We start from the raw sequence: 72,089 nt of genomic DNA on the forward strand, positions 1-72,089 counted from the left end.
TACGAGTCCCAGACGCAACTGGAATGCAACATGACATAATTTGTCACTACAGAAAATAATGGTTCTTACATATATATATTGGCTCTAATCTATGTCTCATACTGTAGAGCTCTTCATAAGCTTCGAAACGGTATACAGAATGTCTAAAACGGACACCTGAGTGAAAAGTTATGGTAAAAATACGAAAATCGGCGATTCCTAAAAATTGACCATCCAGAATTCCAGTTGGTACAGCCCTGTACCATCCGAAATTCCAGATCACCACACGAGAAACTCGAAAATTTCAGATCTTCAAAGTCCAAAAACTTGCTCCAAACCTAACCAATTGTTCCCAAACTTCACTAAACAGTTTTATAACATGAATACAACATGTTCAAAGCATTCGAACACAACAATTCATCAATTTAATCAATATAGCATAGTCAAGTACAATTTAAGGTTAGAAATCCTAAATTCCTCTAACTCAACCCTAACTGAGCTGATTCTAACCAAGTGATCTTAAACAAACTCTAATTTAAGCCTAGAAACTTATTCTAACTTCAGTTTAGCACCCCAACCCCGAAATCACCAAAACCCTAACTTATATCTAACTTGAAACTTGAATAAACTAGGAGAAAAGGGTGAAAAACTTACCTTCAAGCTTGTACCAACCCTAGAACTTATTAATTCTGCCAATAATTTGAAGAAATTGAGTGCAGCTAGTGTCCAAGGCTCGTGCAAGAGAGTAGAAGACAAGGAACTTGCGTTGACTTTTTCTTAAATTTTCTAAGTTGTATCATCATTTATCAACACATAAGACTTAAATAAAATATAAACTTATTATTAGTAATATCTCAGCCTAGAAAAAGGCACTAAAAGACAAAAGATTTACTTTACAAAAAGACTATTCTACCCCTTCCCTTCACACTTAAACTTTAGAGAATTCTAGGGGTATTTTAGTCATTCCCTAATTAATCCACCAAATCGATAACTTAAACAAAATTCTAAACTAGACCGGTATGAAATTCAATTCAATTCATCTTTTATTGTAGTGACATTTCTGATCTCCCCGTCAAGTTCCAAAATTGCCAGCCCCAAAAATATTTTAATCAAGTTATGGTATCTCTGATACCCACATATTCCAATATAATCTCCGTAATTAATAAATTACGCTTTATTTATTCTTATGTAACGCCCATATTCAAAATTTACTAAACATAAAGATTAATTTTATAGTATTATAACTTTATAACCATATGGGTCGGGATCCCGAATTTCAAAATACACTTTAAAGTATTTTTACTAATACAAAGTTTACTAGTATATTATTACTATACTTTTTTTTTACAAACAACAAGCAACTAAATTTTATCTCAAAATGTTGAAAGACCGAGACCCTTCAGGTTGCACTGCCGCGATATGTACAATCACTGTCGAGCTCCATCTCACTGTTCCTCCAGCTTCGCTTTTCCTTTACCTACACAAGGTAGCAAACTGATGAGTCAACAGACTCAGTAAGATATGCATAACATATATATAAACCATGCGATTTTGGCTTTATTCTTAAGCCACTCTGAGCTCTAAAACTGAACCCACCAAATGATTAAGAATGTTCTTAAGGGAAGAACGACCACTGTACCATATGCACTAAAGTACCAAACCTGTACTCGTGATGGTAGAGCCATTATTGTACCCGAAGAAGTTGCTAATTGTTGTACCACATGCACGACGTACCCCTTGGTACTCGTATTGGTAACACTGTAACTACTCTATAAACCTACACTATACTAACACCCTTAATATCGCATAAACAATTAGTGCTAGTAGTGTAAATAGTTAAAACAAGCATACATTCATATATATATATATTACCATGCTATCTTACCTCGTTCTGTGCTTAAGTGTGCCGGTCAGCCTGAGTGAAAACACAGCTCGACGCTTTACAGTGCCCTAAACCATAATATTCAAAACTCGATGAGAGACACACTAAAACACTTATCGGGGATTCAAAATTGAAATTAAGGATAACCCTATCGATTAATAGAATGCTAATACCCTAAACAACACAAAAATGGGAAAAACTAGTGTTCGAGAAAAAGCCCCAACTGGCAGACCGGTTCCCAACCGGAAGCCCAGTTTCTGGGTACCAACCGGTCGATCGGTTGCAACAGGTCCCCCAGAATTGGTCGACCGGTTCTGTGCTGGGAACTCGAAAATTGCTCCCCTCAACTCAAAATTCACCCAAACATTCTAATAACCTCCAGTATACCTGTACACATCAAGACCAACCTATTCCAAGCAAGAAAACTCAACAAACAGCTCATAAAACAAAACCACCATTAGAGCTCCAACTTGAGCTCACAACCTTCAATTTGATTAAACAACACAACAACCATCTAATTTAGCCTAAAGTATCATAATCAATTATCAACTAGCTTAAGAATACAACATTAAGCAATCCCAACATACACAGCCGCATAAATCCAAGATTTAAGTACACAATTCAACTAATGTTCAAGAAAAACAAAGAGGGAAGATGCTAGAAGGATTACCTTGAGTTAGGGTACACAAATCTTGCTGAAATCTCCCAACAGCAGCAAGGAAAAATGAAAACCCTAGGTGGTGCTCTAGTGTATTCGAGAGACAGAGAGAGAGAGAGAGAGAGAGAGAGAGAGAGAGAGAGAGAAGAAGAAGAAGAAGGTAAGTGTGGAAAAGTTGATTCTAGCTTCTAATATTGACTTTTCTTTCTTTTTTATTTATTTTGTTTTATTTGCAACCCAAACAATAAGATTTTCTCACCAAAAGCAATTCCCACATAAAACAAAAGACCTCAAGGCCAAATACCCTTCTATCCCTAATAAAAAAAAATAAGGTTTAAATCAACTAAGGGTAGTTTGGGCAAACAACCCCAAAAATTCCCGATACCAACCAAACATAGCACAATAAATAAAACGTGACTCTCTAACGGCCAAACGTCGCTTTCCACCACTACCAAGCTTGAACACAAGAAAATGAGAAATTCACATATAGCGTAATTAACACATGATTAAATATATTTGCAAAATTATACAAATTATAATAAATAACTATTTCTCATAAATAAACCTTAATTATTTAATAATCCAAGATGTTAATCTTAGGCGGTCTTTACAATTATCCCCCCGTTAAAAGGATTTTGTCCTCGAAATCTAACATGAATAACTCTGGATATTGAGTCCTCATGTCAGACTCTAATTCCCAAGTGGTCTCTTCCACTTTACTATTCCTCCAGAGCACTTTAACCAACGCTATGGTTTTGCTTCGAATGACCTTCTCTTTCCTATCCAAAATTTGTATTGGCTGTTCATCGTAAGACAGATCCGGTTGAAACTCCAATGCCTCATAACTCAGGATATGCATTGGATCAGACACGTATTTCCTCAACATGGAAACATGGAATACATTATGTACACCTGACAATGATGAAGGTAAGGCTAACCGGTAAGCAACCTGTCCAACCTTTTCAAGTATTTCAAAAGGTCCTATGAATCTAGGACTTAGCTTGCCTTTCTTCCCAAAGCGTCGGATTCCTTTCAATGGTGACACACGCATGAAGACATGATCTCCAGGTTGGAATATAATATCCCATCACTTGTGATCTGCATAACTTTATTGCCTGCTCTGTGAAGCAAGCATTCGAGCTTTAATCTTATCTATTGCTTCATTTGTTTTCTGGACCAACTCAGGGCCTAGATATTTCTGTTCACCTGTTTTGTCCCAATGAATTGGAGAACGACATTTCCTAGCATAGAGCAGTTCATAAGGAGCCATTCCTATGGAACTTTGATAGCTATTATTATAGGAGAACTCAATCAGAGGCAAATATTTGATCCATGACCCTCCAAAATTCATGACACAAGCTCGTAATAGGTCTTCAAGTATCTGAATAGTTCGCTCAGATTGCCCATCTGTTTGGGGATGAAAGGCCGTGCTGAATTTCAAATTAGTTCCCATGGCCTTCTGCAAACTCACCTAGAACTTCGAGGTAAATTTAGGATCTCTATCTGAAACGATAGACTTTGGAACCCCATGAAGGCGAACAATCTCCTTTACATACAGATCAGCATACTGATCTATTGTATAGGTTACTTTAACAGACAAGAAATGTTCTGACTTTGTAAAGCAATCCACCACGACCCAAACTGAGTCGTACATTCCTGTGGTCCTAGGAAAACTCACCATAAAATCCATCGTAATGTCTTACCATTTCCATTCTGGAAGTGATAACGGCTAAAGTAATCCTGCAGGTCGCTGATGTTCCGCTTTAATCTGCTGGCAGGTTAAGTACATAGTGACTTAATCTACCACATCTCTCTTCATCCCATACCATCAAAAATATGGCTGTAGATCTTGATACATCTTGGTGGTTCCTGGATGCAATAAGTAAGGGGTAGTATGAGCTTCATCCAAAATTTCTTTCTTAAGTTCAGCATTATTGGGCACACACAATCGTGCTTTAAACAGTAGCATTCCACTGTCAGAGATTGTAAAGTCCTTAGCTTTACCTGTTAAGACATCATCTCGAGTCTTAAGCAGTTGATGATGTTCTAGTTCTACACCTTTAATTCTTTCCAACAAGTTTGGCAAGAGCCAGATTATGCAACCTCTCAACCACAAATTCAATGTTTGCCCTAGACATCTCTGAGGCTAACTGGGGAGAAATCATTACCGTATTGAAAATCTAATCAGGTCCTTTCCGACTCAAGTCATCTGCCGCAACATTTTCCTTTCTAGGATGATACAGGATTTCACAGTCATAGTCCTTCACTAGCTCTAACATCTCCTTTGTCTCATGTTCAGATCCTTCTGAGTGAAAAAGTACTTGAGACTTTTGCGGTCAGTATAGATCTCACACTGTTGACCATACAAGTAGTGTCGCCAAATTTTCAAGGCAAACACCACTGCTGCAAGTTCCAGGTCATGAGTTGGGTAACGCTTGTCATAATCTTTCAATTGTCGTAAAGCGTAAGCTATGACTTTATCTGCTTGCATTAATACACAGCCCAAACCCTGCCTTGATGCATCGCAATACACCACAAACTTTTCTTAAACTGATGGCAAGGCTAAAACAGGAGCTGTAATCAGTCGTTGTTTCAGCTCTTGGAAACTTCCCTCACACTTATCTGACCATAAAAACCGTTGGTTCTTCCTAGTTAACTCGAATAACGGCATTGGAATCTTGGAAAAACCTTCCACAAAATGCCGATAATAACCCGCTAATCCTAGAAAACGTCGAACTTCAGTGACTGTTTTTGGTCTAGGCCAATTCTTTACTGCTTCAATTTGTTGGGTTTTGTGCCCTAAATAAAATTCGTCTCAATATAATCAGATTTACTTATTAATAAAGATCAGAAATAACATTTTATGTTGCATGGTTCACATGATTTATTTCATGATTATATGTATATAATGTATGAATTCTTTTTAAGTCCAGAACATAAGAATTTGTCAAAGATTATAGTGTTGTCAGCACAGTGGAATATAATCTTAATTATATGTTCAAAAGTTTATTCCCTGATTTGTCAGAACACTGGATTTAGACTGACATGGTATAATCAGCAATAGGTATTCTTACACCTTGGAAAAGTGTTATGTCCTTTCCCAGATATTGGCAAAGTTTACCAATATCGGATGTATGGAGTATACATCGGAAGGAACCGATATTGAACTTTGATTAAATATATTAAAACTTACCGTAATATCTATTCAATTCAATATCACATGTTGATCCTAGATCAAATGACCTTAATCCTGATATGGTTAGGTTCGATCTGAAGAGTACTATACATGTTCTTTGATTTGTTAGTTAAGCCTACTTTTGGGTCAGGGTGATACGTACATTTTGGGAACACGATAGTATAATTGAGTGGGAGCGCTACCATAAATATGGAATCTATAACTTCTATAGGAACTTAGAAGTGAAACGATGATATCCTTTGAGCTTGGCTAAACAGAGATAAATGGTGGAGATATCATTTCACTTTGCTGAAATATCATTTATACGGAGCTAAGTTTTTTAAGGATAAAATACATTGAAGGTGTAACGGTAACTTAGTGCCTTGTCAATGTAGATCATCTATTAGAGGGTCATTGATCACATTAGGATTATAACAATGGATAACTAATGACGTGTCTATATCATGGAACATATAGAGCGTTCTATATGACTGAGAGTGCAATTCCAAGTTCTAAGTGTGGATTCAATAAGGAATTAATAAGTTAGGGAATTAATAATTAAATTAAAAATTTCAATATCTAAGTTGATTTTCATCATGATACTTAAATATTGTTATTTTCATGTTATTTAATTAAAGTTGGAAATTATTTTAAGTTTAGAATCTTATTTAAGAATAACTTAAATTTGAATAATTTTCAAAATATATTTTATTTTATTTTATTAATCTTTTTCTCACAATTTCGAAATTGCATCACTTTGATGCAGAAATTTCGAATTTTATTTGAAAAATAGATTAAAGTTGAAAATTATTTATTTTGGACCAACTTAAATCAATGATTTTTTTCATTTAATGATTAATTAAAATAAATGAACTAAAATATATTATAATTAGAAATTGAATTAATTGGTCCATGAAAGTCTAGATAGATATTATTTGTTTTGCTTGAAGTATTTTTCTAGTAATATTTAATTAGAGTAATTTTCCAAGATTTATTTTTATTTTATTTAAAGTATTTTCGAAAGTAGTATTCTTATACACTTCCTTTTTCGAAATGCAATATATATTTATAGAAAATTAAATTTGAGTAGTAAATTAATTTAAATTAATTTTGAAACTACTTAAATTGAATAATTTTCTAAATATTTATGGAAATTATTACTAAGATGGAAATAATTTACGTTATTTTCATATCCATCTAAGTATAATTTATAAATATTACATTAAAATTTATATTTAGAATTTTTCATTCTAAATTAGAAATTTTAATTAAATATATATTTAAAATAAATTGATTAAAATAAATATTAGAAGAAAATACAACTTTCATTAAATAATGATCTTTATTATTATTAGGATATTCGATCTCCATTGTTGGTTTTACATAGCTATTGTTTTAGTGAGTAATCCTCCCTAATGGAGGAACGTTCATTAGTAAGTTAGCACAGTTTAATCTCGAAAGATAAGTAATCTTGTAAGTTTTTTATATAGTATTGATCACGCTAATGGTGGCGACTGTATAAGACTTGCAAGAATATGAAACAATGGTTGAAGCTCATAAGATAGAATAGCCTTGACTCTCACCTAAACGGGACAACGCGGATTCAAATCTTGATCGAATAAAAGGTTGCTAGAATGTTTATCATTTTAGATGAGCTGACAACTCTATTCAATGGATGGTAGCTTTGACTCTCGCCTAAACGGGACACTGATATCAGTTTGTTGAAGACCTTGCAAATTATTTAGGATTGTATGTTTTAGTATTTTCACTTATCATTCCTACTTGCTATGTGATTAATAATTTCTGAATTGTGTATGAATTTATATTGAACCATGTTATTTTCTGTTATTAAATTGTAGTTTAATTTCGAATCTTCATTGTTGGTCTAACTTGGTTTATTTTTTCTAATGAGATAAATCCCTAATGGATTTTCACCATTAGACAAACATAATAGTGTTAGATCTCGAAAGATAAATATTGTATATGCAACATCTAGCTGTTCATAAATTGATGACACCTTAGACGAGTATTTTACAATATGTGTAACACCCTAACTAATTTAGGCGTATTACGTGATTTTTAAACGTACTGTGCAGCTCGTTGCTAATCAACGAGGTTTATGGAAAAACGTGATTAATTAAAATTTTGCTTTTTCATTAAACTTATAAACCATTTTACCAAAAAGTCTCGGGATCCCGATTTATAAAAATATTTACAAACGTTTTTACTATTCAATTTTTACATCAAAATAAGGTCATCTAACGACCGTTACAAAAATCTCAGCCCTGCTGTCCCGAGGATCGTACGCTCCAGGCCTAACCGCCCCGACATGTACAATCCCATAAGCTCGCTCACGGTCCATCAGCAACTGCCTTGCCTTTACCTACACATGAACGTAAACTGTGAGTCGACAGACTCAGTAAGAAAAGCATACTAATATCATACATAAAACTGACTGCCGTGTCCAACACGATACTGAGTCCCGCTACTGCCATGTCCAACATGGTACTGAGCACTACTGCCATGTCCAACATGGTACTGAGTTTTGAACGTTCAGGGGACGGTACTATTGACAAGTATCCTCCTGATCGGTCGAACCGGTCATACTCCGGCTGCTGGTCATACTCCAGCCTGTACCGACGGGATAGGTCAATAGCACTGAACCACCAACCAGTGTCAGCCTGATCGGTCGAACCGGTCATACTCCGGCTGCTGGTCATACTCCAGCCTGTACCGACGTGACAGGGTTGGGTGGTTCGAAGCCTAAATACATATCTAATGTAAACTAATAGGCTTCCTACATGCACGCTAAACATGTAATCTACATATGCATACTGTTATACTAATCTTACCTGGATTCCGATTTCAGGTGTGCCGGTCAACCCTAGGCTGAACTTTGAAGCAGTGAACGGCGGATTACTGGCTCCTAAACCATAAAAATCACAACGCTATAAGTGACACGCTAAATCACTTCCCGGGGACTAAAACTCGAAACTAAAAGTTTCCCTATCGATAAAAAGCATGGCAATACCCCTAAAAACCCAAAAACGAGGAAAACTAGGGTTCTGAAAAATCCCCAACCGGATGACCGGTTGCCCAACCGGAATTCCGGTTCTGGGAAAATCTGAACCCCCATCCGGAATTCCGGATGCTCAACCGGAATTCCGGTTCCTCGCAGGCAGCAACCAAAAATTCACATATCTTGACCAATTCGAACCCAATTGATCCCAAACTTTCCAGACCTCCTCTATAGGTCCCAAATAACAATTCTAGAGCATCAAACCTACCCAGAAATCACACATTCAAAATTCACCATTAAAGACCAAGCTTTGAGTTCAAGAACTCAAACTTGGTTAAATCCACTATCATGCACCCTAGCCTAGTTAATTCTACTTAACTAAGCATATAATCACCTCTGAAAACATACAGAAACACCCAGCAACTTCACAGCAACATATTCACACATTTTCCTTCAAAAATCATACTTTTTCACATAAAAACTAAGAGCTTGAACTATCCTAACTAACAAGCATTCAAACAACTCAATCATCATCAAAATAATCATGCTTTGAACCCTAGAAAAATAACAAAATCACAGCAGCAACAAATACTAAAAACTCATGCATGCATCAACATTTTTCACATAGTTTTTCAAGAAATTAAAGGAGGAGAGACATGAACCAACCTAGCTTGAGATGAACCCTAAGAGATGATGAACAACTAGCCAAAATCCAAGGAGAACAATCCCCTCCTTGCTGCTCAAGGTTTGGCCGAAAGAGAGAGAGAGAGTTGTGTGTGTGAGTTTTTTTGAAATTTTCCTTTAAATTGACTAAGTGTAGAAATAGTGAGGAAAAGGGAATATAAGCCATATAACACATTTTATTTTCAGCCAACAAATAAATAAAATAAACACTTAACATTTATTTTCCATTTCATTAATCACATAAGACAAAAATACTAATGGGGCAAAAAGACCATTTTGCCCCTCCACCCTAAAATCATGAAAATCATACTAAAGGGGTATTTTTGGGACATTCTAAATTCCCGGCCATTCCCGACATTCCCAATGTCTAAACCCGTCCCCAAAATACTAACATACTAAGTTGTGATTTCTACTGAGCCAAACGCCGAGTTCCAAAATACCGGACACCGGAAATGCGAAATATAAAAACTGCTGATGACATAATTATGCATATCTGAATCCCATAAAAATTAATGATAAATTATTTAAATAGCTATAAATAATTTCCTGATTAACATAAATAACTGCTAATTTCCAAATTAACTAAGCGGGCTTTACAATATGAAACAAGAAGATTGTATAAATAAGATTACTTTGACTCTCGCTAATCTGAGCATCGTTGGATTCTTATTTAAAACAAAATTATCCTAATTCCTTTTAGCTTTTTCATTTCGAATTAGCTCAATAACATATCATTGGATGAATGGTCTATAAATCATTTCATGTCATTCTATATTTTCTCTTAAAAAATTAAATGACGCATATGATTATATTCCCGGAATTCTATCCCAAAATGATAAAAATCCTCAATCTTAGAAATCTCCTACTTGTATAGGCAAATCATAGAGTTAGATTAGTAGTGGTGGTCCAAGAAAGAATTACTAATTATACAGTTACACTTTCACAAGTGTTTAATAACCATTTTCTTTCAATGGATTCAAACTGTATGAGTTTAGTATTCTGTGACCAGAATCCACTTGCACTATTCTAAGAACTCTTTGATGTAACTAAACTTAAGTCATCAAAAGATACAACCACATATTTTATAAATCTATGGTATTTGTATCTTGTTCATAGTGGTTTTGACAAGATCATTCTCTACAAAGAGTTGATATGCCTATATCCACTGAAATTAAGTTTATCGCATTCGCAGATGGATGTACATTCAGGGGTGGATATGAGTTTTAGTTGTATTCTTAAAACGATCACTCTATATTTTACCTTATGCAAAAGAAATTTGAAATATTTGAAAAATTTCATGAATTTCTAGCAATGGTAAGTGGTTAAAGATCTTGCGAACTGCTAGGGGTGGAGAAAAAGTTAGTAGATATGCAGTTCAAAGATCATTAATTTGATTTTTGAATTATATCCAAACTTACCTCCCCAGAAATTCAATTTGCATTAGTTACTAGTCGTCGCCTAAATCCTTCTATGGTAATATAATTTCAGAATGATGCAATGGTTGTATACTTAATGTAAATCATTACTAGATTCATGGATGACCTAATCGAAATCTTAAGAAAAGCTAGAACTGCTAACCCTGGTTTGCATGTTTGTTAGCTATTCTAAGTGATTAGGGGTGGATCATCCCATAGTCATTAGATAAGAAAGTGTTTGTTTAAACAAATACTACTTTTCTAAGAAAATGACTAAGTCTGAAAATAAAGTAGCAAATAAAGAAGATAATTTTTCTTGATTCCATAAGTGTTCTATCATCTTATTCGTTACAAGATGATCCCACTGCCTCTGTTGTCTTAACACAACCGAAGAGGTCAATACCATTTAGTTTTCTTAGACATAATTCACGGTACCTTGTCGTAGTGGGAGAGTTTCAAGGAACTTCACCTTCTTATGACTTGGAAGACACTAGTGATTAAAATCCATTGTGAGTTTAAACAAGTAATGGATTGTTAAGATAAGAAACTAAGAAGAAAGCCAAGAGAACTATGGTTTAATCCATTCACATGGAGTAACCTAAAGTTTTCTATTAGAAGGACATAAAAGGAAATTTTCGTTAATGAGTCTATTCAATGGACTTAACAAAACTTCCTGTTCCTAGTATTATAGGTTTGAGTTTATCTAAACCTATGGCTTGTGGTATACCCGGTAATTACTTAATCTAATGCAAGCAACTTACTTTAGTAAGATGCTAGAGCATTTTCTTTCTATTGGAAATCTATAGCAGCTTCACAACTTCTAGACATAGATTTTATTTATCTAAGGAAAAGTCTCAACTATTCCAGAAAAGATAAAGCCATGAAAGAATTTCCTAAATCAACAGTGTCAGATATGCTTTAGTATGCCTTAGACCAGACACCTGCTGTTGAGTGGGAGTAATGAGTAGGTATCAGATTAATCCAGGAGAAGAACATTGGAAGACAATCAAGTAAATTTTAAGATTAAGAAGAGGAACTATATGTTAGTCAATAAGGGTGGTTTTAAAACTCTTAGACTACACCACATCAGATTTCAAGACTTGTCTTTGTGCTAGAAAGTCTGGTGATAAAAGGGTGATTACTCTGGGGGTGGAGTAGTGATTTTGGAGAAGTATAAAAACCTATCTGAAGTCTCTTAGTCTACCAGAAAGAGACTGAATGTTAAAGTAGCAGGAAAGGTACTTATTAAGTCTAAGGAAAGTTCTATACAATTGTTGCACCGTTCCAACTTATCTTAACTACTAGTGTTAATTTCCTGATTAACCAAAAGTAGTTGCCAAAGGTATAGAATCCAGTAACCCAAAAGAGTAGACTTATAAAAAGGAATTTCACAATATCAAGGATTTTGTGATTAAGGGAAAGTAATGGTGGAGAAAAGGTTGTTGTTAATTCAACCTGTCAGATCCTATTACGAGGAGTTTACTACTACTACACTTGATTTGTATATCAAGGTGTTAATGATTATTTGAAAAGCACATTTTATTTTATAATAGTGCAAGTGGGAGTTTGTTGGGTTTTGTGCCCTAAATAAAACTCGTTTCAATATAATCAGATTTACTTATTAATAAAGATCAAAAATAACATTTTATGTTGCATGGTTCACATGATTTATTTCATGATTATATGTATATAATGTATGAATTCTTTTTAAGTCCAGAACATATTAATTTGTCAAAGATTATAGTGTTGTCAGCACAGTGGAATATAATCTTAATTATATGTTCAAAAGTTTATTCCCTTATTTGTCAGAACACTGGATTTAGACTGACATGGTATAATCAGCGATAGGTATTCTTACACCTTGGAAAAGTGTTATGTCCTTTCCAGGACATTGGCAAAGTTTACCAGTATCGGATGTATGGAGTATACATCGGAAGGGAGCGATATTGAACTTTGATTAGATATATTAAACCTTACCGTAATATCTATTCAATTCAATATCACCTGTTGATCCTAGATCAAATGACCTTAATCCTGATATGGTTAGGTTCGATCTCAAGAGTACTATACATGTTCTTTGATTTGTTAGTTAAGCCTACTTTTGGGTCAGGGTGATACGTACATTTTGGGAACATTATAGTATAATTGAGTGGGAGCGCTACCATAAATATGGAATCTATAACTTCTATAGGAACTTAGAAGTGAAACAATGATATCCTTTGAGCTTGGCTAAATAGAGATAAATGGTGGAGATCTCATTTCACTTTGCTGAAATATCATTTATACGGAGCTAAGTGTTTTAAGGATAAAATACATTGAAGGTGTAATAGTAACTTAGTGCCTTTTCAATGTAGATCATCTATTAGAGGGTCATTGATCACATTAGGATTATAACAATGGATAACTAATGACGTGTCTATATCATGGAACATATAGAGCGTTCTATATGACTGAGAGTGCAATTCCAAGTTCTAAGTGTGGATTCAATAAGGAATTAATAAGTTAGGGAATTTACTTTGTAAATTCAGTTCGACTTATTGGAAGCTCGGTTATATAGACCCATGGTCCCCATACTAGTTGAGACCATACTGCTTGTAAGATTCAGTTAATTGATTTTAATTAATCAATTATAATTCTAAAGTTAGACTATGTCTACTTTATGAATTTTCACTAAGCAAGGGCGAAATTGTAAAGAAAAGAGATTCTAGGTTTATTTATTAATTAAGAGACTTTACATGTCTAAATTAATAAATATATTAAATGGCAATATTATTTAATAATTGTTTTCAAGTTATTAAATAATTATAATTGGCATTTAAAAGGTTAAATTGGAAAATTGGCAATTTTGAGAAAATGGGAATGAGAAATAACAAAATGGGAAAGTTGCAAAGTGAGGCCCAATTCCCTTTGCATGGCCGGCCACATTGCAAGAAATTGCCATTTATAGTTTTCATTATTTTAATGCCATTCAATTCTAACCTAAACCTAGAGGGCATTCTATAAATAGAAAGTGTTGGCTTCAGGAAACTCATAACTTTGAACATTGGTTTCTTTCAGAAATCCCACTCACCCCTCTCTCTCTTTTCTTCTCTCTAAATTTCGAAACACTTGAGTGAATGAGTAGTGCCCACACACATCAAGTGGTACCTCAATCATAGTATGTAAGACTATGGAAAATCAGCACCAACAAGAAGGAGAGAAAGAGATCCAGATTCAGATCTTGATTATGATCTGCTACAGAAAGGAATCAAGGGCTAGAGATCTGAATGGAAGGAGTCATTATATTTCGCTGCACCCAATGTAAGGTTTTCTTAAACTCTTATGTGTTTATTTCATTGTTTTAGAATTCATATTAGGATGTTAATCAAACATACTTGGTAGTAAATCTAGATCCTGGTAAAATAATTCCAACACAATCTTCCTTGGGTCTACCATAATCCCGTCTTTTCCAACAATATGCCCCAGAAAAGATACCTGTGACAGCCAAAACTCACACTTTTTGAACTTTGCATAGAGTTTATGATCTTTGAGTCGTTGTAGAACCATACGAAGATGTTGTTCGTGTTCTACTTCTGACCGAGAGTACACATGAATATCAACGATAAATGCAATTACAGAATTATCGAGAAAGTCCTTGAATACCCTATTCATGAGATCCATAAAGGTTTCCGGAGCATTTGTTAACCCAAATGACATAACCAGGAACTCGTAATGACCATACCTGCTTCGAAAGTCTGTCTTCAGGATATCCTCTTCTCGGATTCTCAGTTGATGATATCCAGATCTCAAGTCAATCTTAGAGAATACTGTTTTGCCTTGAAGTTGATCAAACAGATCATCAATTCTAGGGAAAGGATATTTATTTTTAATAGTTAACTTGTTCAGCTCCCGGTAATCAATACACATCCGAAGAGTTCCATCTTTCTTCTTTACAAATAGAACCGGAGCTCTCCAAGATGACACACTTGGTCGGATGAACCCTAAATCCAACATTCCCTAAAGTTGTATATTCAGTTCCTTTAGTTCTGCAGGTGCCATTCGGTAAGGTGCTTCTGAAACAGGTTCTGCCCCAGGTATTAAGTCAATAATAAAATCTATCTCACGTTGAGGTGGCAACCCTGGTAATTCCTCAGGAAACACGTCCAGGAATTCCTTAACCACTTTAACCTCTTCAGGTCCAAGTAACACAAATTTACTAGAATCAACTACAATCGCTAGGAATCCTACACACCCACTGCGTAATAAATCCCTAGCTTTCAACGCTTAGATTCTAGGAACACGAGAACCTTGAACTGAACCGAAAAAAACAAATGGTTCCTCATTCTCCGGTTGGAAATTTACCATTTTTCGTTTACAATCAGTATTAGCAGAGTATTTGGACAAAAACCCATTTTGAGTATCATATCGAACTCGGCCAATGGTAACTCCACAAGATCATCGCTCAATTCTCTGTCCTCAATTCTAATTAACACTGATCTAACCCACTTTCTTGAAATAATCAATTCCCCATTAGGCAATAGGATTCCGAATCCCATCTCAAAAACATCACTAGGCCTACCAAGTTGATTAAGAACTCTCGATGATACATAAGATCGTGTAGCACTTGAATCAAATAAAAATGTAAAAACAAAACCATTAATAAGTAGCTGACCTGTAACCACTGAAGGGCTGGCGGCAGCATCTGCCTAAGTGATGGCAAATACACGCGCTGGTGCGCGCTTGGCTTCAGGCTTAGGTTCCTCTTTCTTCAACTGGGGACAATCTTTCTTGAGGTGCCCAACTAATCCACACTGAAAGCAAGCCCTCCGGTTACAAGTCCCGGGATGATGTTTCTTGCAGCGTGGCCACTCAGGATAGGAGTAAGTCTGACATCACCCTTTACCCTGATTTCCTCGAAACCTTTTACTTTGGCCTGAACTCCCCAATGATGGGAAAGTTCTTTTCTTTTGCTCCAAAGTGGAATTTCTAGGGCTAGAAATAGGGAGAGTAGTGGTCCCACCAGCACTAGTAGTCTCTCGAGTTTCTTGTAAGAACTTGACTACCCCTTCAGCTCGAAGAGCCTTGTCAACCATTTCAGCATAAGTTGTGGTATCATTTGTTGTAGTAACCAGATCGTGCTTAATCTTGGCATTCAACCCTGCCAAGTACTTCTCCTTTTTACTAAAGTTTGTTGGTACAATCCTGAAGGCTAACTTAGCCAAGCGATCAAACTTGGTCGTGTATTCAGTCACTAACATACCCTCGCCTTGTACCAACTCAACAAACTCTTTTCGCTTTGCACTGCGGACCGCCTCATTATAATACTTAGCATTAAATAAATCTCGGAATTCTTCCCAGGTCATTCTAGCAACATCCTTGGTGAGGGATACCATCTCCCACCACACCAAGGCATCTTCCTGAAATTGGAACGTGGCACATGCCACTCTGTCATTTACGACCACTCCCATGAAATTCACTATTCTTTCAATAACAGTCAACCAATGTTCTGCCTTAAGTACATCAGGACCTCCTAGAAATACTGGAGGTGCTTGCTTCCTAAACCTCTCATATAAAGGCTCCATACGGTTACCAACAACGTGCTGCTTTGCTGGCACCTCAGGAGATGCAGGAACTGTTGGAATTATTTTACCAAGATCTTAGATCTACTCACAAGTATGTTGATTTAACAACCTAAATATCAACTTCTAAAACGATAATAAATTAAACACATAAAAGTATGAGAAACCTTACATTGGGTGCAGCGGAATATATGCCTCCTCCCACTCAGATCTCTAACCCTTGACTCCTTTCTGTCGCAAAGTATCATCAAGATCTGAGCCCGAATGTCCTTCTTTGTTGACTCTGAATTCTACACAGCCTTCCTCACTATGATTGAGGTATTACTTGATGTGTGTGTGCACTACTCTATCACTTAGAGGGTTTTGAAAAATAGAGAAGGTAGAGAGAGAGAGAGAGAGAGAGAGAGAGAGAGAGAGAGAGAGAGAGAGTGGCGGCTTCAAGATGATTTTTTGAGTGAAAGAAAATAATGTTAAAGTATCTGTAAAACCTGAAGCCTTTACCTTCTATTTATAGAAGACCACATAGGGTTATGGTTGAATTACTTGGCATTAAAAGATGAAAAATAAATGGGAAAAGGGAAGCAAAGGTGGTCGGCCTAGCAATGTGCAAACAAGCCTTCCACTTTTCCAACTTTTCTTTTCCATCATTCCTAGTTTCCCATTTTGTCAAAACTGCCAATTCTCTTATTCAACCACATAAATGTCAAATCTAATTATTTAATAATTATAATTAATTATCAAATAATATATTGTCATTTATTTTATTAATAAAACTAATCAAAGTTTTCCAATTAATAAATATACCCTTTAAAACTCTCTATTTACTGTTTTGCCCTTAATAATTGATAAATTCTCAAATAGACATAGTCTAACTTTGAGAATTATAATTGATTAATTAAAATCAATTAAATGAGTCTTACAAGTAATATTGTCTCAACTAGTGCGGGGACCATGGGTCTATATATCCGAGCTTCCAATAAGCAGATCAAGAATTTACAACTTAAATTCACTGACTTATTAATTCTTCGTTGAATCCACGCATAGAACTTAGAATTGCACTCTCAGTTATATAGAACGCTCTATATGTTCCACCATATAGACACGTCATTAATTATCCATTGTTATAATCCTAATTTGATCAATGATCCTCTATATGGATGATTTATACTGTAAAGGGATTTAATTACCGTAACACCCTACAATGTATTTTATCCTTAAAACACTTAACCCCGTATAAATGATATTTCAGCTAAGTGAAATGAGTACTCCACCATTTATTTTCATTTGGTTAAGGTCGAAGGAAATCATCCTTTACTTTCTATTCTTGAGATAAAAGCTATAGATTCCATCTTTATGTTAGCGCTCCCACTCAATTGCACTACCGTGTTCCCAAAATGTACGTATCACCCTGACCCAAAAGTACGCTTAACTAACAAATCAAAGAACACAAATAGTACTCTTGAGATTGAACCTAACCATATCAGGATTTAGATTATTTGATCTAGGATCAACGAAGTGATATTGAATTGAATAGATATTACGGTAAGTTTAATAAATCTATATCAAAGTTCAATATCGGTCCATTCCAATGCATACTCCATGCATTCAACCCAAGCTTTACTTTAACCAATGTTCTGGAAAGAACATAGCATTTCTCCAAATGCAAGTAAACTCTGTTGTAGATTGTCATATCAGTAAAACCCAGTGTTCTGATAAATCTAGGAATCTTTATTCACATAGTCATGTTTACTTTCACTGTGTTGACAACACAATAAACATGATCAAGTATGTGAAAAGGGTTTGAATGAATTTATAAATCAAATAGATAAACAATTGATAAGGTGAACCAAAACATACACAAATGAATGAAAAATACTTCTGTTACTTTATTGATATTGAATAATCTGGATTACATTGAAATAGAGTTTTATTTAGGGCATAAAACCCAACAAACTCCCACTTGCACTAATATAAAACTAATCAGTACATTTCAATTAACCCTAAATTCTGACGGTGCTTTTCAAATGCAGTCACTGCCAAGACTTTGGTGAATGGATCAGCTAAGTTGTCCTGTGTGTCCACTTTCTCCACCAGTACATCCCCTCTTGCCACATATTCTCTGATAATATGATATTTTCTTTCTATATGTTTGCTTCTCTTGTGGCTCTGAGGTTCCTTACTGTTGGCTATTGCTCCATTGTTATCACAAAGCATGACTAGAGGCTTTTCCATTCCAAGTACTACACTAAGACTGGTGAAGAACTTTCTAATCCAGATAATTTCTTTAGCTGCTTCAGCCGCAGCTATGTATTCTGCCTCCATGGTAGAATCTGAAATTGCGGTTTGTTTCGCACTTCTCCAAACCACTGCTCCACCCCCAAGAGTAAACACCATCCCAGATGTAGATTTCCTGTCTTCAAGACATGCCTGGAAATCTGAGTCTGTATAGCCTATGGGATTTAGAGCACCACCCTTGTAGACTAATACATAATCTCTTGTACTCTTTAAGTATTTCAAAATATACTTAACAGCATTCCAATGTTCCTGTCCTGGATTTGACTGATACCTGCTCACGATTCCTACTGCATAGCAGGTGTCAGGTTTGGTGCATAACATTGCATACATTAGACTTCCAACTGCAGAAGCATAAAGAGCTTTTGCCATGTCTTCTATCTCTTGAGGATCAGTGGGACACTGTTCCTTAGATAGACAAATACCATATCTAGAAGGCATATTTGCCCCATTGGTATTAGTCATGGAGAATCTCTCTAGAACTTTGTCAATGTAAGTTGTTTGAGAGAGAGCAAGGGATCCGTTCTTCCGGTTTCTGATAATCTGAATACCGAGAACATAGGCAGCTTCACCCAAATCTTTCATATCGAATTGCGTGTCTAGCCATTCCTTGATGTGAGTCATTTTCTTGATATTGTTGCCAATGATCAAAATGTCGTCGACATAAAGGACCAGGAATGCTACTACTTGGTCTTCCTTGAGTTGGTAAACACAAGGTTCATCTTCATTCTGATGAAAGCCATAGGTTTTAATGATCTCATCAAACCTTTTATTCCATGAGCGTGAAGCTTGCTTAAGTCCATAAATACACCTATTTAATTTGCAAACTTTATTTTCTTGCCCAGGAACAACATAGCCTTCTGGTTGCTCCATATAGATGGTTTCTTCAAGAAGCCCATTAAGGAAGGCTGGGTTGACATCCATTTGCCAGATTTCATAATCGAAAGCGGCCGCGATGGAGAGAAGAATTCGGATGGATTTGAACATGGCGACAGGACTAAAAGTTTCCTCATAGTCCACACCTTCTCTTTGGGTATAACCTTTGGCGACCAGTCTAGCTTTAAAAGTTTCAACTTCGCCTCCAGCGCCTCTTTTCTTTTTGTAGACCCATTTGCATCCGATTGGACGATGGTCATCGGGTGGATCTACATATTCCCAGACTTTGTTCTTTTTCATGGAATCCATTTTTGAATCCATGCCGGCTGACCATCGCTTCTGTTGCGGACTTGCCATTGCCTGTTTATAGGTTAATGGGTCGTCATCAATACCGTCACCAACGACCATATTGATTTCACCATCCAAGCCATAACGAGACGGTTTTGTAGAAACCCTCCCACTACGACGAGGAGCGGTGACCTTCTGAACAGGAGCTTTGGTAGTAGTTTTCTCAGTTGCTACAACTAAGGGAGTGGGATTATCCGCTTCTTGAGTAGAAGAGGATGGAACATTTGAAGGAACTATATCTATAAGCATTTCCTCTAATACAACTTTACTTTTCGGTTTGTTGTCTTTAATATAGTTATCTTCAAGAAAAGTAGTATTTGTAGAAATAAACACTTTGTTATCCTTGTGACTATAAAATAGTCCACCCCTATTCTCTTTAGAATTTCCGACAAACATGCAAACTTCAGTTCGCGATTCCAGCTTGCCTTCATTCTTTCTCAAGACGTGAGCAGGGCACCCCCAAATCCTATAATGGTGTAAACTAGGTGTACGACCATTCCATAGTTCGACAGGTGTCTTAGGGACTGCTTTAGATGGTACAACATTTAAAATGTCGTTTGCCATTTGAATAGCATATCCCCAGAAGGACGTAGACAGAGTTGAATAACTCAGCATGGACCTAACCATTTCCAAGAGAGTGCGATTTCTTCTTTCTGCAACTCCATTTTGCTATGGAGTGCTTGGGGCAGTATATTGGGATTCAATTCCAAGTTCAATTAAATGATCTTTGAACTGCATATCCATATATTCTCCACCCCTATCAGTTTGCAAGATCTTTAATGTTTTACCTAATTGGTTTTGAGCCAAAGCATGAAATTACTGAAACTTTTCAAACGTTTCAGATTTCTTTTGCATTAGGTAAAGAAAACTGTATCTAGAGAAATTGTCAATGAAAGTGACGAAATACTCATAACCACCTCGGGCTTTTACATTCAGAGGTCCGCAATCATCTGAATGCACTAACGCTAGGGGTTGTTTGGCACGCTCTCCCTTTGCAGAGAAAGAACGTTTGGTCATTTTTCCTTCTAGGCAAGACTCGCATAGTGGCAGTTCACCTAAGACGACATTTTTTAATGGATCGTCCTTGGTTAGACTATTAAGTCTATCAAAACCTATATGACCTAAACGTAAATGCCATAGATAAGTTTGATCATCATTATCAATCTCTTTTCTCTTAAGGCTTCTAGGCTTAGCTACATTGAAAAGTTCAGTATTTAGTGAGATTTGCGTATCAGGTCTTAGAACATAAAGCCCTTGTTCCATGTTAGCAACACATATATGAAATCCATTACGAGAAATTGAACAATTTGAACTAGAAAAATTCAATATATAAAATTGTGCTTGTAAACATGAAACAGTAATCAAGTTTCTGTTGGAAATTATTTTACCAGGATCTTAGATCTACTCACAAGTATGTTGATTAACACCCTAAATATGAACTTCTAAAACGATTATGAAATAAACACATATAAAGTATTAGAAACCTTACATTGGGTGCAGCGGAATAATATGACTCCTTCCGTTCAGATCTCTAACCCTTGTATCCTTTCTGTCGCAGAGTATTATCAAGACCTGAACCTGGATCTCTTTCTCTCCTTCTTTAGTGTTGAAACTCCTTCTTGTTGAATGTCTTTCTTCACGATCTTCCTCACTATGATTGAAGTATCACTTACTGTGTGTGGGCACTACTCTAATCACTAAGTGGTTCGAAATTTCAAGGAAGAAGAAAGAGAAGAAGGTGGCGGCTAGGTATAGAGAGAGAAGGATCAGGTTTTTCTCTAAAGGAAATCAGAAGTAAAAGTATAATTTTCCTGAAGCCTTCACTATCTATTTATAGCATTCCACTAGGGTTAGGTTTGAATTATTTGGCATTAAAATAATGAAAATATCAGATGATAAACCCTATAAAAGTGGCCGGCCTAGGCAATATGGATTTGGGCCTCACTTTTTGCAATTTTGCAGTTTTATCATTTCTGCATCTCATTTTCTCAAAAACGCCAATTTTCAAATTCAACCATTTAAATGCCAATTCTAACTATTTCATAAGTATAAATAATTATCAAATAATATTGTCATTTATCATATTTATTAATTGAACCATACAAAGTATCATAATTAACAAACATGCCCTAAAAACTCTTTTTTTACAATTTTGCCCTTACTTAGTGAAAAATTCACAAATAGACATAGTCTAATTTGAGAATTATAATTGATTAATCAAAACCAATTATATGAGTCTTACAAGCAATATCATATCAACTAGTGGGGGGACCATGGGTCTATATAACCAAGCTTCCAATAAGCAGATCAAGAATTTATAACCTAAATTCACTGACTTATTAATTCTTCGTTGAATCCACGCATAGAACTTAGAATTGCACTCTCAGTATATAGAATGATCTATATGTTGCACCATATAGACACATCATTAGTTATCCATTGTTATAATCCTAATTTGATCAATGATCCTCTATATGAAAGATCTGCACTGTAAAGGGATTAGATTACCGTTACACCCTACAATGTATTTTATCCGACTTAACCCCGTATAAATGATATTTCAGCTTATGTGAAATGAGTACTCCACCATTTATTTTCATTTGGTCAAGCTCGAAGGAGATCATCGTTTACTTACTATTCGCCAGATAGAAGCTATAGATTCCATGTTTATGTTAGCGCTCCCACTCAATTGCACTACCGTGTTCCCAAAATGTACGTATCACCCTGACCTAAAAGTAGGCTTAACAAACAAATCAAAGAACACGAATAACCTCTTGAGATTGAGCCTAATCGTAACAGGATTAAGATCATTTGATCTAGGATCAACTAGGCGATATGGACTTGAATAGATATTACGGTAAGTTTAATAAATCTAAGTCAAAGTTCAATATCAGTCCCTTCCGATGCATACTCCATGCACCCAACCTGAGCTTTACTTTAACCAATGCTCTGGAAAGAACATAGCATTTCTCAAAATTCAAGTAAACTCTGTTGTAGATTATCATATCAGTAAAACCCTGTGTCTGATAAATCTAGGAAACTTTATTCACATAGTCATGTTTACTTTCCAAAGTGTTGACAACACAATAAACATGATCAAGTATGTGAAAAGGGTTTCAGATTAATTTATAAATCAAATAGACAAGCAATTGAGAAGATCAACCAAAACATACACAAATGAATGAAAAATACTTCTGTTTCTTTATTGATGTTGAATAAAATGGATTACATTGAAATGGAATTTTATTTAGGGCATAAAACCCAACAGTTTCTACTAAAGTTTGGAATGTATAAAACATTTTGTAAAAGTAAAAATCTTTTTGTATGAAACTTGATACAGGCCGTTCCTCTAGCTTTAACTGGTACTAACTCGCCATTTCCAACTTTTAGCTTTAACTCATCTTGGTGAAGATTCTCCCAAGTTTCAAGTAGCTGCAATGAAGAACATACATGGTTAGTAGATCCAGAATCAACAATCCAGGTGGATTTGTCATTCTCTAAAACACATGATTCAAAAACAAAAGCATCACCTTCGTTTGAATTGTCTAGAAGCCTGGGACATTGTTCTTCTTTATGTCCCTTTCCATTACAATTCGCACATAGAACATGATATCTGATAATTGTATTTGAAGAAGCAGCTTTGTTAGAGCCCTCATGCTTAATCTTCTTCCTCTTATTAAAGTTTGCAATACCAGGAGGTCCCATTGCAATCAAATTCCGCTCATGGGCTCTCAACTCAGTTTCGAGTTTGTCCATGTCGGAGGAGTGAGGATTGTTCATCAAGTAAGATAAAACAAACCCATCATACTTCGGAGGAAGACTATTAAGAATGAGTCATACCCATTGTTCCTTTGATAATTAAATTCCAAGTAGATTTGCCTTTTAGAATTTCAGATTCATAAACAATAGGTGTGAGTTAATGCAACTACCAGAATGCATTTTCACACTATTGAGTTCTTTTGCCAAGATACTAACTTGGAGTGGATCGGGGTGAGGGTGTTGGAAATTATTTTACCAGGATCTTAGATCTACTCACAAGTATGTTGATTAACACCCTAAATATGAACTTTCTAAAACGATGAAATAAACACATATAAAGTTTAGTAAACCTTACATTGGGTGTAGCGGAATATAATGACTCCTTCCATTCAGATATCTAGCCCTCGATTCCTTTCTGTAGCAGAGCATTATCAATATCTGAACCTGGATCTCTTTCTCTGATTCTTTAGTGCTGAAACTCCTTTTTGATGAAAGTCTTTCTTCAGGATCTTCCTCACTATGATTGAGGTATCACTTGCTGTGTGTGGGCACTACTCTCAAACTAAGAATTTTGAAATTCAAGAGGGAAGAAAGAGGAGAAGAGTGGTCGGCCAGATAGGGAGAGAGAAGGCTCAGATTTTTCTCTGAAGGAAAAATAGAAAATTTTAGTGTCATTTTCCTGAAGCCTTCACTATCTATTTATAGCATTCCACAAGGGTTAGGTTTGAATTATTTGGCATTAAAATAATGAAAATATCAGTTTAAATGCCCTACAAAAGTGGCCGGCCCTATACAAGTGGATTTGGGCCTCACTTTTTGCAATTTTGCAGTTTTATCTTTTCTGCATCTGATTTTCTCAAAAACACCAATTTTCAAATTCAACCATTTAAATGCCAAATCTAACTATTTAATAACTATAAATAATTATTAAATAATATTGTCATTTATCATATTTATTAATTGAACCATACAATGTATCATAATTAACAAATATGCCCCTATAAACTCTTTCTTTACAATTTCGCCCTTACTTAGTGAAAAATTCACAAATAGACATAGTCTAATTTGAGAATTATAATTGATTAATCAAAACCAATTATATGAGTCTTACAAGCAATATTATCTCAACTAGTGCGGGGACCATGGGTCTATATAACCGAGCTTCCAATAAGTAGATCAAGAATTTATTACTAAAATTCACTAACTTATTAATTCTTCGTTGAATCCACGCATAGAACTTAGAATTGCACTCTCAGTATATAGAATGCTCTATATGTTCCACCATATAGACACATAATTAGTTATCCATTGTTATAATCCTAATTTGATCAATGATCCTCTATATGAATGATCTACACTGTAAAGGGATTAGATTACTGTTACACCCTACAATGTATTTTATCCTTAAAACACTTGACCCCGTATAAATGATATTTCAGCTTATGTGAACTGAGTACTCCACCATTTATGTTCGTTTGGTCAAGCTCGAAGGAGATCATCCTTTACTTACTATTCGCTAGATAGAAGCTATAGATTCCATGTTTATGTTAGCGCTCCCACTCAATTGCACTACCGTGTTCACAAAATCTACGTATCACCCTGACCCAAAAGTAGGCTTAACTAACAAATCAAAGAACACGAATAGCCTCTCGAGATCGAGCCTAATCATAACAGGATTGAGATCATTTGATCTAGGATCAACTAGGCGATATTGACTTGAATAGATATTACGGCAAGTTTAATAAATCTAAGTCAAAGTTCAATATCGGTCCCTTCCGATGCATAGTCCATGCATCCAACCTGAGCTTTACTTTAACCAATGCTTTGGAAAGAACATAGCACTTCTCCAAATGCAAGTAAACTCTGTTGTAGATTATCATATCAGTAAAACCTCGTGTCTGATAAATCTAGGAAACTTTATTCACATAGTCATGTTTACTTTCCAATGTGTTGACAACACAATAAACATGATCAAGTATGTGAAATGGGTTTCAGACGAATTCATACATTATGTACATATAATTATGAAATAAATCATGTGAACCATGCAACATTAAATGTTATTTCTGATCTATATTAATAAGTAAATCTGATTATATTGAAATGAGTTTTATTTAGGGCATAAAACCCAACAAACTCCCACTTGCACTAATATAAAACAAAAAGTGCGTTTCAAATAATCTCAACACCTTGATATACAAATCAAGTGTAGTAGTAGTAAACTCCTCGTAATAGGATCTGAAAGGTTGAATTAAACACAACCTCTTCTCCACTATTACTCTTCCTTAATCACAAAATCATTGATAATGTGAAATTCCTCTCTATATGTCTACTCTCTTGGGATATTGGATTCTATACCTTTGGCAACTACTTTTTGGTTAATCAGGAAATTAACACTAGTAGTTAAGGCAATTTGGAATGGTGCCAAAAATGTATAGAACTTTCCTTAGACTGAATAAGTACCTTTCCCGTAATTTTAACATTCAGTCCCTCTCTGGTGGACTAAGAGACTTCAGATAGGTTTTCACACTTCTCCTAAATCACTACTCCACCCCCAGAGTAATCACCATCTTATCAGAAAGATTTTCTATCACAAAGGAAAATTTCGAAATCGGATATGGTGTAGTCTAAGAGTTTTAAACACACCCTTATAGACTAACATATAGTTCCTCTTCTTAATCTTAGGATTTACTTGATTGTCTTCCAATGTTCTTTTCCTGGATTAATCTGATACCTACTCATTACTCCCACTCAATAGCAGGTGTCTGGTCTAAGGCATACAAAAGCATATCTAAGACCTCTCACTGTTGATATAAGAAATTATTTCATGGCTTTATCTTTTCTGGAATAGTTGAGACTTTTCCTTAGATAAATAAAATCTATGCCTAAGAAGTTGTGAAGCTTCTATAGATTGCCATTAGAAAGAAAATGCTTCAGCATCTTACTAAAGTAAGTTGCTTGCATTAGAGTAAGTAATTACCAGGTATACCATAAGCCATAGGTTTAGTTAAACTCAAACCTATAATACTAGGAACAGGAAGTTTGTTAAGTCCATAGAATAGACTTATTAACTAAAATTTCTTTTTATGTCCTTGTAATAGAAAACTTTAGGTTATTCCATGTGAATGGAATAAACCATAGTTCTATTGGCTTTTCTTCTTAGTTTCTTATCTTGACAATCCATTACTTGTTTAAACTCACAATGGATTTTAATCACTAGTGTCTCCCAAGTCATAAGAAGGTGAGTTCCTAGAAACTCTCCCACTACGACAAGGTACCGTGAATTATGTCGAAGAAAACTAAATGGTATTAACCTCTTTAGTTGTGACAAGACAACAGAGGTAGTGGGATCATCATATGTCATATAAGATGATAGAACACTTTTGGAATCAAGAAAAAATATGTCCTTTATTTGCTACTTTATTTTCAGACTTAGTCATTTTCTTAGAAATGTAGTATTTGTTTGAACAAACACTTTCTCATCTATTGACAATGGGATGCTCCACCCCTAATCACTTAGAATAGCTAACAAACCATGGTTAACAGTTCTAGCTTTTCTTAAGAATTTGATTAGGTCATCCATGAGTCTAGTAATGATTTACATTAAGTACCTAATCATTACATCATTCTGAAATTGTATTACCATCGGAGGATTTAGGCAACGACTAGTAACTAATCATAAATATGCAACTCGAAATTTCTGGGGAGGTAAGTTTGGATATAATTCAAAATCAATTTAATGATCTTTGAACTGCATATCTACTAACTATTTCTCCACCCCTATCAGTTCTCAAGATCTTTAACCACTTACCTTAATGGTTTTAACCATTGCTAGAAATTAATGAAATTTTTCAAACATTTCAAATTTCTTGCTAAAAGGTATAATCTAGAGTTATCGTTTTAAGAATACAACGAAAAACTCATATCCACTCCTGAATGTACATCCATCTGCGAATGAGATGAATTACTTTCAGTGGATATAGGCATATTAACTCTTTGCAGAGATTGATCTTGTCAAATCAACTATGAACAAGATACAAATGCCGTAGATTAAAAAAATGTGGTAGTGTCTTTTGATGACTTAGGTTTAGTTACATCAAAGAGTTTTTAGAATAGTGCAAGTGGATCCTGGTCACAGAATACCAAACTCATATTCCATACAGTTTGAATCCATTGATAGAAAATGGTTATTAAACACTTGGAAAGTGTAACTGTATTGCTTCTGGAAATAGAAATAAAAGAAAATTTCTATTTGGATTCTAAAATTAAAGTCAAAGACTTAAATTCAACCAAATATAATGAGTAATTCTTTCTTGGACCACCACTACTAATTTAACTCTAAGTCAAATTTGCCCATAAAGTATGAGATTTCTAAGATTGAGGTTTTATATCAATTGGGAATACAATTTCGAGATTATAATCATATGCGTCATTTAATTTCTTAAGAGAAAATATAGAATGACATGATATGATATATAGACCATTCATCCAATGATATGTTATTGAGCTAATTCGAAATGAATAAGCTAAGAGAAATTAGGATAATTTCGTTTATAAATAAGAATCCAACGAAGCTTCGATTAGCGAAAGACAAAGTAATCTTATTTATGTAATCTTCTTGTTTCATATTGTAAAAATACTAGTCTAAGGTATCATCAATTGATGAACAGCTAGATGTTGCATATACAATATTTATCTTTCGAGATCTTACACTATTATGTATGTCTAATGGTGAAAATCCATTAGGGATTTATCTCATTAGAAAAACAAACATGTTAGACCAACAATGAAGATTCGAAATTAAACTACAATTTAATAACAGAAAATAACATGGTTCAATATAAATTCATACACAATTCAGAAATTATTAAACATATAGCAAGTAGGAATGACAAGTGAAAATACTAAAACATACAATCCTAAATAATTTCCAAGGTTTCCAACAAACTGATACAGTGTCCCGGTAGGCGAGAGTCAAAGTATCATTCATTGAATAGAGTTGTCAGCTCATCTAAAATAGAAACCATTCTAGCAACCTTTTATTCGATCAAAATAAGAATCCAACGTTGTCCCGGTAGGCGAGAGTCAAGGTTATTCTCATTTTATGAGCTTCCACCATTGTTTCATGTTTTATAAGTTTATCTCTAAGTAGTCACCGTAGGGGAGAGTCTAATAGAGACGAAAACTTACAAAACACTTATCAAATGAGATCTTACGGTGTTAAATGCGTTCAACGAATAACCATCCATAGGGGGACGAAGTCTAGCGTCTCGAGGTTATATTGAAAACATTTAACTATTGTAAGACCAACAATGGAGATCGAATGTCTTAATAATAATAAAGGTCATTATTTAAAAAGAGTTGTATTTTCATTGATACTTATTTTAATCTATTTATTTTAAATATATATTTATTTAATTAAAATTTCCAATTTAGAATGAAAAATTCTAAATATAAATTTTAATTTAATATTTATAAATTTTACTTAGATGGATATAAAAATAACATGAATTATTTCCATCTTAGTAATAATTTCCAATAAATATTTAGAAAAATATTCAATTTAAGTTGTTACAAAATTAATTTAAATTAATTTACAACTCAAATTTAATTTTCTATAAATATATATTGCATTTCGAAAAATTAAAGTATTCAAGGATACAATTTTCAAAAATGCATGTTAAAATAAAAAATAAATCTTGGAAAAATTATTCTAATTTAATGTTGGCCCAAAATTAATTAATAAAATTAATTTACAACAAAAAATATAATTTTTCTATTTAATTAAATACACTAGAAAAATACTTCAAGCAAAAATATCACCTATCTAGATTTTCCTTTGACTAATTAATTAAATTTCTAATAAAATATATTTTACTTCATTTATTTTAATTAATCATTAGATGAAAAAATTATTGATTTAAGTTGGTCCCAAATTGAAATAAATAATTTACAACTTTAATCTATTTTTCAAATAAAATTCGAAATTCCAGCATTTAAGAAATGCAATTTCGAAATTTGATTAATAAAGAAAAATATATTTTGAAAATTATTTAAATTTAGTTGAAAAAATAAATTTCAACTAAAAATAATTTTCTATTTAATTAAGTGTCATGAAAAAGAAATATTTAAGTATCATGATGAAAATCAACTTAGATATTTAATTTTCAAATTTATTAAATGTATTAAATTCAAGAAATAAATAATTAAGTGTAGAGAAGGCTTAATTATTAATCTCTAGTTTAATACTAGGAAAAAATATACTTAAAATAAATTGTACCAAAATTAATTATTTAAATAATTAATTTCACAATGTATAATATTTTCCTATTTAATATTAGAAATAATAAGTAGTCTAGAAATAACTATCTAGAAAATATCTTATTTGACTAAGTATCTTTTCCACAAAATTTGAAAAAAAAATATCTAATTTAAGTTGTATTAGAAAAAATCTAGAACTTAAATATTTTCAAATTTAAATTTAATTAAATATCAAAAAAAATTAAGTTGTAACTACTTAATTTGAAAATATTCCATTTTAAGTTAATATTCGAAAAGATATTAACTTAAAAAATATCTAAAAAATCTTAATAACCAATGCCTAAAATTCCTCAACTTAATTTTGAAATTTTAAATCCAAAAGATATTCAGATTTAAGTTGGTTAGTTAGAGATAACTAAATATCAACTTAAATAGGAATATTTAATGAAAACTTTAAATTAAGCTTCAGAAAGAATCTAGATGGTTATAATTCTATATTTAATTAAATACAAGAAAATACATATAGTTTAGCTTAGAATAAAAATTCTTTAAACTATATTTTTCTTAAATTAATTTCAAAATAAATGAAATTAATTATGTTGCTAATTAATTTTATTAGGTTAAACTAGTTTAATTAACCTAGTACAGTTATTCAAATCAGGCAAATGGGCCTTCACAATTAGGGTAGTTCATGTGAGGGGGTGCTGGGTTCAGTATGTCGTACCCACTACTATGGCTCCCAACTCTCACACAAGGCCCAAAAGAGAGGAATTTAACCTTAAAATGAACAACTGTTATTAATTGAATAAGCCCAAAAAACTAAATGGGCCTAAATAAAATCTATCAAGAACTATGATATTTTATTTAGCAACATTAACCTATATGCATCTATAAAGAAATTAAACATATAGGTTCACACAGGCACACTTTGGATGGGTCCTATCATGTTGCTAGGTCATACACAGATGAAAGAAGATTGTAAATATACCTGTTACAAAGTATTAACTTGACCAAGGGAGCCATGAGTTAAAATCAGATCATTGGATCTGTCAACAAGTTAACCATGGCTATTTGCAATCAAGCAATAATAGGTTTTGAAAACTTACACACAAGCTAAAACACGTACTCCTGTAACAAGGTTAGCTGGATAGTTGGATGTAGGATTTATTTAATTTTAAATAAATAATTTCGAAAAATAATTAATAAATAAAAAAAAAATCGAAAATTTTAAAAAAATTTGAAAAATTTCGAAATTTTAAAAATTAAATTTAAAATTAAACCTACAATTTTGAAAAATTAGGTTTCAACCAACTTAAATATCATTTCAAAATTTGCTAACTACTTTTAAAATTTAAATGTTATTTTATAAATAAAAATTAAATGTAAATTTAAAAAAGATAAATGAATATATTTTTCAGATTTTAAATGTAATTTAAATAAATAAAATAACAAAATTTAAAAGTTAGCAAAATATCTTACATCTATTTAAAATTACATGATTATAGTTATCTTATTTTAAATTTAAATAAGGTCAAATTATTTAAAAAAAATTAATTTAAAAATTTAAAATCTGACCTTAAATTTAAAAATAAGATAAGATATAATCAAATTTAAAAATAAGATAGATAATTAAGCAAAAAAGATAGATACTAACTATTTTTAAATTCAAATTACACTAATATCATGAATTAAATTTAAAAAATATTAAATTAATTCATTATGATAATTAGAGTTGAATTAGGAATAGTAATAGTATAAATACAGAACTACACAAAAAATCGAAAGTTAATTCCATGAAAAAGAATGAAAAAACGAAGAAAAACGAAAAAAATGCAAGCTGTACGGACAGTATGCCAAGCATACTGTCCATGGGCGCGTGTTGGGGCTGTTTGGGCGTGCAAACTCGGCGCAGGGGAACTCAGCATGATTTCCGCGCGCGCAGGTGGTGCAACGACGCAACCCGATATTTTCGAAACTTCAAAAAATCATAACTAATTCAAATTAAATCGAAATTGAGTTCTGTAAAAAAGTAACTTGCTTAATTTTTTCCATACTATCCAATAAAAATAATTTCAGAAACAGATATTCAATTATTTTTTACGAAAATTCACAAACATCAATCAATCATCAAATAACACTCAATACAACATGATACCATCCAAAACATCAAACAATCGTTTTAAAGTCCAAATTTCTTGCAAGCAAATCAATTGCCATGGCTCTGAGGCCAGTTGTTGGAAATTATTTTACCAAGATCTTAGATCTACTCACAAGTATGTTGATTAACACCTTAAATATGAACTTTCTAAAAAAATGAAATAAACACATATAAAGTTTAGTAAACCTTACATTGGGTGCAGCGGAATATAATGACTCCTTCCATTCAGATATCTAGCCCTCGATTCCTTTCTGTAGCAGAGCATTATCAATATCTGAACCTGGATCTCTTTCTCTGATTCTTTAGTGCTGAAACTCCTTTTTGCTGAAAGTCTTTCTTCACGATCTTCCTCACTGTGATTGAGGTATCACTTGTTGTGTGTGGGCACTACTCTCACACTAAGAATTTTGAAAATTCAAGAGGGAAGAAAGAGGAGAAGAGTGGTCGGCCAGATAGGGAGAGAGAAGGCTCAGGTTTTTCTCTGAAGGAAAAATAGAAAATTTTAGTGTCATTTTCCTGAAGCCTTCACTATCTATTTATAACATTCCACTAGGGTTAGGTTTGAATTATTTGGCATTAAAATAATGAAAATATCAGTTTAAATTCCCTACAAAAGTGGCCGGCCCTATACAAGGGGATTTGGGCCTCACTTTTTGCAATTTTGCAGTTTTATCTTTTCTGCATCTGATTTTCTCAAAAACGCCAATTTTCAAATTCAACCATTTAAATGCCAATTATAACTATTTAATAACTATAAATAATTATAATAATATTGTCATTTATCATATTTATTAATTGAACCATACAATGTATCATAATTAACAAATATGCCCCTATAAACTCTTTCTTTATTTCGCCCTTACTTAGTGAAAAATTCACAAATAGACATAGTCTAATTTGAGAATTATAATTGATTAATCAAAACCAATTATATGAGTCTTACAAGCAATATTATCTCAACTAGTGCGTGGACCATGGGTCTATATAACCGAGCTTCCAATAAGTAGATCAAGAATTTATTACTAAAATTCACTAACTTATTAATTCTTCGTTGAATCCACGCATAGAACTTAGAATTGCACTCTCAGTATATAGAATGCTCTATATGTTCCACCATATAGACACATCATTAGTTATCCATTGTTATAATCCTAATTTGATCAATGATCCTCTATATGAATGATCTACACTGTAAAGGGATTAGATTACCGTTACACCCTACAATGTATTTTATCCTTAAAACACTTGACCCCGTATAAATGATATTTCAGCTTATGTGAAATGAGTACTCCACCATTTATGTTTGTTTGGTCAAGCTCGAAGGAGATCATCCTTTACTTACTATTCGCCAGATAGAAGCTATAGATTCCATATTTATGTTAGCGCTCCCACTCAATTGCACTACCGTGTTCCCAAAATGTACGTATCACCCTGACCCAAAAGTAGGCTTAACTAACAAATCAAAGAACACGAATAGCCTCTCGAGATCGAGCCTAATCATAACAGGATTGAGATCATTTAACCTAGGATCAACTAGGCGATATTGACTTGAATAGATAGTACGGTAAGTTTAATAAATTTAAGTCAAAGTTCAATATCGGTCCCTTCCGATTCATACTCCATGCATCCAACCTGAGCTTTACTTTAACCAATGCTCTGGAAAGAACATAGCACTTCTCCAAATGTAAGTAAACTCTGTTGTAGATGATCATATCAGTAAAACCCCGTGTCTGATAAATCTAGGAAACTTTATTCACATAGTCATGTTTACTTTCCAATGTGTTGACAGCACAATAAAAAGGATCAAGTATGTGAAAAGGGTTTCAGACGAATTCATACATTATGTACATATAATCATGAAATAATTCATGTGAACCATGCAACATGAAATGTTATTTCTGATCTATATTAATAAGTAAATCTGATTATATTGAAATGAGTTTATTTAGGATATAAAACCCAACAGAGGGTTATTCATATTGCCACTACAACATATCAATAAACAGAAGTAAGGTTTTGGTTCTATAAATTCATACACAAGTTTAGAAAATAACAAACAATCACATATGTTATAAAAAATACTAAATCTAACATAGTTTATTTTCCAAGGTTTCTAACAAACTGATACAGTGTCCCGTTTAGGCGAGAGTCAAAGCATCATCCATTGAATAGAGTTGTCAATTCATCTAAAATGATAAACACTCTAGCAACCTTTTATTCGATCAAGATTGGAATTCAGCGTTGTCCCGTTTAGGCGAGAGTCAAGGCAATTCTATCTTATGAGCTTCCACCATTGTTTCATACTCTTGTAAGTCTTATACAGTCGCCACCATTAGGGTGGTCAAAACTAATATAAAAAACTTACAAGAATACTTATCTTTCGAGATTAAACGGTGCTAACTTGCTAATGAACGTTCCTCCATTAGGGAGGATTACTCACTAAAACAATAGCTATGTAAAACAAACAATGGAGATCGAATTTCTCTTGATTAAAGCTCATTATTTAAAATATGTATTTTATTTAATCATTTATATTCCATATCTCAATAATGAAACATTACAAATTAAAGTTAAAAAAAAAACTTTAATTAAATTTAAAAATGGAATAAATTTGAAAAATATCTTATTTAAGTTGTTTAGAGAAATCTAAAATATCCAACTTAAATATTCTTCACTCAATGACTTAATTAAATATTAACAATTAAGTGGTAACCACTTAATTTAGAAGATATTCCATTTTTAAGTTTTCCATATTTATAAAGTATCAACTTAAAAAAAATATCAAAAGAATCTTAATAACCAATTCCTAAAAATTTTCAACTTAATTTTATAATAGGAAATTGAAAAGATATTCAAATCTAAGTTGATTTGTTAGATATAACAGAATCGCAACTTAAATAGGAATATTTAATGAAATTATGAAATTAAGCTTCAGAAAGAATTTAGATAGTTATAATTCTATATTTAATTAAACACAAGAATAATACATATAGTTTTCTAGAATATTATTCATCAAACTATGTTTTTCTTAAATTAATTTCAAGGAAGAATGAAATTAATTATGTTGCTAATCAATTTTATTAGGCCAAACTAATTTAATTAACCTAGCACAGTTATCCAAATCAGGCAAATGGGCCTTCACAATTGGGGTTGTTCATGTGAGGGGGGCTGGGTTCAGTATGTCGTACCCACTTCTATGGCTCCCAACTCTCACACAAGGCCCAAAAGAGTGGAATTTAACCTTAAAATGAACAATTGTTATTAATTGAATAGGCCCATTAACTAAATGAGCCAAAATAAAATCTATCAAGTTATGAGATTTTATTTAGCAACAACAACCTATATGTATCTATAACAGAAATTAAACATATAGGCTCACACAGGCACACAGATTTGGATGGATCCTATCATGTTACTAGGTCATACACAGATGAAAGAAGTATGTAAAAATTACCTGTTACAAATTATTTACTTGACCTATTGACAATTGAACCATGGGTTAAAATCAGATCATTGGATCTGTCAACAAGTTAACCATGGCAATTTAGATCAAGCAATAATAGGTTTTAGAAAACTTACAAACAATCTAAAACACATACTCCTGCAACAAGTTAGATTTGGATAATTGGATGTAGGATTTATTTAATTTTTAAATATATTTCGAAAATAATAAAAAAAAAATCGGTTTTAAAAAAAAATATATTTAAAAATTAAACCTACAATTTTGAAAAATTAGGTTTTAAGTAACCTAAATATCATTTCAAAAAAAATTGCTAACTTACCTTTTAAATTTCATGTTATTTAATAAATTAAATATTCAATAGAAAATGGTAAATACATACCCTTTTCTGATTTTACAATTTAATTTAAGTAAAAATAACAAAATTTAAAAATTAACAAAATTATCTTATTTCCCTTTTTAAAATACTATGATTATAGTAATCTTATTCTAAATAAGGTCAAGTTACCAAAAAAAAATTAATATCTGACCTTAAAAAAAAAAAGATAAAATAATCAAATTTTAAAGAAAATAAGAAAAAAGGTAAGCAAAAACTTGATTTTTACCAATTTTCAAAATCAAATTTCACTAATATCTAAAATTAATTTTTTTTTAAAAAAATTAATTTATTTCTAATAATTAGATTTGAAATATGAAAAACAAAAATCAATATACAAAACTACACAAAAAATCGGAAGTTAATTCCATGAAATAGCATTAAAAATCGAAAAAAAAACGAAAAAAATTGCACGATGTACGGATGGTGTGCTGCCTTGATTTCACAGCGCAGGGAGGCTGCTAGCAGCCCATCCGCGCGCGTGGGTTAAGTGCTCACCACCCCGATTTTCTAATTTTCAAAAATTCATAACTAATTCAAATTAAATCGAAATTGAGTTCTGTAAAAAAGTAAATTGCTTAGAATTTTCCAAATTATCCAACAAAAATAATTCCAGAGAAAGAAAAATAAATATTTTTCCCAGAATTCACAAACATCAATATGACATACAAAGCAACATGATACCATCCAAATCACATACAAATCGTTTTAAGTCCAAATTTCTTGCAAGCAAATCAATTTACCATGGCTCTGATACCAGTTGTTGGAATTATTTTACCAGGATCTTAGATCTACTCACAAGTATGTTGATTTAACAACCTAAATATGAACTTCTAAAACGATAATAAATTAAACACATAAAAGTATGAGAAACCTTACATTGGGTGCAGCGGAATATATGTCTCCTCCCACTCAGATCTCTAACCCTTGATTCCTTTCTGTCGCAGAGTATAATCAAGATCTGAGCCCGAATGTCCTTCTTTGTTGACTCTGAATTCTACACAGCCTTCCTCACTATGATTGAGGTATTACTTGATGTGTGTGGGCACTACTCTATCACTTAGAGGCTTTCGAAAAACAGAGAAGGTAGAGAGAGAGAGAGAGTGGCGGCTTCAAGATGATTTTTTGAGTGAAAGAAAATAATGTTAAAGTATCCGTAAAACCTTAAGCCTTTACCTTCTATTTATAGAAGACCACATAGGGTTATGGTTGAATTACTTGGCATTAAAAAATGAAAAATAAATCGGAAAAGGGAAGCAAAGGTGGCCGGCCTAGCAATGTGGAAACAAGCCTTCTACTTTTCCAACTTTCCTTTTCCATCATTCCTAGTTTCTCATTTTGTCAAAACTGCCAATTCTCTTATTCAACCACATAAATGTCAAATCTAATTATTTAATAATTATAATTAATTATCAAATAATATATTGTCATTTATTTTATTAAAAAACTAATCAAAGTTTCCCAATTAATAAATATACCCTTTAAACTCTCTATTTACTATTTTGCCCTTAATAAGTGATAAATTCTCAAATAGACATAGTCTAACTTTGAGAATCATAATTGATTAATTAAAATCAATTAAATGAGTCTTACAAGTAATATTGTCTCAAATAGTGTGGGGACCATGGGTCTATATATCCGAGCTTCCAATAAGCAGATCAAGAATTTACAACTTAAATTCACTGACTTATTAATTCTTCATTGAATACACGCATAGAACTTAGAATTGCACTCTCAGTTATATAGAACGCTCTATATGTTCCACCATATAGACACGTCATTAATTATCCATTGTTATAATCCTAATTTGATCAATGATCCTCTATATGGATGATTTACACTGTAAAGGGATTTAATTACCGTAACACCCTACAATATATTTTATCCTTAAAACACTTAACCCCGTATAAATGATATTTCAGCTAAGTGAAATGAGTACTCCACCATTTATTTTTGTTTGGTTAAGCTCGAAAGAAATCATCCTTTACTTTCTATTCGCGAGATAGAAGATATGGATTCCATATTTATGTTAGCGCTCCCACTCAATTGCACTACTGTGTTCCCAAAATGTACGTATCACCCTGACCCAAAAGTAGGCTTAACTAACAAATCAAAGAACACGAATAGTACTCTTGAGATTGAACCTAATCATATCAGGATTTAGATCCTTTGATCTAGGATCAACTAAGTGATATTGAATTGAATAGATATTACGGTAAGTTTAATAAATCTATATCAAAGTTCAATATCGGTCCATTCCAATGCATACGCCATGCATCCAACCCAAGCTTTACTTTAACCAATGTTCTGGAAATAACATAGCATTTCTCCAAATGCAAGTAAACTCTGTTGTAGATTGTCATATAAGTAAAACCCAATGTTCTGATAAATCTAGGAATCTTTATTCACATAGTCATGTTTACTTTCCATTGTGTTGACAACACAATAAACATGATCAAGTATGTGAAAAGGGTTTGAATGAATTTATAAATCAAATAGACAAACAATTGATAAGGTGAACCAAAACATACACAAAGGAATGAAAAATACTTCTGTTACTTTATTGATATTGAATAATCTGGATTACATTGAAATTAATAGAGTTTTATTTAGGGCATAAAACCCAACAGGAACCGCAGCAGGCAATTGCGAGGGAAGCTCAACAGGAGCATCCCGTTGCCTGAGTCTCCGAATCTCATCTTCTTATTGCGCAATTCTGGCTTGCATCTCAACAAACCTTTGGTCCCAATCAACCGGAGCTTAGGTGGATCCTCTTGGCCACCTCTCGGGGCACGACCACGGCCTCTACTGCGTCCACGGGGGTTTTGGGGATTTCTACCACCCCGACCACCTCCAGTCTCAACCATTACACCCTGCCTTCTGACGTTTCGCTGGGCGTCCATTATTAGGACTTAGCCTGCGAACCCACAAGGCATCCAGGTTAGACAGTGGTCAAAATATTCTTAAGACTGCATTAAGGATTAAACAACAAGTTTCACATATATGCAATATATCTTAAACATTTTGCAAAAAGTAAAGCTTACGGAACCGTGAGTTGAGCTCGACATTGGCCTTGATTGTACATATCTTGACGGTCTTCAGTGAACAACCTGGTGGCTCTGATACCAAACTGTAACGCCCGTATTTAAAATTTACAAAACTTAAAGATTAATTTTATAGTATTATAACTTTATAACCATATGGGTCGGGATCCCGAATTTCAAAATACAGTTTAAAGCATTTTTAGTAATACAAAGTTTACTAGTATATTATTATTATATTTTTTTTTTACAAACAACAGGCAACTAAATTTTATCTCAAAATATTGAAAGACCGAGACCCTCCAGGTTGCACTGCCGCGATATGTACAATCACTGCCGAGCTCCATCTCACTGTTCCTTCAGCTTCGCTTTTCCTTTACCTACACAAGGTAGCAAACTGATGAGTCAACAGACTCAGTAAGATATGCATAACATATATATAAACCATGCAATTTCGGCTTTATGCTTAAGCCACTCTGAGCTCTATAACTAAACCCACCAAATGCTTAACAACGTTTTTAAGGGAAGTACGACCACTGTATACCATATGCACTAAAGTACCAAACATGTACTCGTGATGGTAGAGCCATTATTGTACCCGGAGAAGTTACTAAGTGTTGTACCACATGCACGACGTACCCCTTAGTACTCGTGTTGGTAACACTGTAACTACTCTATAAACTTACACTATACTAACACCCTTAATGTCGCATAAACAATTAGTGCTAGTAGTGTAAATAGTTAAAACAAGCATACATTCATATCTATTCTATATAAAGTGTGTCTATATAACTGAATTCTTAGTTTATGAGAAATTCAAGGGTGACTTTTCATTTATATTTAATAAAATAATAAAATATTATTTATATATAATAAAATAAAAATAAAACAAATCCCATTTATATTTGAACTGATATTTGATGCCAATTATTTCTCCTTTCTCCTATTCTTAAAGCCCCAAACTCCATCGACTACCGAAGCTCCGAGCTTTCTCTATTCTACGCCACCACGCGAAGACGTTCCTCAGCTTCCACCGTCACCTTCATAGCCTACAACGAGCAAGGTAAGATTTTAAATTTGATTTTATAATTTTAGGTTAAATTTGAATTTAGGTTTTAGGTTTAATTTGCTTTTGTGGATTGGAATGGAGTTATCGTTTTCCTTTCTGGATTTATTTTTGAAACTTTGTATCAATAAGATTATAAATGGAAAGGAAAAAAGATCAAATGGATCAACTACAAGCCATTCTTAGTACAAAAGACTTTCCCATTCTCTATTAACGAATTGTTTTAGTCGCATAATGACTTGGCGTCATTCACTAAAATCTACATTAGCTTAAATCATGATAGCTTATTTGTCCGTTAAACCAAGAGATAAGAGATATTTCGACCTACATTACTTGCTGTAATCTTTCTGTGCCTTTGAATATCTTACCACGTAAAAGTTCTTTACAAATTCTACATTGGGCAATGGGCAGTGATGTTTCTTGAAGTTATATATCTAAGAAAGAAATGTATCCTCTGGAATGGGCAATTAATATTTTCATTTATTTAAAAAAATAAATAAATAACTTAAAAAAAACCAACTTTATTTTAAATAAATAACAAACTATACCAAGAAGTTCAATGTAAACAAATGTTATAATTGAACAAAAAATACATAGTAAAAAAAACTAAGCTAATTATTTTTTGTTTTTAAAAAATAACATAGAAAAAATTGACATGAAATGTTAATAATAAATAGATTGCTTAATAAAAATAACTGATACTGTCCAGAGTTTTTATTACATGTCATGTGACGCATGTTATAAAAAAATAAATTTATACAATCGCAATGAAAAAATCATATGTGACAAGCCAACATGCGGCCAGACCACGGTATATTACAAAACATATGATGTTATTGAAATTAAGTTAAAATTAAAAAAGATACTAACAATCTTATTATGCATTTTACAGTGCTATAGCATATGTTAAACTTGATGACAATACAAACAGCCTATACTGTTGCCCAACTAATGGAATATACTACAGAGGTGTAGTTTTACATGCCTTTCATAAGTTGATTTTTTTAATTAAATAAATTATGCACATGTCTAATCATCTTAAATGAAAATACATCACTGTTTGCAGGAACACCGCCGCTTTTTCGATACTACCATATTCAATTTATCAACGAAAAAATGGACAATCCAGATATATGCGAACCCGGTTAGAATGAAAAGTGCAAAATACAAAAATTACACTATTGTCTCTATCGAAGCAAATGAAGATTGAAATCCACCAATGACTATCAATGAAGATTGAACTGATATTTAGCATATTTCAACTCTATATATAATCACAACTATAACTCTAGAAATTAAAAATATATATATAAAATAAATTGAACCTTAAACCGCATATACAATTAGTTTGTTGAGAGAGATCAGGAAAAAAACGAATTATATATGGAATTTTTTTTTACCAAATCGTTTAGGTTTTCTCTAGGTATTTATCTTCATTTATATATTTTTTTCAATCGCAGTCCACTCCCACTATTCAATGAACAGAGCAAGCAAATTCTTATTGTCGTATAGATGGATGAGTGAATCTGCGAAAAATGGAGGATCTGACGCAAATTCGCTGTGAGAAATTCAAAAAAATCGTCCCCCAATTTCAGGTTCTGATCCAATTGGGTCTTCTTCTTATTCGTAAATCATCCCCCAATTTTTAAGATTAATTTTTCATTTTCTAACATTTTGGGATTTTTGTCTCCTTATTGAATCTTTTCAAATCTGCATTGTTTCTATCAAAATTAATGAGCTCACATCGTTGTTGTGTTATACGGAGACTAAACTATGTCATTTGTATATTCATATACAGTCCTTTTTCTTCTCTATCTTCGAAAGGATAGTTAATAAATATAATATATAGCTTTTTTTTTTTGAAATAATATATAGCTTTTTTTCACTCTCTCTAATATGAAATAACAAAAAAAAAAAAATTGAATTATCCATGCGCGTTAGGTCCACATGAGTCAAAAAAATCATAAAATTATCCTTTACAAAAATATACACTGATATTTTTTAATTTTTTTTTTTTGATGATCTTAAAAAAATATTATAAAAATAATATCAAAACAAAAAATATTACTTACCCTAATTTCGTTTTATCTTAAGAAAAAAGAAAATTAATTTTCTAATTATTTTTTTTTTCACAGGAAAAAATATTTCCGTGTACTGGTGTCCAATTAATGGATTATACTACAGATGTGTAGTTTTAAAGAAATAAAATAACTTTACTTGTCTTTCATAAGTAAATTTTTTTAATTAAATTAATTATGCACACCATGCCTAATCATCTTAAATGAAAATAAATAACTATTTGCAGGAACACCGCCGCTTTGTCGACACTACCATATTCGATTTATACACAAAAAATGGACAATCCAGTTATATGCAGACTCGGTTAAAATGAAAAGTGCAAAATAAAAAATTATACTATTGTCTCTGTCAAAGCAAATGTTATCTTCAATTATCAACAATTTAGAGATTAATTTTTAATTTTCTTTTTATCTTACACACATTGTGTTTCTTTTTAATTTTTAATTTTCTTTTAATTCATGGGTCACTTTTCATTTATATATAATAAAATAAATCCCATTAAATCTAAAAAAATATGATTGGGTTTTTGCTGTTGTACATCTACGATTAGGTTTTCTTTAATTATTTATTGTATTCCTTTTCCTATTACAATTTGGACATTCCCATGGAATCACACATAATATTCCAATCCGCACTTCTCTTTTTTCTTCTTCACAACTTAATAACAAAATATATAAGTAATAATAATAATAAAAAAGAAGCGTGACTTTTATCAAAGTTCACAAAACCAAGCATCAATGGCGAAAAAAACCCAACCAAGTTTACAGCTAATAAATGATTCTAAGTGCTCGGCATATGCATTAGTTTCCAGGAGTAAAGTTTTTTAAAGTTACGTAATAATTTACATATATGTTGCAAACACAATATACAAAAAATAAAGAAGAATATGGAAGAAAGAAGAGACCATTATTCACATCTAGAAAGGCAGTGGAGATAATAATAGAAACTTTTCATTTTTTTTCTTTTTTTTTTATCAATTTTTTTTCTTCTTTTTGAGTAAAGATAAATATGAAATTTTAATCGTATAGAGTTTTATTTTAATAAAATATAGCATTTTAAAATAATTTAATAGTATTTTGTTATAGAATACTATTACTTTTTGTTAAACGTGATTTTTACTTTTTGTCGACACTATCATATTCAATTTATCAACGAAATAATGGACAATCCAGATATATGCGGACCCGGCTAGAATGAAAAGTGCAAAATACAAAAATTACACTATTGTCTCTATCGAAGCAAATGAAGATTGAAATCCACCAATGACTATCATTAGTTTTCTTATCTACAATTTTTAGACAAATGCTATCTTCAATTATGAATAATTTAGAGATTGATTTTTAATTTTCTTTTTATCTTACACCCATTAAGTATTGGAACATCAATTTTTAATTTATTTTTAGATTAACTTAAGAACATATTTAAATCATCAAGCTTTCTTAAACACTAATATATTGCATTCGGTATTCACTTTTAATTGACAACATTATAAAATATAATATTTAGATACACATAATAATAATCTCACCTAATAATTAATAATATTTTTTCTTTAATTTTTAATTGTATCACTTTTAAATAACATGGAAAAAAAACTAGCATAAATTTAGTATACGTGCCTCGCACGTAGTTTTTTGCTAGCATATATATATATATTATCATGCTATCTTACCTCGTTCCGTGCTCAAGTGTGCCGGTCAGCCTGAGTGGAAATGCAGCTCGACGTTTTACAGGGCCCTAAACCATAATATTCAAAACTTGATGAGAGACACACTAAAACACTTATCGGGGATTTAAAATTGAAATTAAGACTAACCCTATCGATTAATAGAATGCCAATACCCTAAACAACACAAAAAGGGAAAAAATTAGGGTTTGGGAAAAAGCCCCAACAGGAAGAACGGTTCCCAACCGGAGGCCCGGTTCCTGGGTACCAACCGGTCGACCGGTTGCAACAGGTCCCCCAGAACCGGTCGACCGGTTCTGTGCTGGGAACCCAAAAATTACTCCCCTCAACTCAAAATTCACCCAAACATTCTAATAACCTCTAGTATACCTGTACACATCAAGACAAACCTATTCCAAGCAAGAAAACTCAACAAACAACTCATAAAACAAAACCACCATTAGAGCTCCAACTTGAGCTCACAACCTTCAATTTGATTAAACAACACAACAACCATCTAATTTAGCCTAAAGTATCATAATCAATTATAAGAATAAAACATTAAACAATCCCAACATACACAGCCCCATAAATCCAAGATTTAAGTACACAACTCAACTAAAGTTCAAGAAAAACAAAGAGGGAAGATGCTAGAAGGATTTACCTTGAGTTAGGGTACACAAATCTTGCTGAAATCTCCCAACAGTAGCAATGAAAAATGAAAACCCTAGGTGGTGCTCTAGTGTATGAGAGAGAGAGAGAGAGAGAGAGAGAGAGAGAGAGAGAGAGAGAAGAAGAAGAAGAAGAAGAAGAAGAAGAAGAAGAAGAAGAAGGTAAGTGTGGAAAAATTGATTCTAGCTTCTAATACTGACTTTTCTTTCTTTTTTATTTATTTTGTCTTATTTGCAACCCAAACAATCAGATTTTCTAACCAAAAGCAATTCCCACATAAAACAAAAGACCTCAAGGCCAAATACCCTTCTATCCCTAATAAAAAAAAACAAGGTTTAAATCAACTAAGGGTAGTTTGGGCAAACAATCTCGAAAATTCCCGATACCAACCAAACATAGCACAACAAATAAAACATGACTTTCTAACGGCCCAACGTCACTTTCCACCGCTACCAAGCTTGAACACAAGAAAACGAGAAATTCACATATAGCATAATTAACACATGATTAAATATATTTCCAAAGTTATACAAATTATAATAAATAACTATTTCTCATAAATAAACCTTAATTATTTAATAATCCAAGATGTTAGTCTTAGGCGGTCTTTACATCTTATCTCCCTAATCGACTCGTAATTAGTTTAAGTAAGATTATAATCATACTCTAATGCCTACTTAATTACATATTTAATAAAATATGTCTAAATAAAATATCAATATATTTTTCTGGGATATTACATGTAGAGTGCCCATAAATTATTATATTTAGTCATTTATTATCGTAGAGTTTCTATTTTTAAATTTTTTTATTTATTATTTATATATTTTTTTAAGTTGATTAATTAATTGGACTGTTATTATATATTGAAAATTCTAGCTTGATTTTATAATTTCACTCTCATTTTAATTTGATGGGTAATATACACTCTAAAATCACACAAAATAATTTTTTTTACTCTCTCTTTTAATTCTCTTATTTTTCTTAAACTTTTTATTAGGTTTATAAACATTCATGGATTAAATAATTCAAAAAATAATATTTATGTACCTATAAAAAAATCATTCGTATTTATTATTTTTTTTTTTTAAAAAAAAAAAGCACAATCTTATTTTATATAGTTATTATTTGACCAACTCAAAACAAACTCAAATGAAAATATACATGAATGATGAAAATAAAAATATTCAAACTTGATAAGTAATAATAAAACAAAAATACTAAAATATCTATAATTCTAACTAATTATTAATTTATTAAATATTTAAAATATATATACGAATGATCAATAAAAAATATCTCTAAAATTATATATGATGTGCACAATTCGAAAAAAGTTCTGGGATAATTTGTATCATATTCTATATATTCGTTTTATACGTATAAAGTTTATAATTTTAATTATATCCAATTCTGTGATTTTATGATATATGCATATAGTTTATGATAATGCAATAAAGAAGAATTGAATAATTTATAACTTTAATTATATATATCGAACGTATTTGATTACAAAATTTTTGAATGATTATAATGCGCATGAGACTATATAATGGGAAAAGAGTGATTTTATTAACAACATAAAACCGAAGTTCCAAACCTATTTATCTATCTATTTTTTAATATGTTTATCTATTTTTTTTTAATATGTTTGTCTATTTTTTCTTTTTTTAATTCTTTTTCAACACTATTTATCTATTTGCTCACTTAGATAATTTTTTTAATATAAAATTAAAATTTTAATTTTTGATTATGTAACTGATGTTTTAATATTTTTTATTATAAAAAAAATAACAATTAATAATTGATAAATTGTATATTTTTAGATTTTAAAATGAACAATGAAATTTCTTAACCAAGCATTATAATATTGCCAAAGATATTAATTAAATCATATCATATGAATTATATTAGAGGAAATGCTACTAAACAAGATATGGTGACATTTTCATATTTTTATATTTTTATAATATTTTATCAAAAAATAAATAAAATAATCATTAAATTGCTTTTCAAATCACTAAATATTTTTCTTTAATATAATATTTTAAATTTTAAATAACATGATAATATCACGTGACAATATAAATGAATATATATTGAAAACTAGTATGACTAAAATTTAATACAAAATTATTACTTAATTTTTGTTAAATAAATAAAAGACATATTTTATTTCATATAATAATTTAAAAAATAAATAAATACCCGTTGCGAAGCGCGGATTGTTTACTAGTATATATATAAAAGAGAAGTATGAGACGGTAACATGGTGGTCTAAAATCTGTCCAAAGCTATTTTTTTTTTCTCCTTAATTCTCTCATGTTTTTAATATTTTATTAAAGCATAAATTTACAAATTAATATTTTACTATTATTTTAATAAATTTTCTCGCGGTCCAAAATCTCTCCAAAGCTATTTTTCTTTTTTCTCCTTATTTTTCTTATTTTTTTAATATTTTATTAAAGCATAAATTTACCAATTAATATTTTACTATTATCTTAATAAATTTTCTATAAAAATATCTATCTTAAATTAATTATTTTTTAAAAAACACATAATAATAAATATAAATATAAATTAATAATTATTCAATTATTTATTTATACGTATTCATAACTATATATATGTGTGTGAAATTTTTTTTACTTTGCAGAATATAAAAAAAAATATTTTTTTATAGAAAAAATTTATTATAAATTGAACAAAAAAAAAAGCATCTATATATATGAAAGAGAAGTATGAAACGGTGACGTAGCGGTCTAAAATCTCTCAAAAGCTATCTTTTTTCTCCTTAATTCTTTCAATTTTTTAATATTTTAAACTTAAATATTAGAACCTCAGTAAAACATTAAAAACAGACTAAAACTTAATACAATTCGAACTAAGAAATTAACACACAGACTAGAATAAAAATTAAACCATAAATGAGAATTTATGTCACTATTTTTGAAATTTTTATATTTATTAGCAACAAATTTAATATTTTAAGTATTTATGTCACAAATGTTTTAGTAGTAAAGTTAAAATTTTAATATAATTTTATTAAGTAATTATTATTAATTAAAATACGTAATTTATTTTTTATATTTAATTAAAATACGTAATTATTAGTAGTAAAGTTAAAATATTTTTTTTTTTTTTTTTCCATTCAAAAAAAAAAAAATATTTTATATATCCACCGCGAAATGCGGGATGTTTACTAGTTTAATATAGTATCGAAACTTAACCGAAGGCACCCTAAAATCATTATAGATGGGCATGGATCTCTAACCGGATAAGGGAAATATATTTTTATATAATTATATATATTTATATATATTAGTATTTTGTCCCGAAAGGAATGAAAAGCACATCCACACACAGCTAGCATACATGCTTAATATGGTGGACCTAATATGGACCTATAATGATGACAATCACTACAAACATTTTCTATCGATCGAAAGCTAGCAAGCTTTTTATATATAAATATTGTTATTCCGGTATATGATCATGTATTTATTTATATCTATTCTATAGATTTTTTATCTATATTAAAATTAAAAATAAAATAATTTATGAGAAAAACTATCATAAAATAAAATATACGTGTCTCGTACGTAATTTTTTGTTAGTATATACAGTCAATAATTAATTATATTTTTACATTATATATAAATTGTTTGATATATTGTTGATCTTTACCTTAAATATTAACTGAGGCAAAGGTTATATAAGAGATGTTTTATTTCTCTAATTAATAATTTGTTACCTCCGAAAGAGTGACACAAAGGGATATCTCTATTCAGAGTCAATATACATGCACAGACTAGAAGAAGAAAAAATTGGCCAAACTAACAATATGAAATTGTAAAAATTATAAGATAACCACATTAAATTTATACTATGCAACAAAGTCATGTAAATTTATAGTTGCACAATGACGATAATGGTAGTTTTATGGTTACAGATAGTGTAATTTTTGGTTACTTATGTTACCAAATTAACATAGTTATTTTGCTGAAAATTTTTTTAGAAAGTTATTTTACTAATAATAAAAAAAAAAATTATAATGACTATTTTACAAAACACTTATTGACAAATAGTATATATTATTGTACTACAACTTTCTAGTGACAATTTACATAAAAAAAATTGAAAAAAAAGGGAGTAAGTTTATAAAATGTAAATTTGATTAAATCTAATCTGTTACAAATTACTATATATTTTAATTACACATATATTATAAATATCACAGAGCTATCATTATCACGCAAACTTTTGTTTTTTTTTTGTCATCATGATGCTATTTTACCATACAATCAATGCAGATATATATAGCATCTTACATAGTCTGTCCCACATAGAAGACTATGTTCAAATGCTATTGGTTACCGTCGTCACAAAACAAAAGAAACACATTCATGAAAATTATTAATATTACTATAATTTATATCGTATAGCTATAATAATTGCCATATTATTAGTTAATTAACACTTCATCATAATCACAATAATTATTTTAGAAGTGTTATATCTCAAACACAAATCTTATCATTGTCTATTCAATAATATTTTTAAAGGGACTAAGCAAAACAACACAAAACAAATCTTCTTTTTTTTTTTTTGCAATGAAGACTAAACAAATCTTATCACTATATGAAGTAGATTTTTTTTTTCTTTGAAAATGGCTGCAAATATTATTTGACATAAAAGCTATAAAAATTAATAATATTTGTTAAATATTTATTGTAAAATAACTATAGCAATAGTATGATTGGTTATAGAAAAAGTAGTGATAGTAATATGATATATTAATTGTTTTTCTTAACTAATATGTAATATTTATTGTTGGTGTATATTTATTGATTTTGTGTTAAGTTTAGTTTAATTTTTTGTTTTTGCCGGCAAAATTGTTTATTGTTTTAATTTTGTAAACATAATTCTTTAGTTTCATTTTTTGTGATAATACCTTTTGCTATTAATTTTTTTAAGTATAGTAATATTTTTTACAGTAGTGGACATTATGTGTACATGACATGTTTTATTAGATTCCATTCGAGATTTAGTATTATGTGTACACAAATGATCACAATGACAATTTAAATTGGCATTTAACAATGAAATTAAATTGAGGTTTCAAATTTATAAACAAAAGTAAATTTAAGGAGTATTGCTAATGCTACCAAAGTAAAAAATAAAAAAGAAAAAATTACTTTTAAAAATTGATTAAAAAAGTGTTACTAAACGCACCATAAGTGTATAAAAAATTAAAATATAAAGAGAATTCACAGCCCAATTACTTTTTTTGTAGATTGTTGTACATTTCTGTGCGGTTTATATCTTACAGATTATTATTATTATTGTTATTATTATTAAGTTAAAAGGATGTAATGCTCAGATATATAATTTACAGCAATGTAAGCTGGGCTTTATTGTATATGTATGTATACATACATATTATTTACTTTTATGTGGTTACGATGAACTATAATATAAAACCAAGAGTAAAATCTCACACCATATATGTATATAGATTGTATATATTATGTATATTGAATTTTAATAAATATTCTGTCCGTACGTAAAGTTTTGCTATATATAGGGCATGATCACTTCAATTTTAAAGTACTCTTGTCCTTCCTCTCTTTGTTCACATTTTTCTTCTTCTTATTAGAAGCATGGAGATAATAGTGCCTGCTATTTCCTCAAGGAAGAAACTGCAAAACATATTTCTTTTATTGATTATACTCTCATCACAGATTTTCTCTTCACTAAATATAGCTAAAGCTGAGCTAAAATCTTCACAATCCCATTTCGCCAAAATTTCTAGAAAACCTATTCCATCAAACTTCTGCAAAAACACCCCGTTTCCATCAGACTGTGAAGCAATTTATCTTACCGGGTTTTCCACCTCTTTCCCTTCGTCCAAACAGGACTTATTCGATCATTCCGTGCAATACACAATCGGAAAGGCCCACTGGACCCGAACCCTGGCCCATGATCTTAGCTTCACTTCCTCAAAGAGGCTTGGGGCCCACTCAGAAACCGCGGCTATCATTGACTGTCTCGAGCTCCTGGACGATACCGTGGACCTTCTCTCAAACATCGTCGTGTCCCGAAACGAAGTTCCCAAAACTTATCGAGACGACGACGTTCACACGTGGCTAAGCGCCGCACTAACCAATCAAGAGACGTGTCTTGAAAGCCTCGAAACGCACCGTTTAGAATCCGAGAAAGCAACCATGGCAACCTCAGCTCGTAATCTGAGCCAGCTCATCACCAATTCCCTCTCTCTCTACCTTTCCTCAACCAAGTCTAAATCTGGCGCTGGCGCCGGCGCCAGAAAATTATTATCGGTAGGCGAGTTCCCCGCTTGGGTTACTGCCGGCGACCGGCAGCTTTTGGAGGCTCCGGTGGAGGAGATTAAAGCGCACGCGGTGGTAGCGAAGGATGGGAGTGGGAGCCATGGGACGATCGGGGCGGCGATTGACGAGTTATCGGCTTCGATGGCTGAGGGGGGCAGAACGGTAATTCAAATTAAGGCGGGTACGTATCAGGAGTATATTAAGATCCCCACTAAGCAGAAGAATGTTCTGTTAGTTGGAGAAGGAAAGGGTAAAACCGTAATTGTCGGTAATAAGAACTCCGATGATGGGTCCACAACTTACAACTCTGCCACAGTCGGTAACTGTTCCTTTCACTCGTCCGTTAACTCTCGATTTTCTTTTAACTATTTGTTCTGTTTCCAAATATTCGTTTGCTATTTGAATTTTTGGTCCGTAAAAAATAAGTAAATGTATATTTATTGGCTATTTTGTGTTTTTAATTAATAGATACTAAAAGTGATTAAAAAAATGAGAAATTATTAAAAATACGGTTTTCTTCCCCTTTTTGAAATACTAAAACACTGATTAGTATATATCTCAGTTATTATTATAATATACATGTTGCTATGTTTTTATTTTACTCAGTCCTTGCCATTCTATATATTCTATTGTTTAATTACACCAACATTTTTATAAACACAACTAGTTTTATTTTTCAGAAAACAAAGGGTATAATTTTTTAAGCATTGCTATTGTGCAAGACATGTCATCTTGTGATTGAGTAACGATATTCTTCAAAAATATGTTTGATGGGAGGGAGCAAGAGTAGAGTAGGATGGATGGATAGGTTAGAGATGATATGGAGAAAGAGGAATAGAGAGGTTTGTTAATCTCTTTTTTTTTTTTTTTTAAGGAAATGTTAATCTCCTTTGTATTGTTTGGTATTAGGTGTGAGATGAAAATGATGGAGAAAAGATTTATTAGTAAAATTACAAAATTATCATTTTAAAAATAAAATTTTATTATTTTTTTAAGGGTAATTATTGTATTTTACAAAATGTATTTTGTCTTTTTTTTACAATCTTTACAAATTTGGATGGATTAAATTTTGAAGGTTTGGACTTTGGAGGGACTCCCTCCATCTCTCCTCTCCCTCTTGCCAAATAAGTAATTTAATCTCTCTTTCTATCACTCTCCCTCCATCTCTCTCCATCCACCCATCTGTGTAAAAGTTATTATATTAAACTATAAGGGATCCGATATTTAATTAGACTGATAGCGATAATTACACATAGAAAAATATTAGACACCCCTAATAAAATTAAAATAACAGCTCAAGATGATAATTTAGATTTTTAAACAACTTACGAGATGCTAATTTCTTAAATGTTTAAAGTTTTTTTTTTTCATCAAGAAAGTGTTTAATGTCTTAGAAATATTTGCACCTACAATAAAACGAAATGATCCGCACGTGTTACACATGATTATGTATAGTACTCTAATCTCTCTAAAATATATATCTATATGTATAATTTAAAGGAAAAATGGTAAGGAACTTTGCGATAGAAAAAAAAGAGAAATGGTAAGGGACATTTTTTCCAAAGAGTGAAGATATCGTATATTATTATTATTATTATTATTATTATTAGTAAGTCTCGTATATTTTAATTTAATAAAATAATATAAAAAATACTATGCGATGATATTTCTAATTTGAATCATACTGTGTTGATATAACTGCTTTATTTTAATTCGTATTAAAAAGAAGAAAAAACAAATCAAATAATAATGGCTGTATCACTAGGTTCCTGTTAGACTTACAATCGTAATAATGATCGGTTAAATTGTATAAACAAATACATAATTTTGTTTGTCATAGGGTACGTAATCCCTTTTCAAAAAATAAAAATAAAAAATTAGTGGGGTAATCTCCATTAATTAATATATATAAGGTTGGATTGGAGGTATGAATCAGTTATAGTCCATTTCAATTATGTGTAGTGGAGGGGTACTCTTGCCTTCACGTAACAAACTATAATAATAATAATAATAATAATAATAATAATAATCCATTATCTAATATGGCTAAATAGGTCAACAATATTAATTATGATACAGAAATTGGATTGGACATATAATATCAAAACCAAACGAAATTATACATCTTTATATTATTGGTTTAATAAAATATACTTTAAAAATAAAAAATATTCTATTAAATTTAAAGTAGGTTTAATCATCCCATTAACTTTCAAAAATATATAAATAATTAAACCCAATAAATTAAACAATCTTTTTTAAACGTTTAAACCCAAAAACCCAAAAAATTAAACAATCTTTTTTTAAATTAAAAAAAAAATCATCTTAGTCACATATCTCTCTAACATAACAAACCCAATAATCATCTTAGTCAAAAAATCATCTTTTTTTTTTTGTTAATTATACACGATTTTTTTTTTTAAATCGAAAAAATTAAAATCTTTTTTTTAACGTTTAAACCCAATAATTAAACCCAAAAAAATTAAACAATCTTTTTTTTAAATTAAAAAAAAACTACACCTATACCCACCCTAAATAACAATCATCAATATAAAATTTAAACTCTATATAAAAAAATCGTTTATAACATAAAACATTTGAATAACAATGTGTATATTATAAGTTTATCTACACAATTATGACATTCTTAATAATTAGTTTTATAAAACATATCGTTTATAACATAATTTACAATTAGTCACTAAATTCTTAAACAAAAACTACTAGAACTTGAAATAAAACTAATATTTATGTGGCTCGCCACGTAACTCACATCTAGTATATATATATATATATATATATATGAAATTTATCAAAGTTATTCATGTCCTTGTAATTAATTTCATCTTTTTCTTAATCACAATCATGCATGATTTACATGCACATCGTAGTAAGTATTATATTGTATTATATTACATGGTATTATTATATTAAATTGTATTATATTATATTTTTATATAGTACATATACATATACATATGCACATACAATATTTTATGAAATAAATTGAAATTTTATATAATATTATTAAAAAAAGTATGATACAATACAATTTAATTATATAATAATATCAATAAGATATGATCTAATAAATATTTATATAATAACCGATAAGTAATTCACTTCATGTTACTAATAGAATCTAACAGTAAAAATGTTAATATAATTATATAAACTATAGTAGTGTACGTTTTTATATATCAATATCATATATATAGTTACTGCAGAAGAAGACATGTAGATGTATAGGACTTGTAAATTATAATGGAACCGTTCGTGTGTATTATATCGTTTGTTTCGTTGGTGCCAATTCCATAAAAGTTGTATTATTAGCCCAAAATCTCATGCGACGGCTCATTCACTCATTTTATACATTAAATAACGTAGAGAGGATATATGTCTTGATGAGATGAAAATGAAAATGATATAACATCTATAGATATATTTTTTATAATATATAACTATGGTAGTAAACAAGCTAATATCATTTCACGAGTGAAAATGATATTAAGAACCAAAATTAAATTTTGAAAAAGAAAACAAATTAAAGTATATATCAATAATCAGAGGTCAATATTATACATACAGTGACATGTCAATCGAGCGCATCGGTTTCAACACCATATGTTATGTGTAAAGTGAAATTTGATGATATATGTCTGTTATGAGTTAGGATAATTAATTAACATTGTTTAAGAGAATAATTATCATTTATTAATTATATATTTTATGTAGGTGCAATGGGAGATGGATTTATAGCAAGAGACATAACATTTGTGAATAGTGCTGGACCAGGAAAACACCAGGCCGTGGCCCTACGCGTGGGTTCAGACAGGTCAGTGGTGTTTCGATGCTCTGTTGTGGGCTATCAAGATACTCTATACACCCACTCCAAACGACAATTCTACAGAGACACAGATATCTACGGCACTGTTGATTTCATCTTTGGAAATTCTGCTGTCGTTTTCCAAAGCTGCAACATTTCCCCAAGAAAGCCTTCTTCTAGTGGGCTTAGAAACTTTATCACAGCCCAAGGTCGGTCCAGCCCAGATCAGAACACTGGCATTTCCATCCACAATTGTAGGATATCAGCTGCCTCTGACCTGGCTCCTGTCAAGTCCAGCTACCAAACATTTTTGGGACGTCCATGGAAGCAGTACTCTCGAACTGTTATTATGCAGTCGTTTTTGGATGATTCAATAAACCCATCGGGCTGGTCACCTTGGTCAGGTGGATTTGGGCTCAAGACTCTCTTCTATGCTGAGTACATGAATACAGGCCCAGGGGCCTCAACTGGACGAAGGGTTAGTTGGGCCCATGCCTCACTCACGGCCCCTGAAGCTAATTCCTTTACGGTTGCTGGTTTCATCGCTGGAAATGCTTGGTTGCCTTCTACAGGAGTATCTTTTGATTCTGGCTTGGTTGGATAAATAGAAGTATTATTATGATCTACAATCGATCGATCCCACTGGAATTTCGTCACAACCACTAATGTTTATACATGTACGTGTTTGTTTTTCGGTTTGATTTTCAGCAAAATGCCAAATGTATAAATTGAAAGCTTCGTTACTATTTCGAAAATAAGTATTTGCTTCCAAGTGAAGCACCAACACTTTGATGTTTTGTGTAAAGAATGTTGTTGACGGTTACAATATCATAAATAAATGTAATTACAATGTAAATTACTCAACTGTTTAGTATTCTTTTTAATAAATAGCAAACTTGTAATTCAAACAATAATAAAATAACAAAAATGAAATCTTGATAAAAACATAGCATAGAAATAAAGAATCTCGTGCAAGAGTATGAGTAACTATATTTGTATTGTTTAAAATAATAAAAGACTTCTACCGTCATTTATAATTAACCCATATGAAAGAAAACATTAAGGTATTGCTTGTCAAAGCCAAGACTAAAGTAAGTGAATTAGTATCCACCACCACCACTTTGACCCACGCCTTTTGTTTGATTCAACTCAGAGCCTTGCTTTTTAATCTGTAGAGCTTCAATAACCTCCCCTGATGCGTCTCTTGCTACTATTGCAGCACCATAGAAACCTTCATTAGAGAATAATATCGCATCCATGTTAACTTTGATCTTAGTACCACTTAGCTTGACTCAATTATTGCTCCACGCCATCATCATTTTGTAACCCAAACTGAAAAGGTAAAATTCTCCATGACGAAAAATATATAATAATAAGAAAAAAAAAAAAAAGAATCGGTCAAAAAAATATATATTATTAATTAATAATATATCCCCACTTTTCACTCCACTAACTCATAACTACCCACCACTCACCTCTCCACTCTCATATCAATATATCGTAAAAATTAGCTTGCCAAAATTTACAGAGAGGTATTACTATGTATCTTCATCTTCAAGAACTTTCTACAGGGTAAGTATTAGGGTTATCCCTATTTTCTTTTCATCAATTTAAACATCTTTTCTTCTCCCAATAAATTTTCTTATTTTGTCTTTGGTCCACTTTGATCTAGGCTTTCTAAGCCATAAAAGATCTTCAAAAGTGAGATATAGCCAAAGGAAAAATAAGAGAATTTAATGTCTCCATGCCGTTATGCTGCCCATTTTTTTAAATAGATTTTTATGTTTCTCTTTGATTCCCTAGACTTCAGAAAATAAGTCAATATGGGAGTGCATAATCAAAGAGGAAGATAGAAATCTTAACCAAAAAAAAATTAATTGTTATGCTGCCAAATTTCTCATAGATTTTTATATTTTTCTTTGATTTCCTAGACTTCAGAAAATAAGTCAATATGGAATGTAAATTAAAGATGAAAATAAAAATCTTAAATAATGAAAAACGTTATGCTGTCAAAATATTTAATCAATTTAATAAGAATAAGATTAATTGATTTTGACTAAATCGTTTTTTTTTTTTTTTTTTTTTTTGTGGTTCAAAGATTATTGTTTTATCGTAAAACAATTTTATTGGGATTGAAGAGATATTGAGCTTGAAGAGAGACATGATCAATCTGAAAATTCAAAATGAGTATATGCATATATATATATTCAATTGAAGTAAATCAATATAGCACAAAAGGCTATTTGGGTTTATGAATTTTAAGCATCCAGATTGAAGAAAAAACTAAGCATGGCAAAAAAAATGTGGCCGTACTTCATGTAAGCCCACTCACTAATATATATACATATACAGATATTTGTATAAATATGTGTGAAAATTATGATACTGAATTTGAGACTAATTTACACATACTATATATATATATTAGTATTGTACTATTTACTGTGGCTAAGAAAAATTAAGGTGTACTGTGAACCAAAAAAATGTACAATTAATTTAATGTAAGAGAAATTGAAAGCAAGTATCAGTATCAAATATATGACAAGATATGGCAAAATAATACATATCTTTGTCAAAACAAATTTCTCTCAACTGCCACTATTCAAATTACTTTCATAGTTAAAGACACCAAGTCAAGTAAGTTTGAATTATTTTACAATTCTCATCAAAATAGAATTGTAATTCAAGAGGTCTCTAAATTTATTGGTGTGAGATTAAAAATGAGTTTTCTTTTAAAATGAACTCCATGTCTCCAAAGAATACATGATCACAAGATACAAGAAGAAACTATGAACTACGTTTGATTTGATCCCATTTTGGGTACGTAGGCAACCTAATTGCTAAGATTAGGTACAATCACAAATCCTCAAATTTCCAAATGAGGTCATTAACCTCATCAAATCCCAAATGAGGTCATTCACCTCTATAAAATTCTAAATGAGGTCATTCACCTCAAAATTCTCAAATGGGATCTTTTACCTCAAAAAAATCTCAAGTGAGGTTCTCTTCTCTCAAAATGCTAAATGAGGTCATTCATCTCAAAATGGCAAAGTGAATTAACTTTCACAATAATTGTCGGAACTACGTTTGACTTGATTCCTATAAAAGGATACGTAGGCAACTTAGTGGCTAAGACTAAGTGTAGTCGCCAATACCGCAAAAATGGTATAAAAATACAAATCCTAAAATTCCCTTAAAGATCATCCACCTAGGAATCTTTCCAAATTTTCAAAATAGCAAAGGATTTCTGAAAATGGTCATCTACCGGGATCCTTATATCCAAATTCTAAAATACCGCATTCTGAACTACAAGTGGCTTGATCCTTCACAAAGAAGGTATGTAGGCAGCTCAGTTAATTAAATGGACTGAGTTCAGCTGCAATTCCAAATTTACCCCAAATTTCTCAAGTTTATTTTAATTATTTAATGTCATTGTAATTGGAATCAAAGGGTATTTCCTTTAAATAAAAGGATTGTAATTAAGAGATTATTCTTATAATCTTGGATGGGTCGAACTTAAATTAATAAACTCTTATGCTATAAATTCAGCATAGGTGAAATTGTGTTTTGCTTTTATTTTTAATATTCTAAATGTGAAATTTTTGCTTAACAACGAGCATTTATATCCATTGATCAAAAGTATTGTGTGCTAATTGTTGGAATTTGTTAAACACGTAATGTTAAAACATGAAAACATGAAGATTAATGGAGACTAAACAATATAATATGCTTAACATAATAGTTCAAGTTGAAATCTAAAGCACATTTTGATTGTACATTTAAACTTGACATTGTAGCACATAATGGAACTTTCTCTTTGGTCTCAAAATCTTGTTTTGAAGCCACTTGAGAAGTTTTAGGTCAATTTGGAAATGTCTAATGCTTTAGAGAAAACTACACAACAACAAGTGACATGTTGCCTGGAATATTTTTCGAGCAATGAATCGAAATTGTCAAAGTTTCAAGGGATATGTCGCCAAGTTTAGACAGCATATCACTTGGAAGGGACATGTCACCTAGCACTGGGCAACATGTCGCCTAGAGCATGAAAAAACTTCATATTTTGTATTTTTATTTCTCGAGCGTGTGACATGTCACCCAGTGATTGGCGATATGTCGACTGGAGTTTTGCATGGGAAATGTAAAAGTTTCTTAATGCGAGAAGTGACCCAAATGAACTCATTAAGTGACCTAATAATGTGAGTTAGCATTAATGAAATTCCTACACTATATAAGGGTGTTAGGAGAGAAAAAATGTATGAATCACCCATTTTTACTCTCTGTCTCTCTAAAAAGACCTCTCTCTAAATATTCTTTAGTACTCTCCAATATTTGTTCTTAGGATTTTGCTAGTCCTAAACAAATCAAAGGCTTGAAGTCCCAGATATTATTCCAAAGAAAAGAACCCATTAGCGATCCAATGGAGGCTTGGAGTACAGGCTTTTTAGATAACATTAAACTTAATATGGCAAGCCTTCTTGATAAAAGATTGATTTATAGAAATCAAAAGTAATGTTTTTTAAACTAATCTTTATGCTTAATTACTCTTTTGGATTAGTCTTGTTGTCCATAAGAACATTGTTAATGTTCTTATTCTATTGTTGTTGATTTTACTCCTTTTATTGTTATTCTAATTAATGTTGACATTTATATATGTTCATATTCTATTAATGTATTATTAGAACCATAAGAATCCTCAAAAGTTTCCAGCAATAAAAAAAAATTAATATCCATAACGAAGTTTTGAGTTTTTGATTCTAAACATAGTATTGTTTGATTCTAATATTTTGAGTATGGACCTATTCAATGTATGAACAATTGAAAAATTAATTTGTGAAGATATAAACCTTGTTTGAGTTCTTATTCTAACAATTTGATTTGTGTTCTTGCATGATGAATCAAACTATATGTGGATGAATGTGTATTACCGTAACTTTTGTGAGTTGCTACTTGGGAGGCAATTCTGACTCTGACACACTTCGAATGTGAAGATGGTTTCTGTATAAAAGTTCTAGATCCTTGAAAGATTTTTTGAATGGTGTAAATCTTGTGAAAAATGAACATATACAAGTTCAATTATGGTGGTTTTACTGTGGCTGGGTCCAAGCTTATGGGATTAATTAAAAGTTACGAGTTTGATGCGAATATGGACGAGTATGGATGCAAATATGATTTCAAGTCTTAATCAAAGATTAAGATCTTTTCAAGGGACTACATACCAATGGTGTGAGGTATCATATATGTTGTTGATTTTTTTTCCACGCAAGTATACGTATCAATTTTAAGTATATATTCATAGGAGTGAGGTCGATCTCCTACAAAGATTATAGTTAAGTACTATTAAATTAAATTCCTAATTCTATTTAGAAATAAAAATTAAAAGAAGAATATTGAAGTCTAACGCAAATAAAAGCAATTAATTTAGAAGAAAAATTAAAAATGAGAGCTTAGAGTTATTAGCATTGTATCTATCTTATGTAGTAGGATCCATGCCTGCAAAAATAGGGGACGTAGCAGTGTCCCATGCGCACGCGTCTCAGGAGCTCCTGCCGAGAAAACTCGGCTCCTGGACTTACTTCTGCAGGCGGAATGAACCCCTGATCAAGGGATCTTGCCCATGACTGACACCTCCTTACTACAAGAAAAGGTCTTTTTACTGGTGCATTTCGTCAAAAATGTGCCGGTAAAAGTTGTCGTCATAATGCAAAACCTGAAATCCCACTTTCAATTAGTGTTAACTTTCTAATTCTTATACATAGAAAATGAGACTCAATTTTTTTACTGCGTTATATATATAAGCAGTTTTCTTTCACTCATATAACTATCTGATTTAGTTCATCTATTCGAATAATGAATAAAAAAATGAAGATAGCAAAACATATCAATGCCGGTGCAATAATGAATATGCACTAGTAAAAGTAAAAAAATGAAGTGCTAAAAGGCGCGAGAAGTTTACAGCCTTTCATTTCATTTTTGCCGGTGCATGTGAACTTTTACCGACGCATATATGAGCCGGCAGAAGTCTCAAAAAAAAAGGGAGGGAAAAATTTCTGCGTGAATTTTCTGTGGTAGGCGGGAATACTTTTGCGGGCGCACAATTGCGCCGACAAAAGTATTAAACTAAACGTGCGTTTTGACCTAGGTCAAAATATTTCTTTAAAGATTTTTACCGGCGTAATTGGATGCGACGGTAAAATTATATATATGTATCAGGGAGCACGAAACCCCCTTTCTTCCCCATTTTCATTTTTTTCTAAAAAAATTTCTCACCCTCTCTCGTTCTCTCTCTGATTCCCTCTCAGTCTCTCTTTATCTCTTTCAATCTCTCTTAATTTCTCTCAATCTCTCTTTATCCCTCTCAATCCCTCTTTGTTTCTCTCTTTTTTTACCAAATAAAAAACTTCTGATCACCAATTTTGGCTGCACCACCGCCAACCGCACCTCCGCACCACTGCACCACGGCCCAACGCACCACTACCTGAAGGTATTTTTTAATTTTAATTTATTTTTCAAATATTTAGATTTTTATATATATGTGTGTATGATTATGTATGTATATATGTATATATATATGCATATGGTATGTGAGTGTATGTATATGTGTATGTGTGTATATATTTGTACATGTGTATATGTGTATATGTGTATGTGAGTGTAGGTGAGTATGTATGTAACGTCCCCGCTTCAAGCCTCCATTGGGTCCTTACACCCACGGAATAATGGCTCTTATACACGAGTACGTCACTTTGGCTGCTTCCTGGATTGATGACTGACCCTACAGACCAACACGAGTGTTTTCAGCGTGCTTTGTCCTCACTCGCACGCATCCTGGGAAAACTTCCCAGGAGGTCACCCATCCTTGAAATTGCTCCAAGGCCAAGCACGCTTAACTGTGGAGTTCTTTCGAGATGGGCTACCGAAAAACAAGATGCACCTTGTTGATATAGGTAGTACCAATCAATCCATTTAAGCTCTCTACAACTGTGTAGTCCCATACCTACACAGTCTCAGAATCATCCCACTTGACCTTCCCCAAGCGGTGTGGGATTGCACAGCTTACCCGGTGTATCCCCTTACGGATCACGGGACTACTGACTGTCACAATCACCCCCCCTTACGGGGTCCGACGTCCTCGTCGACCACACTTCCGCCGGGTCAAGGCTCTGATACCATTTGTAACGTCCCCGCTTCAAGCCTCCATTGGGTCCTTACACCCACGGAATAATGGCTCTTATACACGAGTACGTCACTTTGGCTGCTTCCTGGATTGATGACCGACCCTACGTACCAACACGAGTGTTTTCGCCGTGCTTTGTCCTCACTCACACGCATCTAGGGAAAACTTCCCAGGAGGTCACCCATCCTTGAAATTGCTCCAAGGCCAAGCACGCTTAATCGTGGAGTTCTTTCGAGATGGGCTACCGAAAAACAAGATGCACCTTGTTGATATAGGTAGTACCAATCAATCCATTTAAGCTCTCTACAACTGTGTAGTCCCATACCTACACAGTCTCAGAATCATCCCACTTGACCTTCCCCAGGCGGTGTGGGATTGCACAGCTTACCCGGTGTATCCCCTTACGGATCACGGGACTACTGACTGTCACAATCACCCCCCCTTACGGGGTCCGACGTCCTCGTCGACCACACTTCCGGCTGGGTCAAGGCTCTGATACCATTTGTAACGTCCCCGCTTCAAGCCTCCATTGGGTCCTTACACCCACGGAATAATGGCTCTTATACACGAGTACGTCACTTTGGCTGCTTCCTGGATTGATGACTGACCCTACAGACCAACACGAGTGTTTTCAGCGTGCTTTGTCCTCACTCGCACGCATCCTGGGAAAACTTCCCAGGAGGTCACCCATCCTTGAAATTGCTCCAAGGCCAAGCACGCTTAACTGTGGAGTTCTTTCGAGATGGGCTACCGAAAAACAAGATGCACCTTGTTGATATAGGTAGTACCAATCAATCCATTTAAGCTCTCTACAACTGTGTAGTCCCATACCTACACAGTCTCAGAATCATCCCACTTGACCTTCCCCAGGCGGTGTGGGATTGCACAGCTTACCCGGTGTATCCCCTTACGGATCACGGGACTACTGACTGTCACAATGTATGTATGTATGTATATATGTATCTATATTTGTATGTATATATGTGTATGTGTAGGTGAGTATGTATGTATGTATGTATGTATGTATGTATGTATGTATGTATGTATGTATGTATGTATATATGTGTGTATGTGTAGGTGAGTATGTATATATGTATGTATGTATGTATGTATGTATGTATGTATATATGTATGTAGATATGTATGTAGATATGTATGTATATATGCGTGTATGTGAGTGTATATGTATGTGTATGTGTGTGTATATGTATATGTGAGTGATGTATATGTGTATGTGTATGTGTATGTGTGTAAGTGAGTAGGTGAATGGATATGTGTATGTGAGTGTATATGTATGTGTGTGTGTGTATATGTATATATGTGTATGTGTACATATGTATTTAGGTATTAAATTTGTAATTTGGTTTTACTTTTTTATGGAATTAGATCCCTGTTCAACCGCTCCGGATTACCGCTAGCTACTTGCAGTTGTTATTTTTCCACTCGCTTCAGGTATGTTTTTTTGCTTTCTCTTACTGGTAATTTATGTTTTTAGTTAATATGTCTATGCATGTTAGTGAAGTAGGTTCTGTGATAAAATTGACTGCGGTTGGATGGGTGGATTATTTTTTTGTTCATTTATTGTCGTGAAATATTTGTTTGTGTTATTTATAGGTTTTGAAAATTTTTGGTTTACAATTTTTAAGTTATTATGCTGTCAAAATTTTAGTAAAGAAAATGTAAAATTAATTAATTGTTTAAATAAAATAAAATTGATTTACTATGAAGAATAAAATAATAAATTAATTGTTGATAAAAGAAAATAAATACAGTAAAACATATAATTGAAAAATGTAATTAAAAATTTAGTAAAATAATATTTTCTTTTTTTTTAAAAAAAAAAAAAACATTTTCAATTTAAATAATAAATGATTAGAAAAATAATTAAGTATGACATGCAATATAAAATTGAAAATATAATAAAGTGATATTATAAATTTTAATAAGTTAGTAATTTTAATTTAAATAATAAATGATTAAAAATAATAAAATTACAACATGTAATATATAATTTAAAATGTAATAAAGTGATATGATAAATTTTAAAAAGTTAGTAATTTTAATTTAAATAATAAATGATTAAAAAATAATAAAATTATAATATGTAATATATAATTTAAAATGTAATAAAGTGATATTATAAATTTTAAAAAGTTAGTAATTTTAATATAGATAATAAATGATTAAGAAATAATATAATTATAACATGTAATATATAATTTAAAATGTAATAAGATAATGTAATAAGTATAAATGAGCATAAAATATTGTAAAGTATGATAAGATATTGTAAAATAGCATAAAATAAAATTTTTATTATCTTTTCTTGATCTCTTTGGTTATAGACCAAAGATAAGATAGAACAATTGTATTTATATTTGTATTATCACATAGTGATAATTTTTTTTATGTTTACACATGCATGAAATACCTTAGACTCGTTTGGAGAGGCTGAGTTAGTAAGGACTCTTAAATACGTTTCTCCAAATTATCCAGGACTGTTTATCCGCATAGATAGTTTAGGCGTGTTTTATACTTATAGTATGATCTATATTGCTTATTGGATTATTTCATTAGTAGATATTTTGGTACATCATCTTCTTACACGTTCTTGTAAGTCGAAAAACTTAATTATTATAAGTTTGCTAACTTATAAGAACTGTGGGGAGGTGATGCCGAAATTTTTATAAAAATAAAATAATCTTAAGAGCGTAGATTGTACTATATATATATTACAAACCTCAATGGGATAGATTCTTTACCCTTTTAGTAATGGAGTGAGAAGGTGGATTAGGACACTTGCACATTTTATTGTTTGTTTTAAATAAAATTTGTTAATTACTTTATAGTGGAAGATGTCTACCGGCCGAAGTTGGATGAAGGCGCACCGACGCTTTGGAGAATTTCGAAGTGGCATTGACGAGTTTGTTGCAGTTGCAACGAACCACGTGAATTTTGACGGATTAGCTTGATGCCCATGTATACGGTGTTTGAATGTAAACTTTCACACACCTGGCACTATAAGGGTTCATTTATTTCTTAGCGGGATCAAACCTTCGTACAACCTTTGGTATTTCCACGGGGAGACTTTTTCTCAGCCCGCAGTTGAACTTCCTTAAAACAACGAAGAAGAAATAGCAGATGTGTTGGCAGACATGTTAAGAGGGGATCTTGGGTTTGACGAATCTTCCAGCACTACTGATTCTTTCAATGAATCCCCTATCAATGACAACAACAAGTTTGATGACTTCTTTAAGGAGATTGAGTCTGAGTTGTATCCAGGTTGCAAAAAGTCGGCCCTCAATGCGCTGGTAAAGCTTATGCACTGCAAGGTTTTGAATAGGTGGAGTAACCACTCTTTCGATATGTTGTGTCTATCTTGATTGAACTATTTCCGGAGGGGACAAAGTTATCGAAGTCGCATTATGATTCGAAGATGCGATTGCGCAATCTAGGTTTGGGTTACGACTCAATAGATGTGTGCAAGTATAATTGTGCCATTTTCTGGAAGGAGAATGAGAAGAAAGAGTTTTGCCTTGTATGTGGCGAATCACGATGGGTGAAAAAAGAAGGTAAGGGAAAAAAAGTTCCTCATAAAGTAATGCGTTACTTCCCACTCACACCGAGACTAAAACGATTATATTGCTCAAGACACACCGCTGAGGATATGCAGTGGCATTAATCACAGAGACCGAAAGAAGACGGTGTGCTTAGGCATCCTGCGAATGCTGAAGAATGGAAGCGGTTTGACTGGTTTCATCCGCCTTTTGTCGTTGAACCTAGAAATGTCAGGATGGGATGCTACTAACGGTTTTAATCCATTTAGCAACATGAGCAACTCTTATAGCCTATGGCCAATTATTTGTGTCCCATATAATTTACCACCGTGGAACTGTATGAGTTCTAAATCGTTATTGTTCGCCTTATTGATTCCAGGTCCATCATCCCCTAGGAAAGACATATATGTATTCATGAGACTGTTAATTGATGAACTAAAATAGTTGTGGGAGACGGGTGTTAAAGCCCGAGATGCCTACAACGGAACTGTATTTTCAATGTGTGCGGCAGTGTTGTGGACAATAAATGATTTTCCTGCTTATGCTCTAATGTCTGGTTGGAGCACAAAAGGGTATATGTCGTGTCCCACATGCAATGAACACACTCCTGTTGGGTTTTGTGCCCTAAATAAAATCCATTTCAATACAATCAGATTTACTAATAAAGATCAGAATAATATTTTATGTTGCATGGTTCACATGATTTATTTCATGATTATATACATAATGTATAAATTCTATTTAAGTCCAGAACATATGAATTTGTTAATGATTATAGTGTTGTCAACATAGTGGAATATAATCTTGATTATATGTTCGAAAGTTTATTCCCTTATTTGTGAGTTTACTAGATTTAGACTGGCATGATAATCAGTGGTAGCTATTCTTACACCTTGGATAAGTGTTATGTCCTTTCCAGGGCATTGGCAAAGTTTACCAGTATCGGATGTATGGAGTATACTTCGGAAGGGACCGATATTGAACTTTGATTAGATTTGTTAAATTTACCATAATATCTATTCAATTCAATATCACCTGTTGATCCTAGATCAAATGATCTTAATCCTGATATGGTTAGGTTCGATCTCAAGAGTATTATACATGTTATTTGACTTGTTAGTTAAGCCTACTTTTGACAGTCAGGGTGATACGTACATTTTGGGAGCATGATAGTATAATTGAGTGGGAGCGCTAACATAAATATGGAGTCTATAACTTCTATAGGAATTTAGAAGTGAAACGATGATATCCTTCGAGCTTGGCTAAACAGAGATAAATGGTTGAGATCTCATTTCACTTCGCTAAAATATCATTTTATACGGAGCTAAGTGTTTTAAGGATAAAATACATTAAAGGTGTAACGGTAATTTAGTGCCTATTCAATGTAGATCATCTATTAGAGGGTCATTGATCAAATTAGGATTATAACAACGGATAATTAATAGCGTATCTATATCATGGAACATATAGAGCGTTCTATATGACTGAGAGTGCAATTCCAAGTTCTAAATGTGGATTCAATAATGAATTAATAAGTTAGGGAATTTACTTGGTAAATTCAGTTCGACTTATTGGAAGCTCAGTTATATAGGTCCATGGTCCCCATACTAGTTGAGACCATACTGCTTGTAAGACTCAATTAATTGATTTTAATTAATCATTTATAATTCTAAAGTTAGACTATGTCTAGTTTATGAATTTTCACTAAACAGGGGCAAAATTGTAAAGAAAAGAGATTCTAGGTTTATTTATTAATTAAGGGACTCTATATGTCTAATTAATAATTATGTTAAATGAAAATATTATTTAATAATCTATTTTAGTTATTAAATAATTAGTTTTGGCATTTAAATGGTTAGAATTAGAAAATTGGCGTTTTTGAGAAAATAGAAATGAAAATTGTGAAAACTGCAAAATTCCAAGTGTGGCCCATTAACACCATGGCCGGCCACTTGAATAGCCTTTTTCCAATTATTATTTTCATTAGTTTAATGCCAATTAATTACTAACCTAAACCTAGTAGTTGCCTATAAATAGAAAGTGATGGCTCACACCAAAAGAGAGTTTTTTTTCTTCAGTAATTCAGGAAACTGCCTTTCAGAAAATTGAGCCACTTACTTTCTCTCTATAGCCGACCCCTCTCTCTCTCTTTTCCTATTCCAATTTCGAAATACCCTAGTGATAGAGTAGTGCCCACACACATCAAGTGGTATCTCAATCATAGTGTGGAAGATTGTGAAGAATCCAATCAACAAGAAGGAGAATCAGCATCAAAGAAGGAGAGAAAGAGATCCAGGTTCAAATCTTGGTGATGCTCTGCTACAGAAAGGAATCAAGGGCTAGAGCTCTGAACGGAAGGAGTCATTATATTCTCCGCTGCACCCAATGTAAGATTTCCTAAACTTTATATGTGTTTATTTCATTATTTTAGAATTCATATTAGGATGTTAGTGAAACATACATAGTAGTAAATCTAGATTCTAGTAAAATATTTCCAACAACTGGTATTAGAGCCATGGTAATAATTTACTTTCATGAAATATGAATTAAAATGATTATATGTGTTGATTTGGATTGTTTCATGTTGTTTTGTGTGTTATATGATGATTGATTGATGCTTGTGAAATTTTATGAAAAATAATTGAATTTTTGTTTCTGGAATTATTTTTATTGGATAGTTTGGAAAAGCAATTTACTTTTTTACAGAACTCAATTTCGATTTTATTTGAATTAGTTATAATTTTTTGAAGATTTGAAAAAAGATAGGGGTGGTGACACACCCTCACGCGCGCGGACACCGAGTTACACTCGGTCAGACGCGTGTTCGGACAGCCTCATGTCCGAGGAAACACACTCGGGTTGTCCTAAAGCCCCTCATCCGCGTGCGGAATGGCTGCTTGCAGCCTCCAGCGCCGAGGAAACTCGGCCCACCTCCCTGTTGTGCACGCGCGGACAGTATGCAATGCATACTGTCCGTACCACATGTATTTTTTTTCGTTTTTCTTCGATTTTTCATGCTATTTCATGGAATTAACTTCCGATTTTTTGTGTAATTTTGTATTTAGATATTTACTATTCCTATTTTAATTCTAATTATCAGAATTAAATTAATTGAATTTTTAAATTTAATTTATGATATTAGTGTAATTTGAACTTGAAAATAGGTAAATATCTAATTTTTGGCTTAATTATCTATCTTATTTTTAAATTTGATTATTTTATCTTATTTTTAAATTTTAAGGTTAGATATTAATTTTTTTTAATTATTCTATTTTTTTTTTAAAATAATTTGACCTTATTTAAATTTAAAATAAGATTACTATAATCATGATATTTTGAATAGATATAAGATATTTTGTTAACTTTTATATTTTGTTATTTTTTATTTAAATTATATTATAAAATCAGAAAAGATATTTATTATCATTCTATTTTATTGAATATTTAATTTATAAAATAACATGAAAATTTAAAAGATCGTTAGCAAATTTTTGAAATGATATTTAGGTTAGTTGAAACCTAATTTTTCAAAATTGTAGGTTTAATTTAAAATTTTTATTTTAATTTATTTTAAAAACTGAAAATATATTTTTTTTATTATTTATTTATTTATTATTTTCGAATTTTTTTTATAAATTAATTAATTTAAAATTAAATAAATCCTATATCCAACTATCCAAATTCAACTTGTTGCATGAGTATGTGTTTTAGTTTGTTTGTAAGTTTTCTAAAGCCTATTATTGCTTGATCTAAATTGCCATGGTTAACTTGTTGACAAATCCAATGATCTGATTTTAACCCATGGTTCAATTGTCAATAGGTCAAGTAAATAATTTGTAACAGGTAAATTTTACATTCTTCTTTCATCTGTGTATGACCTAGTAACATGATAGGATCCAGCCAAATCTGTGTGCCTGTGTGAGCCTATATGTTTACTTTATGTTTAGATGCATATAGGTTGTTGCTAAATAAAATGTCACACCATGATAGATTTTATTTAGGCCCATTTAGTTTTTGGGTCTATTCAATTAATAACAGTTGTTCATTTTAAGGTTAAATTCCTCTTTTTTGGGCCTTGCATGAGAGTTGGGGGCCAATAGTAGTGGGTACAACATACTCAACACAGCTCCCCCTCACATGAACTACCCCAATTGTGAAGGCCCAATTGCCTGATTTGGATAACTGTGCTAGGTTAATTAAATTAATTTAACCTAATAAAATTGATTAGCAACATAATTAATTTCAATTTTTTTTTTTAAATTAATTTAAGAAAAACACATTTAGTTTAATGAATTACTTTCTAGATAAACTATATGTATTTTTCATGTATTTAATTAAATATAGAATTATAACTAACTAGATTCTTTCTGATGCTTATTTTAATTATTTCAATAAATATTCCTATTTAAGTTGTAAATTAGTTATTTCTAACTAATTTTATTTATAAACTTAAATTTGAATATCTTTTGAATTTCAAAATTAAGTTGAGGAATTCTAGGAATTGGTTATTGAAGATTCTTAAGATATTTTTTAAGTTGATATTTTTTAAAATATAAATCAACTTAAAATGGAATATTTTTCAAATTAGGTGGTTACAACTTAATTTTGATATTTAATTAAATTTTATTTGAAAAATATTTAAGTTGAATATTTTAGATTTTTTCTATAACAACTTAAATTAGATATTTTTTCAAATTTTAGAAAAACACTTAGTTATTGAAATATATTCTAGATAGTTATTTCTAGAACTAGTTTTTTTTTTAATATTTAATTAGGAAAATATCATAGATTGTCAAATTAATTGTTTAATAATTAATTTTGGCACAATCTAAGTTAAGTATATTTTTCCTAGTATTAAACTAGAATTAATAATTAAGTCTCCTCTATACTTAATTATTTATTTCTTGAATTTAATACATTTAATTAAATTGAAAATTCAAGATCTAAGTTGATTTTCATCATGATACTTAAATATTTTTATTTTCATGATGTTTAATTAAATAGAAAATTATTTTAAGTTAGAAATTTTCTCTAAAATTTCATAACAGCTTAATTTTGAATAATTTTCAAAATATATTTTATTTTATTTTATTAATCTGTTTCCCACAATTTCAAAATTTGCATTTCTTTAATGTAGAAATTTCGAATTTTATTTGAAAAATAGATTAAAGTTGAAAATTATTTATTTTTGGTCCAACTTAAATAAATGATTTTTTCATTTAATGATTAATTAAAATAAATGAACTAAAATATATTATAATTAGAAAATGAATTAATTAGTCCTTGAAAGTCTAGATAGTTATTATCTGTTTTGCTTGAAGTATTTTTCTAGTGTATTTAATTAAATAGAAAATTAATATTTAAGTTGATTTTCATCATGATACTTAAATATTTGAAATTTTTCTTTAATATTTAATTAAATAGGAAAATTATATTTTTTGTTGTAAATTAATTTTATTAATTAATTTTGGGCCAACATAAAATTAGGATAATTTTTTCTAGGATTTATTTTTATTTTATTTTAAAGTATTTTTTCGAAAATTGAATTCTTATATACTTTAATTTTTCGAAATGCAATATATATTTATAGAAATTAAATTTGAGTTGTAAATTAATTTAAATTAATTTTGAAACAACTTAAATTGAATAATTTTCTAAATATTTATTGGAAATTATTAATAAGATGGAAATAATTCATTTTATTTTCATATCCATCTAAGTATAATTTTATAAATACTAAAGTAAAATTTATATTTAGAATTTTTCATTCTAAATTGGAAATTTTAATTAAATAAATATATATATAAAATAAATTGATCAAAATAAATATTAGAAGAAAATATACTTTAAATAATGAGCTTTATTATTATTAGGATATTCGATGTCCATTGTTGGTTTTACATAGCTATTGTTTTAGTGAGTAATCCTCCCTAATGGAGGAACGTTCATTAGCAAGTTAGCGCCGTAGAATCTCGAAAGATAAGTATTTTTGTAAGTTTTTTATATTAGTATTGATCACCCTAATGGTGGCGACTGTATAAGACTTACAAAAGTATGAAACAATGGTGGAAGCTCATAAGATAGAATAGCCTTGACTCTCGCCTAAACGGGACAACGCTGGATTCTGATCTTGATCGAATAAAAGGTTGCTAGAATGTTTATCATTTTAGATGAGCTGACAACTCTATCAATGGATGGTAGCTTTGACTCTCGCCTAAACGGGACACTGATATTAGTTTGTTGAAGACCCTGGAAATTATTTAGGATTATTTTTTTTTTTAGTATTTTCACTTGTCATTCCTACTTGCTATGTGTTTAATAATTTCTTAATTGTGTATGAATTTATATTGAACCATGTTATTTTCTGTTATTAAATTGTAGTTTAATTTCGAATCTTCATTGTTGGTCTAACTTGGTTTGTTGTTCTAATGGGACAAATCCCTAATGGATTGTCAACCATTAGACAAACATAATAGTGTTAGATCTCGAATGATAAATATTGTAAATGCAACATCTAACTGTTCATCAATTGATGACACCTTAGACTAGTATTTACAATATGAAATAAGAAGATTATATAAATAAGAATAACTTTGACTCTCGCTAATCGGAGCATCGTTGGATTCTTATTTAAATACGAAATTATCCTAATTCTTCTTAGCTCATTCATTTCGAATTAGCTCAATAACATATAATTGGATGAATGGTCTATAAATCATTTCATGTCATTATATATTTTCTCTTAAGAAATTAAA

At 31.5% G+C, this 72,089-nt stretch overlaps 2 protein-coding genes across 2 annotated transcripts; one reads left to right on the forward strand and one right to left on the reverse strand.

Annotated features, from left to right (window-relative positions):
* Window positions 1-14,808: 14,808 nt before the first annotated feature.
* LOC133031281 (uncharacterized) lies at window positions 14,809-38,803 on the reverse strand. Its single transcript, XM_061104753.1, has 4 exons — window positions 38,581-38,803; window positions 15,688-16,423; window positions 15,154-15,414; window positions 14,809-15,046 (listed from the first exon to the last, which is right to left on the reverse strand). Exons 1-4 carry the CDS (start codon window positions 38,801-38,803, stop codon window positions 14,809-14,811), a joined length of 1,458 nt encoding a protein of 485 aa, XP_060960736.1.
* A 10,983-nt stretch (window positions 38,804-49,786) lies between these two features.
* Window positions 49,787-55,464, forward strand: LOC115721983 (pectinesterase). Its single transcript, XM_030651100.2, has 2 exons — window positions 49,787-51,093; window positions 54,510-55,464. The coding sequence occupies exons 1-2, from the start codon at window positions 50,088-50,090 to the stop codon at window positions 55,202-55,204; spliced, it is 1,701 nt and encodes a 566-aa protein (XP_030506960.2). The 5' UTR covers window positions 49,787-50,087; the 3' UTR covers window positions 55,205-55,464.
* The last annotated feature ends 16,625 nt before the right edge of the window (window positions 55,465-72,089 follow it).

Source organism: Cannabis sativa, chromosome 9 (assembly GCF_029168945.1).
Source record: "Cannabis sativa cultivar Pink pepper isolate KNU-18-1 chromosome 9, ASM2916894v1, whole genome shotgun sequence".
Classification (NCBI taxonomy): Eukaryota; Viridiplantae; Streptophyta; class Magnoliopsida; order Rosales; family Cannabaceae; genus Cannabis; species Cannabis sativa.

What these genes read in the sequence shown, in the direction of transcription:
- LOC133031281 (XM_061104753.1), bottom strand. Translation starts at nt 38,803, where the DNA reads ATGGACGCCCAGCGAAACGTCAGAAGGCAGGGTGTAATGGTTGAGACT. An exon ending in CGAGGAAATCAGGGTAAAGG is followed by an intron (nt 15,415 to 15,687) that starts GTGATGTCAGAC and finishes ATTTGATTCAAG; the next exon opens with TGCTACACGATCTTATGTAT. An exon ending in CTGATTGTAAACGAAAAATG is followed by an intron (nt 15,047 to 15,153) that starts GTAAATTTCCAA and finishes TTTATTACGCAG; the next exon opens with TGGGTGTGTAGGATTCCTAG.
- LOC115721983 (XM_030651100.2), top strand. Translation starts at nt 50,088, where the DNA reads ATGGAGATAATAGTGCCTGCTATTTCCTCAAGGAAGAAACTGCAAAAC. An exon ending in TTACAACTCTGCCACAGTCG is followed by an intron (nt 51,094 to 54,509) that starts GTAACTGTTCCT and finishes TATTTTATGTAG; the next exon opens with GTGCAATGGGAGATGGATTT.